Source organism: Myripristis murdjan, chromosome 1 (assembly GCF_902150065.1).
Source record: "Myripristis murdjan chromosome 1, fMyrMur1.1, whole genome shotgun sequence".
Lineage (NCBI taxonomy): Eukaryota > Metazoa > Chordata > Actinopteri > Holocentriformes > Holocentridae > Myripristis > Myripristis murdjan.
This window is the reverse complement of record NC_043980.1, coordinates 19,273,330-19,345,418: the sequence shown is the minus strand read 5'-3', so window position 1 is coordinate 19,345,418 and position 72,089 is coordinate 19,273,330. Positions and strand designations below refer to the sequence as shown.

Genomic DNA, 72,089 nt, shown 5'->3' with positions numbered 1-72,089 from the left:
CTAAGATACAAGGCTGTGCACATATGGGCTTTAAGAGGTAAATGAACTGCTCATCCCAGACAGAATTGCACCATCAAAATCCTCAGGTGACCAAACTCAGACAGAAGGAGACATTAATATCTAGAGTTAATCATACTTGATAGACTTTGCCAACATTGCTGAAACACAGAACATGGAATGGAATGAAGAGACAAACCCTACTATGAAGATGTAAATGGTAAATGGATTGCATTTCTGTAGTGCTCTACTGACCAATCAATGTGTTTTACAATGTCTGCCCCTCATTCACCCATTCACACACACACACATTCACACACTGATGGCAGAGGCTGTAATGCAAGGTGCCAAGCTGCCAGGGATCAAAACAGGAACCTTTCGATTACCAGACGACTGCTCTAACTCCTGAGTCAAAACAAGAATTGTCAAAGCTTGGAGGAGGTTAATTAAAAACATTTATGGAAATCACTGGGCAGCCTGGGCATTGCACACAAAGGAGACAGAGCAATCCATTCTGTGGTAATGAAATGGAAATTAATAAGCCTATAGGCTTAGTGCAGCAAACATGGCCCGGTAGACACAGCTGGTCTGCGGGTAAATTATGCAAAACAAAACACCTCATTCCATTAAAAGTTTGCAGCAGATTTACTGAAAATTTTTAAATATGTATCTGTTAATCAATCTGCCAGAGTTTACCAGTAATATTTTTCTTGACTGCAGGTGCTGCAAATGACAGGTAGAGCTATAAGTAGATAGATACACATGGATAAATTTAAAAAATATTAAACTTTGCGGGTAACCTGCAGTGCTACAGTATATATAGACTCAGTGTTGGAATTTTCGGAAGCCCTGTAGTTTGCTTTGACCCTGATAACTTTTTGCATGAAGTATGTCGACTGGCACTTTGGGCTCTAGTTTCCCGGCGCAGCGCAGGGTGGCGCAGTGAGGCGAACTCCCCACAGAGCTAGTTTCAAGCAGCGCAACCCGAGGCATGCTCAGTTTGGTAGTTTGGCAGACTGAGGTGAGCTGAGACGGGAGTGGCGTTGCAGCAGGGGGAGGTGTCGATAGATTCAGCTTGGCGCAGTGACAGTTTTGTGCCAAAAGGCTTCGCCGAGGTGCGCTCACAGCTCACCATGTGAAACCAAGTCTACTTTCAACACAAGGTGGAGCGCAGCTGGTGTAGTGGAAGTTTGGCTGACCGGCACACAGTGTGCACACGTCAGCAAAACCTCACAGGCAGGTGTCCAGAATGTCAGGCACATTAACAATGCAATAAATACCCACAGAAACCACTATTCAATGCTACTATCTCAATCAGCACATAAATGTATCTCCATATCGACTGTCCCGTCACATCTGATGTCAGATCAAAGGAGATTGGCACTGTTTGGCATGTGTAATGGAAACCCACAATGCAAAAACTCAAAATCTTACCAAGATTATTTGTCTTATTTTAAGTCAAAAATGTCTTATTACTAGTCAAAATATCTCATTGCACTTAAAATAAGACATGATCACCTCAGAAGTAACTTGTTTTTAGACAACTGTCTCTTGTTTCAACTGAAAATTTGCTTGAAACAAGTGAAAATTTGCTTGTTTCATTGGCAAAATTTGTTTCTTGTTTCTAGCTAATTTTCACTTATTTCAAGTGAATTTTCACTTTTTCCACTGGCAAATTTTACCAATGAAACAAGCAAATTTTCACTTGTTTCAAGTGAATTTTCACTTGAAACAAGAGACAGTTGTCTAAAAACAAGTTACTTCTGAGGTGATCATGTCTTATTTTAAGTGTAATGAGATATTTTGACTAGGAATAAGACATTTTTGACTTGAAATAAGACAAATAATCTTGGTAAGATTTTGACTTTTTGCAGTGCAACCTGATCACCTGTCAGTCAAACAATGTGTCCAGTACGGTGATATCTTTTTTCCAGTCATGGTGTCTAGCGCTGCTCATGTTAACTACCCAGTTCTTCTTCCATATATATAAATATTCCACACAAATCAACAATGTAAAATGCATCAGTTCCTTGCCAGACGCTGGGCGTTTAGAACAGCGAATGTAAAAGCTTTCATGAACCGGATTTTGTTTTAATCTCTCGTGTGCTGTTGCATCAGTAAGTGATGGAGTCGAAAGTTGCAAAACAAACATGTATTTATATGAAGATGGCAAGGATTATCCTTTGAAGTAAAAACATTAATGAAAAATAGGGGCTTCACAGTTAAATTTATATTTGCTTGTAAAAATCAATAACTTTAACAGACGGTGACAGAGCTGGAAAAAAAGAGATGCGAGGCAGGTAGGTAATGGAAAGACAGGGGAATGAGGAAGACGAATGTAAGGATAGATGCATGGATGGATGGATGGGTGGATAGATGGATGGCAGGTAGCTCCAGCAACATTCCAGCAGCCAAGACTGGCCTCATTGTCCTGAGTGTGTGTTGCTGCTGCTCTCTTCCTCCATGTCAATTGTGTAAACTTTCATTATGCCTGTGGTGACATGCTTTTAGAGGTAGACAGACTACATTCTGGCACAGTCTGGTTCTGTGGATTTCAGTTTAACTTGTGAACTAATAAGACCTATTGTCATTGCAGGATTACTTGCTATGCTTGCTTGTTAATTTGCCTTTTTTTGTGCGTTTTGCCTTTATTTGATACGCTGACTTGAGCAAATAGTTTGATTTAGTTCCTTACATGTCCATTGACCTTTCCTGTAATAAACAGCCTAATCAGTTCCTTTTATTATTCCTTGACCTCAGTGTTAGAGTGCCTGGCTGGACAGTTCAGGGCCTGCAGTGGATTGTTTGTGTGAGTTATATACAGAGGTGGGAAGTAACAAAGTACAAATACTTCGTTACCGTACTTAAGTAGATTTTTCAGGTATCTGTACTTTACTTGAGTATTTAATTTTCTGCCGACTTTTTACTTTTACTCCCTACATTTGAACACAAATATCTGTACTTTTTACTCTTTACATTGTCAAAACAGGCTCGTTACTTCTCTCTCCCTCTCTTTCTCTTTTTGGTGGGGGCGGGCTGGCTCATTACCTCCAAGAAAAAGCATGCCAACAGCTGCACCGGCACCGTACGAGTCCAAAAGGCAGAGAAACTTTCCAGCTACAGCAGCGCACTGACATAGATTGTGTAACAAAGCGAAGAGTTGCCACTCCGCTCTATTTTCACTGGCTAACAGCAGCACACTGGCTTAGCTTGTCTATTCAGAGAAGAGGTATCACTTCGGCTAATTTTTCAATCTATGTTATCACATGCCTACAACTGCTCATTCATTGGTAGTTGAATTGGTAGGTCTGTTTGATAAGTAATTTACAATTTTAAAACAAATAATAATTTAACATATTGTTAAATGTAATTTAACGCATTGTTAAATTATTGGAGTCAAGCTTAGTGGTAAACATCTACTCCTTCAAGATAATTTATTATGTTCTAAAACTCATAAACATACACTAACACTACATACCAAGTGTTTGAGCAGCATATCTCCTATGTGCTACAAAAGATCCATGGTAAAAAATTATTAACATTAACGCTGAAGCCCTCCCCCACAGTTTCAAAAAATCCTGGCGGAAACCCTGCACAGAGAGGGAAAGGGAGAGAGGGCACGGGGCATGAGAGCAGTTAAGAAAAAGAAAACCATATAGAGAAATCTGGAGACATGGAGGAAGACAGTTGCCAGGGAAGATAACGTTAGTCGACGACAAAACAGAGTCTCAGAAGCAAGAAAAAATCTGTTAAAAGTCATATACGTTAAGTATAGTACCAAAGCTGTGATGAAGGTACTCATTCAAGACCTCTGGTCAGTTCAGTCTTGATTACTGGGTGAAACTGGGCTTGCAGCAAAACTAGACTGTTGTGTGATTTTTATTCTCTCTGTACCAGCAGAGAGAATAAAAAAGGTTAGAATTGGTTGTTAATAAAAGAGGAAAAGTTCCTGTTTTGTGTGCCCTGAACTTTTTTTCGTCAAAAAGTTATCAAAAAGGTATATGTATCTTTAATGGTAAAAAATTCATTTTTACTTTCTACTTTTGTACTTAAGTACATTTCAGAGCCTGTACTTTGTTACTTTTACTTGAGTAAAGAAGTTGAATTGGTACTTCTACTTTTACCAGAGTCTTTTCTCACACAAGTATCTTTACTTCTACTTAAGTACAGAATGTCAGTACTTTTGCCACCTCTGGTTATATAGTGTTTCTCCTTGGCAGTGGTGCACATGTGGTGGGGTAAGTTGGTGTTCCCTTTTTGTTGAGTTAGCATGAACCCAAAGTCAGCTCCATATCTCCAACATTAATGCTCCATGGTACTTTTTATCACAGATTTTTACTATTTGCGGCTGTTTTGTTGAGTTGAGTTGAGTTTGTACATATGAATGTTGGTTCAGCTCTTCAATTTAAGGTTATGAAAGATACTGTTTGTTGCAACTGGGAGCATAGTTGAGTTGAGTGAGAAGTATTGCTGTGTTCTTGGCATCAGTCCAGTCTGTGTCTTTGAGTAAGGATTCTTCAAGGATCAAGGGTATCTTTATTATCCTGAGGGCCAATTTGTTGTACAGCCTGCAGTGCGACACAATCATTAGACAAACAATAACGAAATACAAAAGGAAAAACATGAAAAAAGTCAGCGTTGTTTAAAAGGCCAATGGCAGCCAGGGCAAATGAGTTCTTATGCTATCCCCAAAAAAGTGATGCATTAGCAAATATTTTACACTGAGTTGATGTATTTCTACTTGTAAATTATATCTAGTCAAATATTTTCTCTGTGCCACTTGGCTCTCTACTCTTCATAGCTCACACATAACTTTTCCCCCAGGGTTTGGGAAAGAGACCAAGCAATCTCAGCAGCTCAGGAGAACTCGAGAGGGGAGCGGGGTTGACACTCTCTGAATTGTACATCCTTTAACAATAACATTTGTCTTTAGGTCCATGAAGTGTGACACTTTTGGATTTAAAGTGACAGTGAAAAGTAGTTTTGCCTCAGTCTTGGAGGATGTCTGCACACTCAAAAAAAAAAAAAAAAACCCACAAGAAATGGAAACTTCTGAAACAGTGTGGGTGACTTCCCTAAAGGGCACTGCTTCACACAAAGTTGACCAAATGGAATTGATTAAAACTCTCTTTTCACATTTCTCCTCTGTACCTCTATACAGAAATCAGTCTATTCTTAGAGGTTGTGCCAGCCATTCATCAAAATAACTGACATCTCTTAGAGTACCTTAAAGGCAGAATGAGCAGGATTTGTTGTTTGCGGTTTGCCAACACAACATTCAAAGTTTGCCCCTCCTCTCCTGCCTAAGCTGAGTGCTGCCCGCTGGCAGTTTTAGTTTCCTAGGATGGTGACGGAATGAAAATAGGACGCTGACAAACCTAGGAAACTTTGGCTCGCTGGCACCTACCTGTTGAACAGAAAACACTCCAACACCACATCGCTCTTCATCCTCATCCTCTCCTTAAGTTCTTGCCAAAGAGTGAAAACCATCACCAGATTCACTCTCATTGTAGAACAAGCTTTGTCCGCTAGGTGTTTTTGCCTCACCACATTTTATTTTGTCCACAAACTACGTCCATGATTTCTGTAGCTTCCTATTGGATGTTGTGTTATCGATCTGACTCTACGTGCTGTTGTTGGCTGGGAGCGAGACACCCAATGACGCCCAGAAGAGTCCTGAAGATCGAGGCAGAGGGCAGGGTCGCTGCAGATACACACACCAACACACACTTCTAGAGTCTCATAAGTGATGATTGAGAGAGATTATTTTTGTTTGAATCTATACATTAATTTTAGGAAAATGCTACTCATTCTGCCTTTAAAGTACCTGTTGTGATTTATGTGACTGTAAAGCCATACTCAAATGTGACAAGGCTCAGAAATCTTATCTTATCTTTATTTGGATCTCCATTAGCTAAGGCCATCGCTGTTGAACCAGAGAAAATGATCCAGTTTTTTAATTTTCTTTATCGTGCATTCAGCTTAAAATGAGAAAGCCATAGTTTATTGAATATTAGTGTATTCTGTGACAATTTCAGAAACAGTCCAAGTATTTGTTTATCAGTCATATTAGCTCATAACTCGCTCAACATAAGAGAGCAGAGCACTGCTAAGTTCCACTTATCTTCCCCAGTAATGACTATTGCAGCAAATTTCCCTTTCAATTTCATCATCAATTTCACAGCTACCAATAAAAAAAAGAACTTTTGTTATCACCCCCTTAAACATAGGCACTGAAGTTGAATTATCTGCAAATAATATCTCAAGACTTGCCCCAATTTATTTTCCTCAGAATTAAAGGCTGTTTATTCAATTCAGAGAGAAATATAAAAACTGGATTAGATGCAAGAAAGGAAGGAAAGGCTTCTTTCAAAAGTGGGAACTTACCAAGCAAGAGGAAAACAAGAACACTGAGCAATAAAGGTGTTTGGTTTTCCTAAATCTTTCACAGGAGAGATAAATTAGTTTTTCTGCACTTTAAGGTAAGAAAGGATGCACTGACCCATTTTGGGAAAGTAACACAAAGTCACTCCATTAGATGCTAATGCATTTTAGTATTGATTTTAAAATTTTGTTCATCACATATAAGGCCTTGCATAGCCTGGCAGCTAGGAACATTATAGTGCATTTAATACGTAATAAACCCAAGGGAACCCTCAGATGTGCTGATCAAGCTCCGTTAGCTGTTCCAGAGTCCAGCTTGAAAACAAAAGGTGGCTGAGCCTTTGCCGTTAGAGCAGAGAGACTTTGGATCAGCCTTCCTGTTAGTGCAAAAACAGCTTAACCTGTCACCTCCTTTAAATCCTGTTTAAAAACACCTTCTAAAGACTTGCTTCAAGTCAAAGTTTTATTACAACCTTTTACATAGTCTTTTATCTATTTTATTACTCTTTTGTTAGCACTTTGTGCTCTGCTGACGAAAAGCTCCTATATAAATAAATTTAATAATATCTATTAAACGATGAATAAAGTATGTTTTTTTCTGTAATGAGCTCAAAATTGGTTTCGTGAACTTAAGTTTATTTTGGGTAGTGGATTTTTATTTATTTTTTTGTTAATGTTTGTGGATTTCTTGACAGGAAACCTGTCCTAGTGGATCTGATCTTTTGCAGCTTATAAACAACATTTTAGAGCACAGAGCAATGTTTTTTACATGACCTTTCAAAACAGCTTGTCTCTCCCATTGTCAGGGTAGCACAAAAGCCCTTTGCAAAAAAAAAAAAAAAAAAAAAATCAAACAAAAAAGTTGGAGAAACAACAGCACTTAGAAAAGCATTTTCATCTAACACGGTTGCCATTCACTTGACTTGTTTTTTTTTCCCCCTCATCTCTTTTCTTTTTGTCTAGGGAATAAATTACTAACGGGATGAAAACCCAAGGAGGCCCTTGATCATACTTGGTGGAAAGAGAGTTTGATAGAATGAGACAGTCTGTGAAATGTCTTGAAGATTAATTGTAAATGAAAACGAGTTTTAGCCATGTAAGGGGTCCATGGCTGGGGCCTTTTAATTGTGTTTACAATTCAATTACAGTGTGTACCAAACTAATGTCAAGAGAGTGGATTAGGAGCAGATGTGATTAATATTTGAAATACTTGAAATTACAGGCACCAGTGACTCCAGGTAAGCTTTGGAAATTATCAGTGCTTTTAGTATGACGATATCAGTGCCTGTCCCTCCCTGATCGCCTTTGGTCTCCTTTTGTTTTCACTTAAAAAAACAACAACAACAACAACAACAACTATGGCATCTTTCAATTGATTATCATATTTATGGTTATTATTATATTTGTGGTACCATATTGTGCTTTCCGGTCTGCGACTGCACTGCTGCCATCTTGAACCATGTTTCCGTTGAAAAAGAGGTTTTTAATTTTAGCGGGATTCATTAAGTTAAAAAAAAGTTCACGTGCAGACAGAAAGAAAGAAAGAAAGAAAGAAAGAAAGAGAGAGAGAGAGAAAAGAAAAATGAAAACATACTGATAAAATATGTAACATGACCTTGCTGTTGTGGCTGACGTGGACTGCTGTCATATCTCATCTGCCTCAGGTCTCAAGCCGTGGAGCATCAGTGTAAGGTGAAGGACGAGGTGAAGTGCTTTTCAGTTTTCAGGTGGCTTGTTTTTTTCCCCTTTGTATGTACAGGAAGAGATTTCATTTCAAAGGAAGTGATCTTGATAAACTCTCACACCACAAATCAATATTACCTTCATCTCTTTGTTTCTCAGAGCTCCGGGTGTCTTTTATCAAGACAATGAATTTTCAATTCAAAGCCTTTTGAAAATAACAGCTTTTTTCTGCACAAAAGTAAAGTGATAACTGTCTTATTGATATGAACAACAGCCATGGATGTCATTATTTCTAAGGTGGAGCTGACATCTGAGCTTTATACCCTCTAGCTACTTTGTTTCTATCCCCACTTCATGATGTCCTGCAGCCACAGGTTCAGTTTCCCTCATCAGTTCATGGACTCCTGTCAGCCTCACACTTGACAGGGATCACACATACCCCTTTGATACCCCTTTTCCACCAGGGCTGGTTCGGAGCCGGTGCCTGACTTAGCACCAGTTTTTGTTTTTCCACCGCCCAAGCTGAGGCCAAACTGGTGCCAAACTGGTTCCAAACTGGAGCTAGGCAAACACCGACTCCAAGCAGGGGCTAAACAGGAGCCAGAGAAAGAACCGATGACACGGCCCACCGCGTCATTGGTGGGCGGGCTTACAGACTCAAACAGGAGCAGCGATCGCTATAAACGTAAAGCTAAACATACTCACCGTTCATTCCGACCACGAATACAACGGGTAGCCGGCAATAATTGCGTTTTTCGCCTCTGGACCGCAATGTAGGCTTGTACACACATGAGCAGTATTTGCATCGCTACAGTGGGTCGTCCATGTTTGTTGTTGTGATCCCAAGCGAGCGTCTCGCACACCCACGTGATCACGTTTTACGATGACGTAATGACGTGGCTCTAACTTGGCTCCGCTTGGCTGTTGGCCGGTGGAAAAGCAAACCGGTTCTTTGTTGGCACCAGTTAAGCACTGGCTCTAGCACCAGCCCCGAACTAGCACCAGGTGTTTTTTGGTGGAAAAGGGGCAACAGATACATCCATCTCATCCCACAGAGGTAGGTAGACCTTGCATTCTGTCTTAATCAAAGTCACAGCCCACTCAAGGTTTCTGGCGGTCCAAAGGGAGGAGCTGTTGGAGAATAATTGGCCTGAAAAGACTCCACATCCTCAGCTGCATCTTCCTGAGGAGCCTCTGGAGTACTTGAACTCTTCTGTGAATCCAAGTGTGGGTTATGAAGAATTTAGTGTGGATAAAGTGTTTCTTGACACCCTGGAAATATTCCAGTTTGTCTCCCTTTTGAATTACAATATCAATCACCAATCGCAAGGGCTGCTCATTCAGCACTGTTGGATAAATTAAAAACAGAATGCATTGTACAGCAATATTTTAAACATTATACATGATTTAAACATTAAACATGATTTACAATTAGTTGTCCAGTGTTTTGTCTGTGCCATTCTGTTAGGTTAAGCAAGACATATTCCATTTTTCTCCCTCTTTCTTTTGCTTAAGGGGACATAGATGTATTTGGGCAGTAGCGTAACTTGCAGGACACAAGCATAAGAAATAACGCTGCAAGAAGGGAAGCACTGTGCTTGGCGTGGCACATACCAAGGAAAATGGTATTATTATATGGTATATTTGGACAGTACTTGGACATACCCTTGTCAAGCAGGTACGCTGATTGCCGCCCTACTTATTGTTTGATTGAAATTGTCTCTCTTTACCATCCAACCTCTAAACTCTAAACTGAATAAAGCTACAAAAAGAAATGAGTTGATTACTCAAGAGTGATTGAACCTATGTCAGCTCCACAAAATCAATGCATCACACTTGCTTGCTTCGTCTTACAGCAGAAAGAAATAATAAATTCTTCTGTTTGACCAGCAGGTTAAAGTTTCTCATCTGCCATCAGCAGATGGGGTTGGGATTTATTGACACAGGTTGTATGAGTTCCTCACCTCACTGTTATCAGTGATTGCTTAGCTTGTGGCAAGTGTCCTTATGTGGTCTGAGATCTGGCTGCTTATCAATGTCTCATCACAGAGAAGTTAATAGGATCACACAAAGTCAGCAAAGAAAAGCATTTTAGGCCAAAAACACAAAAATATGTGATCCATCTAAGCAGACTGCAATCTATTTCTTGGATCTGTGTTACTAAGAACTGTGATCAGAGGTGTACTGGCCATCTGGACCTGCTGGAGTATTGCATAACGGCCGGTGGTCGCCTGCATTGTCATCTTTTTTTTTTTTTTTTTTTTTTCATTTTTAACATTGTCATTTCAGATAGTTGCACAGGTGACAGGGGGTGCTAAAGCAAAAAATTGGTCCTTGTGTGCCACGTTAACACCCAAGAAGAAGTACAACCGGAAGCAGAGAGCATGAGCATCGTGACCTTTGAGTGGAAGCAGTTAACATCAGTTACCATGGTTACAACTTCATGAGACAGTGCACAAGTTAAACAATAAGGATAAAAATCCAAGAAGACGGAAAGAGAAAGGGTGGGGCTGAAAAGGTAAGAGAGAAATTAAATCCCTGGAGAGTGATGCTAGATTTTTTCTAATTATTCAGTCACAATCACAAACATACGTGAAGTCCAGCAGCACAATTTGCGTGAAGAAGAAGTTAATGTTGAAGGTGTGGCCAGAGTGCAGCCGTCTCAGCCTCTCATGATGCTGAGGGACAGAGAGCTGAGCTGCTGGAATCTCCACAGGCAAGAACAGGGCAAGTGGTAGGTACTGTAAGTGTATTCAGGTTGTTCCCTTTCAGCTTAGTTCGGGTGTGTGTTATTCATGTATGCAACAAAAAAAAAAAAGAAACAATAATTTTATGGAAGAAGCACAAGCTGGATTTACTTTCACACTAAGGCACATTAAGGCATCATGACACCGCTGCCAGGGGCTCTTGAGTTTCCACACACCAATCGTTGAGGGCTGGGCTGGGTCAGAGTCCAGGGCTGTTTGTCAGTCCAAGTCCATCCTTGCCTGTGATTCATTTTGGGTACCCCTGCAGAATGCAACTGTGTTCCTACCCACTAGAGCCATGGGCAGTCACCAACAGAGCTACCGACCCTACAGATCCTATTTATCTTTATTTCAGAGACCTAAAACGCAGTTTGCTTATGGACGGGAGGCCACAACACATAGAAAAAGTTATTTTTTCATGAATAGCTGTGTATGTGTGGACAGGGCCTCAGTAGCTACAATAGTCTGAGCTAAATTACAGAAGCAGTGCGTGAGACAAAGCCTGATTGGCACTGAGGTAGCAACGCCCTCTTGAGGTGATTTTGTTGTTTGATTCAGTTTGATTGTTTGATGAGATTTCATCTACAGGAGCAACTCGGAGGATTGTTTCCTGAGTGCATTTAGTTTGGCTCACATCCTCTGTGCATAATGGTGATTTGTCAAACGTTTCCTAGAGAGTCTTTTAGTAAATCCATACAACGTGTGCTGAGGTAGAGCAGTGCTGATGTGTGTCTACAAATTTACATATATATTACTGGCATATCCCAAATTTCTGACCATTGTGGGGAGAATGAATTTAATTTAACCCATACTGACTTTTTATTGCTACACAAATTGACTGCAGATTTTTGTATGAAAAATAGTTTCACTCAGGTGATTAAAGTCAGACATTCTGGAAAATAAATAAATAAATAAATAAATAAAAAGATTGCAGTCTTATCTGTACTCCAGAAATCTTACTAATAGAGAGCTACTTAGCTTTGACTGCAGTGATGTGTGGCTATGAATTATGTATTTCACTCTCAATTTTTCTGATCAACCCCCTCCAGTCCTCAAATGCCACTGTCCTGTGTGCCAGGACTCCACCATTGTAATGCAAACACTTATTTTTAGTGGCATCTTTTTACTACCATTTGTGTTGGCTGTATGTGCAGTGTGTTCTTCAGATAACAAAAGAACCATGCTTTTGGTTGCTGCTTACACCCAGTGGTCACAGAGTATTGCTTTTGTAGTTTCGTATATCACACACTAAAAACAGAATGTTACAAGCATTACCAAGGAGTTGGCAATTCGTGGTGCATCAGAAAGGATGACAAAGTATGCAAAAATGACAAAGTGCAAAAAGGCTCTGTGCTTTTTATTCTGTTCTTCTCTCAATGACTATATTTTTTAGCATTAAAATTCAGGGGAATTGCAAATTTTCACTGAAGAGTGAAGATTCATATTTTATCCTCCTGATCACACAAATACACAACAATGGATCTGATCAGCTGGTCTCTCAATGCAATTGATCAAATTTTCTCTACTAAAAAACTGAGCAAAGGAGAGCCCGCATGCCCCACCGGAACGTTTGCCGCAGGGTACACCATGGACTCCTGGGAGAAGTGGAGGGTGATGTGCCGGTCGATTCTTTCCATCGAGGATGTTGAAGACGTCTACATGATTGGATTTATAATAACAGGATTTCTGCTGTTTGGTGGTGGTAGATTCCTGATTTATCGCAAAGTTCAGAGGATGTTGGCAGCGCTTTTGGCTCTGGAGAAGCTGCCAGCCATAGAAGGTTTGTGCCGAGCTAACAACACTCAGACTCATGCGTTATGCGAATTGATTCGTGAACCAATTCGCAAGCAGGAAGAAATTCCTGGACTTTTACGGCAGATGAGTAACAACTTGGAGAAGTTGAAGCTCGACTCTCAGGAGAGTCAGCCTGACCATAACAATCACCTTATCCACAATTGGGCGCCCCAGCGACTTTGGAAGGCCGCTATCTTCAATTTCTCCTGGATGTTTATGCAGACAGCCACTCTCCCCCCTCCCTCCCCATCACCCTCCACCCGGGAACTTCAACTCTGTTCAGGACTCACAAGGCCGTCTCCCGGGCAACGGCCGGGGTTGTCATCTTATCATATGGCAGAGACAATGTGTAGACTGTGTGGGGAAGATGGTCCTGGACTTATGCACACACATACACAAGGACACATATATACGCATTCCTTGAAATTCAACGCCTCGTTGGCCCCCCACCCCCTCTCCCTCCCGTTTTCAGTGCAGTTTGTGGGTGCGGAGTGCCGTAGTGGCTACATACGGCCCTCGTCTGTGCTGGGACATCTCCCCCTTCCCAAATCCCTCCCCCCTTCCACATGTGCAATGTCTCGAGTCATGTTGTTTATTATGTGCTTATTGTGCTGGGGTGTTTTTTTTTTCCCCAATGCCATGTTGTGCTCCCCTAGGAGCCCAGTTTGACATTTGACCTTTTTTTCCCCCTCTCCTTCCCTAATGTCCTCCTTTCTCATCTAATGTAAGGGGCGCCGCGCACGCTGGCTGACCCAAAGTTCTCCTGATCCTGTAACCCTGTATTTGTCATGTCTTTTTTGTGTCTCTTGGACGGGATGTAACTTAAACTGGAATTTCCCCTTGTGGGATTAATAAAGTGTAACTTACTTACTTACTTACTAAATACACACACACACACACACACACACACACACACACACACACGCACACTTTGATTCAGCACACTTCTTTGTGCTCTTTTATATGTATTCAACACAAATTTAATGCCTGACATAATGTTATTGAATGACATGAATACAATGTTGTGCGTTTCAGAAATGGTGGATCACTTTCTAATAAAGGTAATTCATTCAGATAAATTAGGAATTCCTGTTCCTGTCTGTGAGCAAGTGATATGTGTTACAACTTTAGGAACTAAATGATTTGTAAAAGACGACATGGCTGTAAGAAGCTGATAGGTTATGATTTTTTTCCTGCACAGCACTGAGAATTCATATCATTATCTTTTTTTTGTTGTTGTTGTCTCTCAGTTTGTCTCTGTAAAGCATCCTCATGATGAAGTCTACCTTAATCAAAGACCTCTATCCATTAACTACACAGATGGCTGTGGTCAGACAAGGGTACAAATTAATCAAAATCTTGGCACAATTTTATGAATTTGAGGGCTAAAAATATCAACTTGGGAGCATAAAAAAGTGAACTGCGTGCATGAATTAGCATTTCATGACCTTGATATGACATTTGGGGGCATGGTTTAGTGCATTGTGAACACGAACCATAGTTTGTGTGGCCTCTCCAGGGTCGTGTTTTTGAATAGATGTTCAAATCCATGTAAAAGTGGATGTCTCTCAGCATGTAGGAGTCTATGAACATGTGGACGTAACAAATCTGAACGCATCCTCCTGGGACCCAGCCAAGGTGTCCTCTGTAGTGGATATTTATTGATTTGAAGCCATCATGATGTGCCTTCAAGAGGGCAATCTGAGCCCTACAAAGATGTCACATGTTTGAGAACAGACCTTGTGAACTCGAAATAGATGGTGCAAAAGATTACTGACAATTAAATTTTGGCATTTTATGGAAGAAAGATTTGTCTTAAAATATCACATTATTATTATTATTATTATTATTATTATTATTATTATTATTATTTAGTAAAATACCCTTATTTTTCATTTTAGTACCTGAGGAATTTTAGTAAATTTGAACATTTCAAAGCATGAACTTTAAGCCCATTATATGTTGTCCACTGTACTGGACACTGGGTCAAAATAAAAATCAGTGTTTGAGCATTTTCACATGGAGCTCAGAGCTCTGTCCCATTGGATTTAATGGAGGACATCAGTGAGAATAGTTTGTGATGATCTCTGCAGTAGAAACGTGCAAGAAAAGGAAAGTTCCAGCAGGGCTGAATTGCTGCAGAGGGTAGTCGTGGAGCTCATCCAGAAACAATGCTCAGTGTGTGGCTACAGGCAGAGCTCGAGAAAGCTGGAGCCTCAGAATGAAATTGGGTGATGTGAGGCCAGCTATCAGTGTGCATGACCCTGCTAACAGCTGCAGCAGACCCCGGTGATGGAGGGGCAAAGACAGAAAATAGACAAAGATTGTCCTGTGCTTCACTACAGTGGACATCCTGGAAAATAAATAAATACATACATGTGATCTTTGTTTTTTTTTTTTTTTTTTTTCTCTTTTGGAACTTCTTTTTGCTGCCTCAAATACTAAAAAGAGAAATTAAAAGAATTTTCCCCATTTCCCTGGAGGCTGTAGCATACACAGCACAGTCTTTAGCATTGGTAGGAACACATGTATTTTTTTGTCTGTCATATAGGTGAGCGTGCTTGTGGTCATTGTTTGGCTGATGTGGCAAGTAAATGAAAAAGCAGGAGATACGCCTGGATCCTGATCCATGTGGGAACCCATCAAAGAACATGAGGTTGCTTCAGCCACTGTTGCTCTGTGCTGTTTCCATCTATCACCGTGCACCTCAGATAGCCTGAATTCATATGTCACAATGGCCTCCGCCAATCTCGTCTTTTATCAAGGAGATCCAACTGTGTTTGGACAGAGATCCTGGTGAGGAGGCAGCCCTTCCATGACACGGCACACAAAGCTGTGCTTAGTTACAGTATATCAGCTCTAGGGATGCTTGTGAATCATTCTGTGCGTGTGTGTACATGTTTGTGTATATGTGTGCTCTGTAGGAAGCAGAAAGACTAATCATGAACAGTGTGTCTATAAATGATTAAAATGCTTTGTCAATTCAATTCAATTCAATTCAATTTTATTTATTTGTATAGCCCAGAATCACAAATACAAATTTGTCTCAAAGGGCTTTACAGAAAAATACAACATCCTCTGTCCTTAGACCCTCACATCGGATGAGGAACAACTCCGTAAAAAACCCCTTTAACAGGGAGAAAAATAGGAAGAAACCTCAGGGGAGCAACAGAGGAGGGATCCCTCCCCAGGACGGACAGACGTGCAATAGATGTTGTAAACACAGATAACAAACAATAAATGTATGGGAATAGATAGGTGGCGGATGAGGGATGATGACGCCAAGGCAAGCTGGATGCACCAGAGCAGCCAGGGACCCGGGCCACACAGCCACCTACACCACGACGACCTGGATCTAAAATAGACAGCACGCACTCGGACAAACACACATCAACCATTCACACACACTCACACAGAGACAAAGGTGGCACATTAATTATCTGGAGAAGACTAATTGATAATTAGCTCCGTGAGAGCAATAATCTCATAATCTCGTCGGCAGGTGAGTGCTTGGGTTACTTCACTGAGACAGAGAACCAGCCCACCGTACCACTAACTGTCAGCCATAAGTTAGGCCGAAGAGATGAGTTTTTAATCTAGATTTGAAAGAATCAACAGATTCAGATTGCCTGACGTCAGCAGGGAGGTTATTCCATAGCAGCGGGGCACGATAGGAAAAGGCCCGGCCACCTGCTGACTTCTTCTTAATCCTAGGTAAGCAAAGCAGCCCCGCATTTTGAGAGCGGAGAGCCCGCGATGGAATGTAGGGTTTAAGGAGATGTGAAAGATAAGATGGAGCAAACCCATTTAAGATTTTGTAGGTTAACAGAAGCACCTTAAAGTCAGATCTAATATGCACAGGAAGCCAATGAAGGGAGGCCAGAATTGGAGTAATATGATCAAATTTTCTAGTTCTAGTTAAGACCCTAGCTGCAGCATTTTGAACCATCTGGAGACTTTTGGTGCTGGCCTGTGGGAGACCTGAAAACAGAACATTGCAGTAATCAAGTCTGGCTGAAACAAATGCATGAATTAAGGTCTCTGCGTCAGCCATGGACAGGGAAGACCGAATTTGTGCTATATTACGTAAATGAAAATAGGCAGTCTTGGTGATATCCTTAATGTGCCTGTCAAAGGATAAGCAGGGATCAAAAGTAACACCGAGATTTTTGGCTGCCACACTTTGTGAAATCACACAGTTGTCAAGTAGAACTGTTAACTGTTCAAAACAGTGTCTATGTCTGGGAGGGCCGACTACTAACATCTCAGTTTTATCTGAGTTTAATAGCAGGAAATTTAGTGACATCCAATTCTTTACCGCAGCCAGACAGACCTCTAATCTATTGATCTCCGTGGGATCATCAGCCTTTATGGGCAAATATAGCTGAGTATCATCAGCATAACAATGGAAATTAATACCATGGCTACGTATAATTTGTCCAAGTGGCGAGATGTACAGGGAAAAGAGAAGAGGACCCAGGACTGAGCCCTGAGGTACCCCGCATTTAACATTGGAGAATTTGGATCTAGTTTTATTGTACATGACAGACTGTGTTCTTTCAGATAAGTATGAGTTAAGCCATGCACGAGCCTGGCCCGTGACACCAAAATTCTCAGTTAGTCTCTCTAATAAAATGGAATGATCAACAGTATCAAAGGCTGCACTGAGGTCCAGTAATAAAAGCACAGAGGTAGAGTCCGCATCAATAGCCAACAGAAGATCGTTGGCAACTCTAGTAAGTGCTGTCTCAGTGGAGTGACAGGCCCTGAAAGCTGATTGGAAAGGCTCATACAGCTGATTCACTGCCAAATGGGTGGAGAGTTGTTGAAAGACAACTCTCTCGAGCACTTTAGACATGAACGGGAGATTGGAAACTGGGCGATAGCTATTTAAAGAACTAGAATCAAGATGTGGTTTCTTTAAAAGCGGTCTGACCACAGCTGTCTTAAAGCTGCTGGGCACAATGCCAGTACTAAGAGATAAATTAACAATATCTAGCATTGTAGAGCCCAGTAAAGGCCAGGATTCTTTATAAAGCTTGGCAGGTAGCGGATCAAGAAAGCAGGTTGTCGGTTTAGAGGCTATCACAAGCTTGGATAAGGTATCAAGTGAGACAGCCTCAAAAACCGAGATAGTAGGGACTATTGGTGAGCTAGCGACTGCCAATGAGTCCGCAGGAGCTGCAGCGGATTCAGAATTAATTTTTTGCCTGATTTCCTCAACCTTGTTGCCAAAAAAGTCCAGAAAATCATCTGCTGTAAGTGATAAGCTAGTAGCAGATGGCTGTTTTTTCGTGAGCTTTGCTACTGTCTCAAAGAGAAATCTAGGATTATGTTTATTAGTGGCGATTAAGCGGGAGAAATAGGCTGCTTTAGCCACAGCTAGGGCGCGCTTATATTTCAATAAACTATCATGCCAGGATAGGTAAAAAACAACTAACTTCGATTTTCGCCATTGTCGTTCCAATCTCCTGCAGGCCTGCTTCAAAGCTCGTATCTCTTCATTAAACCAGGGTGTGGATCTCTTCAGTCGCCTCGGTCTGGTAGAGAGCGGGGCAACTGTATCAAGGAGACTGGAGAGGGCCACATTGAGGGAACTAGTAAGGTTTTCAACAGAGCCTGTCTCTACAGTGAGAGGAGCCAAAACTCCAGGCAACTGCTGGCTAAACGCAGCAACAGCAGAGGGACCAATATGGCGACTAGTGATTACATCTGTGCCACCACTAACAGGACAGGCCAGTGATGCCTCAAATTTAATAAGAAAATGATCTGACACAGCAGAGGTGGCTGATAAGACAGTCAGATCAGAAACAACAATCCCTTTAGACAAGACCAGATCAAGGATATTACCATTGCAATGAGTTGCCTCTTGAACAGACTGAGTAAATCCAAATGTATCAATAAGATTTGAAAATGCTTTATTCAGTGGATCATCAGCCTTATTTATACGGATATTAAAATCTCCAAAAACCAAGATCTGTTCAGAATGGGTAACTAAGCCTGACAAAAATTCACCAAACTCATCTAAAAACTGAGAGTAAGGACCAGGCGGTCGATAGATCACCACCATATAAAATGGAGAAAGGCTATGCATGGCTGAGGAAGATGAACTCAAGACAAGAGCCTCAAAGGATTTAAATTTAATTTCCAGATTAGATGTAAAATTAAAGATATCTTTGTAAATTAAGGCAACACCACCGCCTTGTTTATGAGCCCGGGCTACATGGGCATAGGAGTAATTAGGTGGAGTAGCCTCATTTAGGGGCAGGAAAACATTTGGTTTCAACCATGTCTCACACAGACCAATCATGTCCAATCCATGATCAAGAATTAGATCATTTATAAGTAAAGCTCTGGTAGCCAGAGATCTAATATTTATAAAACCAAATTTTAGGTTCGTGCTGCCACGACCAGTGGTGAGCAGATCTGAAGACCCACCACTGGCTGAGGTATTAATAGGGACCAAACATCTAGTGTGATCAGCTGGCCGTCCCAAACCTTTACGCTTAGGACGATGAGTAAGCACAGGCTTAATAGCTTGAGGAGTATGGTTTTGTAGTCTATAAGGTGCTTTGTTACAGGAATGTACTACAACAGTAGAAGGGGTAGTTTGTAGATTCATATACTGGCCAACCAGGAGACTGTGAGTGGGCCAGTGGGGTAGGGAGACTGTCTCCATGTCGTAAGTCAAGCCAGTAGTCTGATTATGTACACTATGAGAGATATCCTGACCAATCACCTTAGCTACACTAGATGACTCCACACCCACACTAATTCTATACCTAGCAGGCTCTCTAATCACCTGCCACCTGCCGAGTATTAAATCCCTAGTGTCAAACAGAAGCTAAAGCTCTATCTATATTGCTAGACAGATAGAGAAGAAGAATTTTTGTCGTCAAAGCCACATATACATGCAGGGCCGGACTGGGAGATTATTTCAGGCCAGGAGGTAGTCATCCACCCAGGCCACCTGGGTCGTTGGAGTGGAGCGGGGGTGGGGGGGGGGGGGGGGGGGTTGGAAGCCTACACATACAGGCACTAGCCACTCCAACACTCACTCTGATGTCACATAGCCACTCCATATTTATGTCAACTGCCTGGTTTTCATGTCTGCAACTTGTTACAGGTTGGTGATTAATAATAAAGAATAACTACCATTTTTGTAATGTAATCCCAAGTAACATGCAAATGACTCATGTACCACCTATCACATGCCCTACTGTAGACATTGTTGTGTACCTTCTGCCAATGGTCGTGCACTGGCCTCTCTTGCTGCAGCACCAACAGGACTGCTATCAATACCACCACCACCTTTGAATAGCAAACATAGAATTATTGTGTTTTGCATTCACTATAAGAATAATGGAATGATTATATCCCATTTGTTGCACAAAAAAATTAATCTCAAAGGCAGTAAAAAAAAATATGGCTTGTAAGTCAGTGATTTTAAAACCTCAATCCTTATTTAATTTCAAAACTTCTGAATTTCAAGTCCAGGTCCTACATTTCTACACTGTACGTGTAAAATCTAATCCTCAGTGTTAATTCAACTCTAACTGAGAGTGTACATGGCCTAAAGAATCTCCTACTGAGAAGAACCAGTGTGTTTTAGAAAACTCACTTGCTGAAGCATCACTTTTTTTTGACGGTGCGACAGCGAGGGGGGGGCTGAATAACAAGGGCAACTTGAGGCACTTGGCAGCGTCTTCCTCGAGTGCCTTTCTTTTTTTCTCTCTCTCCCTTTCTGCCCCACCTTTCCTCTTTTTTCCCCGGATTTGGATTGGGGTCCATGGAAAAATTTATTTATCAACTGCAATGTAATCACTAAACCTTTCCTTCCGCCTCCTCCGCTCTCCTCCACAGTCCAACACACTCGCGCGAGTCGCCACACCCCCGACTATGTTTACAGCGTGCTCGGACTGTTGGGGCGGGTGTTAATCAAAACAAACCAATCACGTCTTGAGCTTGTCACAGGCTGCTGGCCTCTGATTGGCCTGGCCTGGCCTGTCCCTCTGTAAGGGACAGGCCAACCGGAGAGCGGACCGGCATGACAGCTGATTGGCCTGGCCGGCGACCTGTCCAAAAAAAAAAAAAAAAAAAAAAAAAAAAAAAAAGACAGGCAGGCCAGCAGGCCAGTGACAGGCCGGCGCTTCGGGAATTCTCCCGGTTCTCCCGATGTACAGTCCGGGCCTGTATACATGTATATATATATGTCAATATCAGCAGGAAGTAGCAGAGGAAATTAAAGCACACCAGCCTCGTCCACTGAAAGAGCAAGGTCATTAAGCATTAATTTTACATAAAGGAAAAAAACACACACTGCCTGTTGAGAAAAAAAATTGACTCTATATTAGTCTGCCTTTAGCACTGCCTTTAGTTGCCTAATAATCACAGAGCATTTTTAAGAAATGGATATGAAAATTCCAAAAGGTCTGGAGACAGCAGGAAATGAACAGAAGGCTGTGTGGTGATGCTGCACACAATATTACATTGTCTTATACTGATGATTAACACTGTTTCTATAGCTCAAGATGAGTATAAAAAAAAAAAAAAAAAAATGGAATTCACCATACAAATCAGTTCTGTGTTTACACACAGTCTACCTGAATTACTGTTACTCTGCTTTTCAGATAGAAAAAAAAAAAATGAACCACGATTGTTCAAGAGCATTCAAAGTCCCCTCAGAATATGTCAAAGATTTGGAAAGGCAACTACATATTATGAATCAGGTCATCTGTCTGCTCACTTACTTTTGATTGATGCTTTCAAATGAGAGACAGCAAGTGAAGAATGATATTTTGAAGGGGTAAAAGTCATAAAGAGACTGATAGGCTCTACAACAACAGGGGTTTTTCATCTGAGAAGCAAAGCGTCCTTGGGACAACGAATGAGACCAGCTGTAAGGACATAGGTTTGGTTTTAACATCGGTAGGGACATTTAGGTGTTTTGTGTTTGTGTGTGCTTGCTCTCTCTCATTTTCTCTCTGTACATATTTATTTATATAGCTTGCCTAAAACATGGATATTTTCTGATTTATATTTACTTAATTTTTAATCTTATATTTGAAAAGCCATTAAAACCCTGTTTGAAGTCTCTGTACAGGCTGGTTTGGCTCAACCCTATGTCGATGTCACTGCAGGTACACTGAAACTCTCTTACCTCAAGGTAAATCTCAGACTTTCTACCTCCTGGAAACAAATATACAACAATATGAATATATTTTGTACCTATAAATGCAGAAAAATAGAGGATCAGACTGATCAGGGTAGAGACCAACAAGTTATACTGACCAATTTCCTAAATGTGTAGCATTATCACCTCTACCTCAAAAAGCAAAAAATCTCACCTCCCTGAGACTCCACAGCTCCAGCTGTTTTTTCTCCTGTCTGTTTTCCTGGCAAACTGTGTGTTTCCTGCAGGTAATACAACAAGTTGGTGCAAGTTCACATAGAGGTGAATCGAGGTCAGTTGGACTGTTTGTTTGATTCTTAAAGATGTTTCACTTCTCATCCAAGAAGCTTCTTCAGTTCTGACTGACTGCTGGAGAGTCCCAGGTGTTTAACCTGTGTGGTGACATTATCCAGGTCATAGATACTGCTTGATCAATGGTGTTCCTCCCGGTTAGGACGAGCATCGTAAGTGTTGCTGGAGTCGTCTGGCTCCAGGAATCAGCGATGGTTGTTAGGGTAACTTCACTCCTGAAGTCAGGTGAAGCTAGGTGCCCCTAATGTCTGTCATTCAGACTATACCAGAGCTTATCCTGTCCCAGGAGTAGGCAACAATGTGCCATAGTGAGTCTGTAGGTTTTCATTCCAATTAAAACCTCCACCAGGTGATTTCACTGATTCCTCTCTGCCTGAAAGTGAGCTAATCAGTGAAATCACATGGTGGAGTTTTTGGTTGGGATGAAAACCTGCTGACTCTTGGCTCTCTATGCACATGGTTGCCTACCCCTGTCCTTTCCTAATGTTAACAAAAACAATGACAGCAGTGACTTCTCCATAGCCCATGGAGTTTTCTACAACCATGACAGAGCCATGGCAAGGTTCAAGCACTAATCTATTTTCCTCAGACACTTCCACTATTATTTTTACTTCAAATAGCTCATGAATGTACCATCAGAGAGGTCACCTGAGGGCCTGCAGCTCCACCTGCCTGTGGATTTTCTGTGCTGACCAGGAGTTTCCTAATTAAATGATGCATCTTATTCACAAACAAATCAGTCTGCTGTGGATAATTTTCAATATAAATAATGGTGATGTATTAATGACCCAGATAGTAATAACTCAACTTGTGATCCAGTTGTGGAAAGGCAGGGGGGCGTGATGCTACTTTCTTAAACAAGTAAACTAACCATCTTAGGAAGAGCTATACCAGTCATCCACATCAAAGATGGTAACTGTTGGCTCAGCTAAGTTCTTACTTACATTTTGGTTCTTCTTAAAAAAGGACCTGATGTCCTCCATTCTTGTTCTCTTGTTGGGTGGCAGTTTTTCACCTACAGCAATAATGTTGGTTGATGATAAAACCAAGATGTTTGTGTAATGAACACAAGCTGGCAAACACCTTACATCTGAAATTTAAATATAAAACTTTCTGACATTAGTTCTATCCACTGCAGACATGAATTTTTTAATGCTGTGCTGTTTGAATCATTAAGCGCTGATGTTTTAAACCACAAATACCTACCATTTCATTCCAATACCTTGCTGCTCACTTTGTCTTGCAGAGCAGAAGCTACAGCCAGTGCTGCCATCAACCAGCAGACGTGCAGTGCAGGCTCAAGGTTGCCAGCTAATGATGTTGGGTATCACCCACAGTCGTGGAATTTCCTTCTCCCTCTCTATTTAAAAAACTTTTCGCATAAAGCACACAAACCTGGAAACTCTTCATGTCTGCCTAGATCTATGCCAGCCACTTACAACCTTTTGTTAGAGCAGACTAACAACCATAAATGATGTACAATGGTGGAAATTAGCAAAGCCAGCTATTATTATTATCATCAGCAGTAGTAGTGGTAGTATTGTTATTACTATTTTATTAAAAGCAAAAGGAAAACTTTGCATTCCTTTAACAGTAACCTGGCTGGGACCAAATCATTTGGTTGTTGTGGGCAGGCTTTATATGTTCTACCTCAGCGACTGCCACTATCAGTGTCATGTTTGCCTGCTGGTACAAGCAGGTCATGCGCTGATGAGATGAGCCCTCAAAGAAAAGAAAATATAAAACCCACTTCTCTTCAGAGCATACCAGAGCTTATCCCATCCGAATGCCGGTGAAAACCAATGACTGTTTTGTTTGCTGCACAGTGCGACTTCTCCATTGCTCATGGTGGTTTAATGATTGCAAAAGACACACTGCCTGTATTCACATGCACAAAATATTCCAGTTTTTGTCCTTATTCTGAGAAAGCCAATATCACCACTGTTTACATGGCTAATGAAAATGAATATTTCCATTTAAATGCAGCTGTGCATACTTCAACGGTTGGAGCTTCTTGAGCCATTTTGCAGCCCCTCAGCCTGGCTCCAGCTACCAACAGCAAGTAAGTAAATGACAGTCTTTAGGTGAGGGACAAGATTTTGGTATTGGAAGCATTCTGGTTTCCACTCTGGTTTTGTTGTAGTCTGAATGGTTTTATGCAGAACACATTGTCTCTTGTTGTGTTGTCTGAACCTAAAACACCTACAAAAGGTATTTCTGTAATGTGTTGAGAAACATTCCTAATAAAAGAATCTGAAATGGAATGGGATTGCAGCTTGTTTCCGGATAAACCCAGAAAGAAGCAGCAGGGGTTGGAGGGTTCAGGTCAACCTCCATAAAGTCGTTTTTTCAATGGTGGGATGTCTGCGTTAGTACACTGACATTGAAAGAACAGGGAAGAAGAATCCTGTGGGTGTTTTTAGGGTCATCTTACCTGGAATAGATGCATAAATGAGCTTTTCACCATTCATTACTGCCATAAGATTTAAAACCCCTGTCCATTCATTTCTTTTCACAAGAACAGAGGCAGTATTTTAACTACCAGACATAAATATGGATTGTAGCAGCAACCGTGCCAGAGAAACTGACAGGTTTATGCCATTTTCCACATCCACCACTGTGGTGGGTAGGAGGACATTCTAAAAATGACTAACCAGACATGAGCACTGACACAGTCCAGCAGACCGCACTCTTAAACCCTGTGCAGTAGACACGGATTGCTGCGTACCAGTTGCCTTATTTAGAGGTGCAGATCTGTGTTTCACAGTAGATAAAATAACACTTGAAACCATTGCTATTCTGCAGCACCTCGTGTCAGAAAAGTCAGATTTTTCAACCTTGGGTAGATTCAGAATGACAGAATATTCTGAGCTCAGATATTGCGCTTGAACTGTAAGTCATTTTAGTAATAACCAACAGAAAGACAGAAGGATCTCACAAAAATATGTGGCAAGATTACTCCGCCTCATTAATTCCACTTTTAAGCTGGCTATAATAACATCTGAAGCTATGCCTAAACAGACTTTATTTAAAAGTGCACTCTCTATGTATTTGTTCCATCACAAGCAAACATGTCACTTAGTCTGCACTAATGATAACCAGATGGTGATGTGATGACGCCAAAATACTCTGGTCAGCTTGCTGTGGTGAAGCAAAGATAATCAATAAATATTTGAATATATATAAATGCTGGCATAGCAAAAAATCCTGCTCATTGGAATGACTTGTAACTAGGACATTTCACTGCAGATGTTTCACTCTGATCAGGCTCCTCTTCAGGTTTCTCCTTCTACATCATATTCAAATGCAACATTTACCACAGTTAAATAGATACCTGATGAGAGCACTTTAAAATCATGTGTTGCAGACACAAGGTGCATATTGAATGGTGTTCTTCTGTAGAACAAGACTAGTTTCTATACAGTCATATTAAAAAAAATTAGGGTACAAAAAAAGGATACAAGGAAGTTTATTGGTCATTATACAAAAGGTTGTATAATGAAATTAAAATCTGGTTAATAACCTGAGGCCACGTATAAGTTATTCCATTTATTTACATACATTATTTTCACATCTCTAAAAAGATTCCAGGTTAATCTGACCACATTTGATCACACACACACACACACACACACACACACACCAGAAAAAAGGCACTTTCTCTCTGGTAGGCAAGTACTCAACCCCTCTTTGAAGCCTATGTACACACATGCCTGATTTTATATATATTAAAATTTACTTTATATTTATTTCTATTTTTTATATGTTAATTTAGCCTGGCATAATTTTTTATTATCCTAAATCATGCTTTGTGTGTGTGTGTGTGTGTGTGTATATGTGTGTGTGTACTCCAAGCAGGATCAGTGAAAAAGGTGTATTCATGTATTCTACAGCACAGGCCAAACGTTTGGACACACCTTCTCATTCAATGCGTTTTCTTTATTTTCATGAGTATTTACATTGTAGATTCTAACTGAAGGAATCAAAACTATGAATGAACACATGTGGAGTTATGTACTTAACAAAAAAAGGTGAAATAACTGAAAACATGTTTTATATTCTAGTTTCTTCAAAATAGCCACCCTTTGCTCTGATTACTGCTTTGCACACTCTTGGCATTCTCTCGATGAGCTTCAAGAGGTAGTCACCTGAAATGGTTTTCCAACAGTCTTGAAGGAGTTCCCAGAGGTGTTTAACACTTGTTGGCCCTTTTGCCTTCACTCTGCGGTCCAGCTCACCCCAAACCATCTGGATTGGGTTCAGGTCCGGTGACTGTGGAGGCCAGGTCATCTGCTGCAGCACTCCATCACTCTCCTTCTTGGTCAAACAGCCCTTACACAGCCTGGAGGTGTGTTTGGGGTCATTGTCCTGTTGAAAAATAAATGATGGTCCAACTAAACGCAAACCGGATGGGATGGCATGTCACTGCAGGATGCTGTGGTTGCCATGCTGGTTCAGTGTGCCTTCAATTTTGAATAAATCCCCAACAGTGTCACCAGCAAAACACCCCCACACCATCACACCTCCTCCTCCATGCTTCACAGTGGGAACCAGGCATGTGGAATCCATCTGTTCACCTTTTCTGCGTCTCACAAAGACACGGCGGTTGGAACCAAAGATCTCAAATTTGGACTCATCAGACCAAAGCACAGATTTCCACTGGTCTAATGTCCATTCCTTGTGTTTCTTGGCACAAACAAATCTCTTCTGCTTGTTGCCTCTCTTTAGCAGTGGTTTCCTAGCAGCTATTTGACCATGAAGGCCTGATTCACGCAGTCTCCTCTTAACAGTTGTTCTATATATATATATATATATATATATATATATATATATATATTTTTTTTTTTTTTTTTTTTTAATTTTTTTTTTTACGGAAAATGTAAAAACTTCACGCTACAGTGACATTATATCATGAAAGTAGGGCATTTAAGTAGAAGCATACACTGGTGATTTCCTCATCTCAAACCATTTATTGAAACAAAAGCCAACAACAATGGTGGGTATACCACAACAAAAAATGTCAATGTCTCAATAACTTGTCATGTGCCCTTGAGCATCAATTACAGCTTGACAACGACGTCTCATGCTGTTCACAAGTTGACTTATTGTCTGCTGAGGCATGGCATCCCACTCTTCTTGAAGGGCGGCCCTCAGGACATTGAGGTTCTGGGGTACAGAGCTCCGAGCCTCTACACGGCGACTCAGCTGATCCCATAGGTTTTCTATGGGATTCAGGACTGGAGAAAGTGCAGGCCACTCCATTTGAGGTACCCCAGTCTCCAGCAGCCGTTCCCTAATGATACGACCTCGATGAGCTGGAGCATTGTCGTCCATGAAGATGAAATTAGGCCTGTGTTGTTCATGCAGGGGCACAATGACTGGATTAATGATGTTATTCAGGTAGTATGGGCTTGTCACTGTACCATTAGGGCAGTTCTGTACTGACTAGACACACCTGCCCACACAGTAACACCACCACCACCAAAGGCTCGTCTGGTGACAACGGTGGCTGATGCATAGGGCTCTCCTTGACGTCTCCAACATCGTTGGCGGACATCATTTCTGCTCAACATGAACCGGCTTTCATCAGAAAACAGCACTGAGGCCCACTGGTCTCTCGTCCAGCGTAAATGCTCCCTGGCCCATGCAAGACGATGACACCTGTGCCTGGTGGTGTGGTCAGGTACCCTTGCAGGTCGTTTAGCACGCAGACCATGCTGATGTAAATGGTTTCGAATGGTCTGACGTGACACTTGGGTGCCTCTCACTTCCCTTAAATGTGCCTGGAGTTGAGTGGCATTCATCATCCGGTTCCGCAGGGCACTGTTCACAATGAAGCGGTCATCAGTGTTGTTGGTACAGCCAAAGGACGTCCACTTCTATGCCTTTCTGTGACTCTTCCAGTCTCTCTGTATCTCTGTTGCAACCTGCTGATGACACTCTGTGACACTCTAAGCTCAGTGGCCACTTCCGTCTGAGAACATCCTGTTTGAAGCCTCGCAATGGCGAGGTGCTGTTGATCAATTGTTAGGTGTCGTCTTGGACTCATGATGTCAAAATGTGAACAGCATGATGAGGAGGACTGTTTAAATACCAATTCTAATTGAACCAAGAAATTTATTGGTCGATTCATGGATCAAACACCTGTTGTGAATTTTGCCGTTAAGCTCCTTGTTAGAGAACAGCAACTTGTGCAAAAAGTACTGAAACATTGAACAGTTGGATATGTGCATTCAAAAGTTTACAGAAGGTCACATTAAGTTCACCTGGAAAGGTTAGAATGCATTTTAGGTTCATCCTGAAATTTCACCCGAAAGCCGAATATCCCTAACTTTTTGTGAGTAGTGTATATATATATATATATATATATGTATTTGTGTGTGTGTGTGTGTGTGTGTGTATCATCCATCTGTGATGTCAGTGAATACCAGATCTTTTGTTATGCAGAGTTGTAATTTACTTTTTGTTGTACCAACATAACCCATTGTACCCACCTCCACCTGCCTCATTCACTTCTTTTTCACTTATTGTTTTTGTGCATTTCCCACAATGACTTTCCCTCCAGTTTCCAGTCAGGGGAAAAGTGAGCATTATGCTCCTCATTCAAAATACAACATGGACTGTCGCTGCACTGCATTACACTGTAGTCTTTTGAGGCCACTGTTGGTAGAGAAATTGATATTCTTTTTTTCCCATTGCATGTGAAGCACAGCCAGTGGACCACCGTGGGCAAACTGTGGTCACTCCCTTTCTCACTCAGCCACGTTTAGGGAGGAATGTTTTTTAGGACGCACCACAGGTCGGCATGGTTGACTGCTGAATGTTCCGCAATGGTGAATCTCAAAAGAAGCTTTTACTTTTTCATTCTAAGAGACTGATACCAAAATTGAGAGTGGATGTGAACTGTTTGATATTTAAATGCTGACAGCTTTTCCTCCCATTAAACTGCTTTGCTGTGTGATGTGTAATGTAGTCAAATAACCACTGGGAAAAGAAAAATAACCCCCTGAAGAGGTTTCACATTTCACATTCTGTTAGATGAAAATAAAAAAGGCTGGTTCATGACAAATCTAAGATCCTGTTGACCACAGCTCTGTATTTCTGGTACTCCAGTGGCACTTGGGGATGAGGATGCTCATGTAATCTTTTACTTGTCCACACAGTGTGCCACAACAGACCTTAAAGGCAGAGTTGACTTCTTCTCTGTTGCCTTGCCACATTCACCCCTGTCAGCTGAATCACTGTGTCACAGCTGTGAGGATATCGACCTCTTTTTGAATCAGACTATCATGCATCCCACTGTCATTCTTGGAACTTTACAGTTGCTTCATGCCATGCTGTAAGATTATTGCTCCAAGGAAGAAGCTGGACAAGGAAAAACATCTGAATAAGCAATGGTTTATTAACAGAACTTGTATAGCATGACAGAGACAACAACACATACTGACACTGTGGTGAAAATCATTTAAAATTGGTAATCTGCGGGATTCTTGTTTTTCTTAATTTAGATGACAGCTTTGGTGATACCCGATCATCAATTTGGTGTTTTGTACTGCATTTCCCAGAAGTCACTTCACAAGTGTCATCAGTAATTTCACATCACTGGACTGACAGCAGCTCCCAAACCTCCGAACAAACAAGCAGGGGCTGTTGTACCGACTAACGAATCAATTACAAACAAACAGATCGACTGAATTTCAGCTGGTGCATTCAATCAACCATCTCAGTATAAATAAATGAAATATCTCTTGTAAAATTATGTGACAACTGTGTAGTTATTACAACAATTATCACAGCTGACAGCCGCAAGCAAATACATGTTATTAATATTGTGTCAGCAGACAGGAAATGCTTACAGTAACATCAGCAATAGACTAAATAAAGAAAGCTCTTACTAAACTGAAGACTCCGACCTGAGCAGACAAGTTTCCTTTGAGTTATCTGTGAAATGTACTGTATGCTTACCTGCTGTTTGATTACCAAAAAAAAAAAAAAAAAAAAAAAAAAAGTTGTCTTTGTAACTCAGGCACTGGCCCAACATCAGACATATTAATAAAGACATTCAATATAAACTGCATCTTGTAAATCATAAACAAATGTATAAGTCCACAAGAAAAAAAAAATTAATTAATTAAAATAAAATAAAAAACAAGTGCCGCTATATCTTTCCTCCTTCCCCTCTCAACTTGCAGTGTTTTTCAACATTGTGTAACAAATATTTTCCTCTGTGAGATTAGTCTGTTTCTCTTTCCTTGGATTCTGTGCAGATGAAGCAGACGTTTCTTTGGCCTGTTCATACGTGCTATCCAGTTCTTCTATTAACCTGTTCCTTCCAAACAAACTGCAGATGTTTCTTCTGTCAGCATCAAACACATCAGTTATCATGTGCTAGAGGATCTCAGGAAAAGCTACTCATGAACTGAGTTCAGTTTGAACTGTTGAATGGTATCAATTGGCAACATCGACATTTATTTATATATATATGAAAAAGCTGCAGACTATTACTTTTGCAGACTATTACTTTAACCTGAACTGTGTCTAATAACTACCACAAAAACACTATTGCTCAGATGCTGATTTTTACCTCAGAAAAATTTAAATGCATGACCAACAGCAGTCACAGATACATTTCATAAAGAAATAAGCAATGACAATAGAGATCTGCATGAGGCTACATACTATAGAACATCAAGAACTTATAAACCACTGTGGTTTATATTAAATTCATCCCTTTTCTGGGTGATGGTTGGTCATGTCATTTGTAAACACTCACAATAACAGAAAAAACAACAGAAACAAGCTGCAGTAAGTAGAACAGCTCCATAAATACTGAATAAAGCAGAAAATTGATTACTAAGCTTTGTAGGTCTTACTGTACAGAAATATGATATATGGTAACATCATTTAGAGTGTTTTCACACCAAGTTCATGTGAGGATTTTTTTCCAGACCTGAGACATTTTATACCAAAAGTTCATTGGTGTAAAAGCTGTTTTTTTGAGTTGTGCACAGTCCAGAAAAATGAACTGGGGTTTGCATGAAGTGGGGTGGGTGGGTGGGGGGGTGTTGAGTGTGGTCTGCCGCTGGTGTGAAGAGGAGCACATACATGCAATTGGAGCTAAAGACAAAACAGGCTGTGTTGTTGCACAACTTATCATTGGAAAGGTGTTGAAGCAGGACAGTGTTTTTGATACTTATGAGAACAAATGTGGCACTGAATAAAAATAAGCATCCATTTTCTCCCATTTTTAAAGTGCAGTGACAAAAAAAAGCAACCAAAAACGCTGTTGTCACTGATGTTTGCAGAGTGATACAAGAACACACCATCTCAGAGGAATTTCATGTGTGTGAAAGCAAGCCTGCAAAAAAAAAAAAAAAAAAAAAAAAAAGAAAGAAATAATCTCAGGTTCAGATCCAATATCAACCCAAGTGTGAAAACGCCCCAAAATGACCATACAGTGTGTTTTTGCATGTTTTGGCCCATTTACTACACTGCACCATTTTCAGAAGCAACCCACACCTAGTTCATATGCTCTTACAAGCATATCATTTTAAGGTAAAGTCAAGGAAGAATGCACAATTATAAGTCATAAATGTTTGAATTTGTTTGGTAAAGAGAAATCTATCGTTAGGAACTGTTTGTACTAGATGTACGTTCTGTAGTGTCTCTGCAAAGCATTTCTGAGGTGTTCATGTGCTATTTGATAAACTGGGGGGGAAAAACAAGGTCTTGCTTGATAAATAGATGTGAATTGTAGTAAATGGGTTAAAACATTCATTAATACCAGTAGGCTCATTTAATATCTACATTAAGTTGACAATGAGCTTCTCATAATGCCCAGCTCATACTGTATTAACAAAAACTTGACATTTGCCAGCACATTATTGTCTGAAATGTTGTGTAGCTATTAATTTACAAGATAAATCTGGTCTATTGTCATCATGGGCCCTATTTTCCAAGTCACTGAATCCTGATCAAAATCTTGGTAATTACTTCACTACAGAGCAATGTATCTCTCAGTTTGTAGGGAGCACTGCTCTCCTGCTCCATGCAAAAGGGCCAAGGGAAACTCATTCAAAACGAAAAGCAATTAAAACATGTCCTGCACACACACTATCACTCACACTGCAATTAAATGTCTTTAAATGGCGCTGATCAAACAATTATCACAGGGGAAGTCCTTTTCTAAATTCTAGTTGATATACTCTTTGTAACTGCTCACACACTTCCATTCTTCTGCCGTAGTGGAACAGGTTTCAGGTTTTACTGTTGAGTTTCCTTTTGCCCTGTTGTTTTGCTGTGTTGCAGATCTCTACATTCAAGTAATTGACTAAGAAAAAAAAAATAGATTAGAAAAAAAAACCCTAGGAAAATAAGGCCCTGACTGAAAATAACCCGACTTTATACAAAGAATCTAGACAGTCACCACTTGACACAAAGAGGCACTATTCATTGTACTGTACATTCATACAAAACACAGATAAACAGAGAAACACTAAAAATATCTTATTTACCACATAGCAATACTTGACAATTTGGCAACATCAGTAAAATGAACAGCTTGTAATAACATGACACCCAAATACACAAAATGTAGCGCTTCTTCACATTCTTGAATAAATACTTTCATTAAGTCTTAGAACATTCTGCAATATCATAGGAATTATAACTATAATTGATGTGTTTCTTTGGTTGAAATTTCCTGGTAGTGCTAGCAACACTGAAGGTGTTGCTACATCTACCTGTTTGAATTTGATTTTGATTTTGATTTTCTTTATTACACGACAAAATGATTTGTGGGAACCTTTTGAATTCCTTAATTACAGAATCAGCAAGGGAAATAACCAGAGTGTGCATCACCGCCTGTTTAAAGATCCACTGAGGTTCCACGATGTTTCCGACATAAGTTGTCATTTGTTTGTAAGGTAATAGCTCTGTTGAACTCAAATGTCAGGAGAGCCTCTGGTGCCTGTCTTTTTGCTCTCTGTATTTAGTGTTTTCTATGACATTTATTCTTAAACGTGTCTATTTACTGATTATTGTGAATTAAGTTTTTAATGATGTCGCCATTGATGCAAATGAATTGTCCAGCACAAGGACGTTGAAAGTTGTCATTCAAGCTGTGACTAAATGATATTTTTGTGTCACCTTCAAAGCAAGTCTCTAGATCAGAGAAAAAATTTCTTATAATTTACTCTCAGCAGTGACAAAATACAACACTTCAAGTGACTGTGAATGTATTGGGATTACCTCAAGTTTGTTATGTTTTTTCCACCTTGGGCAAGTTTACGGTCACCCCTTATATGAGTAGCCCAGCCCTGGGGCTGAAGTCTGTGTGTTGTCACAGCGCTGAGTTAGGAGCACCACACTGCTGCTGTGGTTTACACAAACCTGTTTATATTCCCTCTTATCATGTGTAAGCCCAGCATGGCAGAGTGTAGAGCTTGGTTTGGTGCAAAACTCAACTTTTGATGTGCAGAGTAGGTAGTTGGGATGCAACACAGGATACAGGAATGCTAATAGAATAAGCTTACTGTGAGCCTTTTCTACCCTCTGATTACACAGAGACTGGGTGTGATGGGTGGGGGTGTTACACATTCTCAGAGGACATTTGAGCTACACCATCCGTAGTTGCTGCTGCTGATTATATTCTCTCCGTGTATATGTGTGTGTGTGTGTGTGTGTGTGTGTGTGTGTGTTTGGGTGGGGGGGTGGGGGGGGGTTTCTGAACTTTCACCCACTGGTTAGTTCAGTTCAAATCTGATCATTCACCAACACGCTGTTATTGATGCTCTGCAAATGTATATTAGATTTGGCCTCTGGCTCTTTGCCAGTTAACAGGAAACATGTTCCTTACAGCAGTTATATAACGAAAAGCCAAACTCAGAGCCATATTTGGAGCCAAACAGAGTTCAATCAACAGCTATTCCATTGGCAATCTCTAAGTGGCCGCAGCCACTCATTCATGACCTTGGGGGAAATGGATGCAGAGTGCATCCTCTATTGTATAAAGTTCAGCTCAGTTAATGCTCACATCTGGAAACAAAAACTATAGTTTAAATATAAAACCATATAACATACATAATTACAATCATGATAAAGTTTTTTTTTCAAACTATCTCCACTATGTCATAATAAAGACCATCCCAGAAATATGTTATTCAGAGTATCTGAATAACATATTTCCTAATAGAGTTCATTAATTTCAGTGTCTGTGCTCATTTGACCCATGAGTCCAAGTCCTTATCACCAAAGCAAAGCTCTGACCTCATTTTAAAATGCTAATCTGATTCAGAGATCTGAGTGGTGGGTTGAAGAGAGATATACACAGAAATGGTTATTTAGGGGAACCTTCCTTGGATAGGGGAAACATTTGAATTCATCTTAAGAAAACAACAAAAAACACCCTAAAGTATGTAATTTAAATCTAAACTCTAAGGGGAACAGATAAAGAACTGAATTACTCAGATTGTATGTTGTTAAGGCTGCTGCCGAGAATCCTCAAATTGCTCTAGTACATCAGGCACATTGTTATCCATATGGTCAACTGTACTGTGCACATTCAAGGAACCACACTCAGTCTTCAATACACAATTTCTATTGCTAATCTAAGATGTACAGGTGCCTGTGCACTTTTTGTGTGTCCGGTGTATGATGCATGTATATGTACTTCCTTTTTTACATGCATGTCTGGGTCTGTATGTATGCATGACTGAGGACCTGTCATTCAAGATAATTCTTCAGGTTGAGCATTTGGGGCACATCCATTTTCAGTTTTCACATTGCCACCATTGCATCCACTGATGTCTGGGTGGCGAGAGGTAACATAGTTTTTCTTCTTGGCAGACAGGGAATACTTGCTGCCAGGCCCACAACCTCCACTCCCATCGCCCTCAGCAGGGTCGTAAACCACCACCATGCTGGTCTCCATTCTCGACAGGGTGTACATGCTGCTCTGGCGTGTTGGATGTAGCCTTGTAGCACGCAGCTCCAACTCGTCATAGCTTGACAACTTGATAAATGGGCACCAACGGAAGGCTCGCTTGAAGCCGGCTCGAAATCTGGTGCAACAGCAAAAAAGTAGATGGCAGTAGTTTGCAAACACAGGGCAGAAGGTTATGTTTAAGTTCAAAGGAGAAAAAATGATGAGGGTAAATGTGTGTGGCGATGCTTTAAATTAAAGCATTCTGTGCATATTGGCATAATGTTTTCATTATCTTCATCTGGCGGTAGCCTGGAGGGAATCATGCATTTGTGTGAGTGTGTGTGTGTGTGTGTGTGTGTGTGTGTGTGTGTAAGTGTGTGTGACTGTCTCCAGCTAACCTCACATACCCCTGGGTCTATCAGACTAATATTTTTTGTGCACATACTGTATGATAAAGAACCTCTTGTGGTTTGTTCTTGCTGCCCTCTGCTCCCTCTCTTCATTTACTCTGTAGCTCGCTTGACCACCGCTACACACTCTCTCTCTCTCTCTCACTCTCCTTCTCTCTCTCACTCTCCTTCTCTCTCTCTCTCTCTCTCTCTCTCTCTCTCTCTCTCTCTCTCTCTTTCTCTCTCTCTCGACTCGACCAAAATAACTGCATAGCAAACCTTTTCTTTTTGGAAATTCAAGCTACTATTTCACTCGGTTGCAATCATGCAATGGTCTGCCTAGGAGACTGTGCATCCATAGACTGACAGGGAAAATGTTTTAATAGGTAGATTTTTTAACTTGAGAGCTGCATATTAAAAACTTTTTTTTTTCATATGTCCCATTCAGTTGACTTTGGCACTGCACAAAAGTCTTATAATGGTAGAGAAAACACTGTTTTTTTCTGTCCATGTTTGTGGATATCTGTCTGCAGTTAATCTCTTATACTCCTGGACCTACCAGCTGTATGATCAAGGTCCTGTCATGGTTGTGGTGATTCAAGACCCTTGAAAAAGCTGTTTTGTACAGCAACTGAGTGCTGACTCCTCAGCTGGTTTTTCGCCTAAGTCAGAGCACTAGGGAAGGGGAGATGTGCCTGGTGGCGATCTGCACCCTACTGAGTGAACTCTTCTAGTTGCATATTTCATTATTGCAGTGTCCACTGATCCATTCAAGATACATGCCTTCAAAGCAGCATGTGCCATAACAATTATAGGCTCCCCCTTTTTTTCATTTACTGTCATGGCATGGAGATAAGACACTATCTTAGGTGCACTGTCACTGGTAATGTATTCAAGTATCTAACATAATTTATGTGTCAATCTGAGCAGTTGGCTTTTAAGTTATTGAACGTTGTCCTGTCACCCACCTGCTGTTGAGGCAGCAGTAGATGATGGGGTTGTACATGGTAGAGCTCATGGCCAGCCACAGCACTGAGAGGTAAACCTGCTGGATGTACTTCCACCTGGTCAGACGTTTGTTGAGGCCTGTCACGATGAAGTAGACGTGATAGGGAAGCCAACAGAGAGCAAAGGTAGCCACTACGATGATCATCATCTTTACCACCTGCCAGAGACAGAGGGAAGGATGTTAGAGAAAACACAGACTAGGCAAAGTGGAAATACTCTGACTTCACTTGACAATCTGAAGTCTGACAGCAGACATGATTCTGTCTCTCACTTATTGCATATATTGAAGCCACGCACTCTATCAATCTTTAGTTTACACACACACACACACACACTATCACTCTATATTTTTGATACATCCCCATCCAATTCTCTTTAAATTGGTAACGATTATTTGTGGTGCAAAATAAGGCAGTTTTACCTTAATCCCTATAAATGATTGCATTCTATAAAAATCAGAAGTACAGCACTTGATCATTTGGCAACACTTGAAATCACACGTTATAATGTATATTTGTAATGTTAAGTAAAGGCTAGCAATATTTTTCAGTACTAGTGATTTGCATCCACATGCAACCCATGTTGGACAAGGAATAGTTACAGTAAGTGAAAAGCTGCGTCAGAAAACTGTTGGAGAGAAAAGAGGCAGCTGGTGAACATAATAAACAGAAACCACACTGACACCAAAGTAATTATGCATTTCTAGAGTTAGGCAAATATCTTGTCACTCTATTTCTTCCAAGACATTTATGCGTTTTGAATAAAGTTATCCTAGAAAAAAACATCCCTGCAAAAATCTCTCAGTCCGTCTGTGTATTTGTTGTTTGTTTCGGTGAGGAGAAGCCGGTGGGCTGCTCAGTGCTGTTACTGGGCTGAAACTAATAACAGAGCCCTTAATCCTCTGTGGGTCCACAGAAGCAGGACTGTGGTGCACAACTGGAGATGAAACAGGCAACACTCATGCCCTCCTGAAATCTAAACAGAAATCTTGGCAGCCTTCTGGCCTGAAGGGCAAGTTTCGAGGAAGTTTATAGTGTAATGAAGTGATGTTGTAAACTGTGTGTGTGTTGCAGTCACAGCGCTGAAGCAGTCTGATGTTGTCTCTGTGGACAAAAGTTAACTCAAGGCTCTGATTGGAGGATCTTCCTCATTGCCTTCTCTCAAGAATATGGGTGGGGCTTGAAAAAAGTTTTGAAAAAGACTAATAAAACTAATAATAGAGCCATGCAAATGACACAGCACTGAGTGAACGCTGCAGCACCTGCTACAGGGTGCTACTGTGTTAACTTTCTTTGATTAATGGCCACCTTAAATAATCCTGCAGTTCTGCACAAGGATAAATACATGACAGTAAATTAAAAACACTGTAGAGAGAGAGAAATATATTTAAATCATTGGCTGTTTCCCCTGCCCAAACTTGGACATACACAGAATACAATCCATGTAACTCATACTGTGTATATTTTATTTGGGGCTGGTTTACGGAGCATGTTAAGTATGTGTCTTGGTTAACACAATCATACCAGAAGACAAATTAGTTGACGAGAGGCTTTTAAATTTTAGAAATTAAATGACTGAAAGTACTTGAAAATATCTGTGCAAAGGCACGGGCCTTGTTATTCTCAAAATAATGAGAATGTGAAAGCGCATTTTAAAGTACTGATACTGATGAAGCTTGGAGACTGATGTTTCACAGCACTGCTGATGGCAAGGTTGTTGCACTGATACAACGTAATCCTGTCATTGTGGTGACATTTTGCAGGAATTCTGATTAACGTGGTAACTTCCTATCTGCCTGCCAGATGAATACAGGCCATCACATGTTCTCACTGCAATTATTCTGTAGTATGAAAGGCCTTGGTGTGTACAGAGGGTGCAAAAGCCCTGCTGTCCTCGTGTCAAGTGGCTACAGAATTTAATGAGATTGGTAGGAAGCATATCTATTGTGCACCACAGATATAAAGCTTATTAATAAAAAACAGCTTGGTGACTATGAGAAAAGCAAGTGCAAAGGCTTGTGTTTACATTTTTGTTTTTGTACCATAAAATGCACATTTGCTCTATTTTCCTGTCACTTGAAATTCCATTTATTCCTTCAAATTACTGTCTGTTATTTTGTATGCTTATAAATTTTATAAGCGTAAAGTTACCTTTTGTGCATTTTCAGATTTTTTTTTTGTTCAATTGTTGTTTGATTTCATCTTTCATTTCAGTTTAAAACATCGTAAAGTACATCGGGGTGGTGTCTGTACTTTGTCACATGGACACATGACTCATGGCTATTTATACATGTTGATGGGATATGTGAGGCAGTGGTCTGTGCATCCTCCATCCTCCATGCTTTGGTCTTTGGCATTTCTGAGAAACACAGTGGATGAGTATTTAGTTTTGTCATTGACTTCCATTGTTTTTGAATACTCTGATTTGCCTGGAAAGTACACACTGCTCCGGGTAACTGCTCCGGGACTGTATCCACAAAAACATAGTCTACCTGCTATCACTGGTCCATGTGGCAATTTAATTGTTTAGTAATGAAACACACACAAACTCATTATTTTTTTCTGTGCCTAAGGCTTGTTGCATTGATACAGATTAGCCAATTAAATAAATAAATGAACAATAAATAAATGAAACTCAAAACTGTACGTCCATGCAGAAATCACTATTATCACGAAATTATATACTCCATGTTCTGCTTCTAAGTGAAGAAAGCCGGGAGATGAGCCTGCAAATGTGACTGGCTGAAAGAAAAAGCTTTTTCTTCAGCCTTGCTGTATTTCTAGCTTCCTATTGGCCGGGTTGGCTGGTGGTGCTTAGCACTATGATCAGCCTGAGAGACTATCTAACTGGTGAAGCTGAGAGATGCACTAAGAGTCTGAAATTGTTTATCTGGACTCCAGACGGTGAGGTTGTTTCCAGGAGGCAAGGAGGAGAAGAGGGGTTTCGCTTCTGAGGTGGCAATAAGTTTGTACATCACGTATACCTACACCCAACAATGGCCTGCCTGTAAACAGAAATACAAGCCAAAGTTTGTCATAGCAATTGAAACACAGCTACAAATAACAACGGATACAAAGAAGACATAATTCACAATATGAAGCTCTTTGTGTTTTCTCTTTATTTCAGGTTTCTGTTGAATTCTCAGGACAATACTCGGTAGACGGTCATGTGTGCAGCAATGAGTGAGTTCACTTTCTAGGTTGCTAGCAGACACTATTCAATGGCATTGGCTTAAACCCCAAAATTGCATTTATTTCTGATTACAGGCTGTCGAAAGATTAAAAAATGAGCATGCACAAGCAGCTATGACATTGGATATACAAAGCGAGTTGAAATAAATTACCAAGCGTTGGGACTTCTGGGTTTGCTATCGGTATGTCATAACAATTATAAAAATGGGGTTATGATAACTAATATAGCGGCTTATATGAACATAACTGATTACCACGGCAACAGTGTCTTCAAAAGTGTGTGCCTTTCCAGTAAACCACCGAGACATAGAATAATTGGGTGTTGAATGAAATCAGATGTAAATATTCCATTTCCTCTCACACTGGAAGTGTAGATGACAGGTTGAAGACAAGTGTTTGTGTGTGTGTGTGTGTGTGTGTGTGTGTGTGTGTGTGTGTGTGCATACATATGTGCATCTGCATAAGGACACACACACACACACACACACACACACACACACACACACACGCACTCTGAGAGAGCCTCTAGTGTAAGGTTTTTCTTCAGAATCCTGCGCTGAGACAGACCAGAGAAAATAAAAGCGGAGTGCAAACAAAACACTACCACAGAAGTTAAACAGAGGGGGGGCTCAACAGGAAGGCTGTCTAATCTGCTTTTGCTGCTTTCATGTTTTATAATTGCTGTAAAACACAGGCCAGCGACGAGACAAAAGTCATGTGCTTATGCATTTGTTAAGCAACAAAACCCATTTGAGCACTGGAGAGTGAGATTATTGGGGAAATAAAAGAGCAAAGAGACACAAGTGTTATGCATTTGTGCAATTTTGAAGTAATATAATGCATTGAGAAGCTGTAGACTGACATTTTCAACAACCACTGTGCTGCATAGACACAGGCTGAGAGAAGCTGTGTGAAGTAACCATGGTGTACCTGACCGAACATGTGCTTTTGCTATTTTACTGGCACTACATTTGTAAAATGGTTTCTAAAACATCACTTTTAGAGCCGAGAGCTTACTAACTAACATACCACTTGATCCTACCACTTACCACTTAACAGCAAAAAGATCAATTTTAACAAGATGATTAGTGTAGTGAGGGCAGCTGTGTCATCCTGCTGTTTGTAACATGGGAAAAATGTCTCTGAAAAATGATAAAAATACCTGCAAACAATTTATTCCTTTAATGAGGAGAGACAAATACAAGGAGGTTAAAATGCAGGCACTCATCCACATTTAAAAAGAAGAAGCAGATTGTGTTCCTCAATTCCTCTGAGTTAACTGTACTGTAACTGTGAAGATAAATATCTAATCGCAGAAGACTTTCCTCTTCTGATGATAGCAAAACCAGGCTGAACAATTTAACAGGCTTATCAAGAAAGCATGACACTTGACACTCTCACAGTCTTACTGTGAGAAAAATGTCCCCGTTTCTATACATGATCTAAAATATGATGGAACCTGACATGAGATTTGATCTCTGACACTGCTATGGCTTTGTTTTGTACCGAACACTGTATCGTTCATGCGTCATAGAAACACTGGAATATATTTTCTTTACGTGGCTGAGCCCTGTGCTTGTTATCTTCAAAAGCCCTTTCATCAGGACTTAGAGTGGCATCTCTAGTGTTTGTGTTCAGCTGTTATCACGTCCAGTCTCACTTCTCAAATGGAGACACTCACTGCACCCCAAATTGACGCGGTGAAATAGGCCTTTGTAATCTAAAGACAATTTCATATCAATTCTACAGCATGAAAAAAAGGCACAAAATTGAAAAGAAGCGTGGCATTTTTCACAGTAAAAGCAAATGTCTGAAATGGGTAACTGAGATTTAGTTACTCCTTTGTTGGTACAGCTTACGGAAGGGGAAAGCTACTATGACTCCGAAATATTGGCCTACATCACTCCAGCAGACTATTAAATCTGAAGAGTGCATAGTACTAATCAGACGAGCTACTATACCCCCGAGGAGCAGTCAAGAACAAGCCACTTATTCAATCAATAAGAAGCCACGGAGAGTGACAGAAGGAAGAATGGCATCGCAAAAACGGTTACTGCACTGACAATTAGCGTGTCAGTCTTCAAATGAACAGAAAACCCCTCCACTTATTGGAAATAACATGTAGCTGGGTGTATTATAGATTTATTTTAGATCAGAATAGCAGCAAAAGCACAGATGATACTAATGTCAGTAAATAATGTTTCTTTCCACTTAAGTCTAAAAGAGCCAGGGTGCAAGATGGTATTGTGCATGCCAAATCACTGAAGCAACAGAGCAACAAAGCAGCACAGTTGCTTTTCTTTGTTAGTGTCGCAACAGAAAAACCACTGCATAGCTTTGTGTTTCATTGTGAAAAACACAAAAAGAAAAAAGAAAATATATGTGAGGTAACCGAGCATCATTAGCACAAATCAGCTGACAATAGCTGGGTTTCCATCCACCTATTTTTATTCGCATTTTCAGAAATTGCGAAAAAAAAAAAAAAAAAAAAAAAAAAAACTTGGATAGAAACGCTAGAAATTCGAAAAACAGCCGAAAATTCGCGAAAAAGTTTTTACGCTTGGAGGGGGTGGATTTCTCAGCGTATCAATAAAAGAAAATGCGACTTTTTGCTGTGGAAACAGGTTTTGCGAATAAACGATGACTGGACCGGATACCACGTCACACTTCTATGCTTGTTATAATTATTATTAGTCTCTTATTCCTTATTTAGGATGGTTCGGTACGAAGTTAGCGCTGCCAAAATAGTAACCAGACTTCTCCCAAGAGCCGACAAGTTCAGCAGGAATCTGTCCCTGATCAGCTGTTGAGTGTTAGCTGAGTGTTTGTTGTTGTTCAGTGGACACAGACGCTATCTTATGGCGTCATCTCACGGCGCACTCTCCTCTCAATACTCGCAAAACAAAACGAATGGAAACAGGCATAAATTTGCATTTTCTTTTGCACATTTTGACAAAATTCGCTCAAAAATGTCGATATATTTGGATGGAAACCCAGCTAGTGAGTCAAAGGAGGAGAAACAGAAATCTTATCTCATTTGCTTGGGATCAAAGGAGCAAAGCAAGCAGACATTATATATCAAAGCACGAAAATTCGGTGCAGTTTTTCTGAATTAAGAAGATAAATATTTCTGAATTCTGAGAAAATGCTTAAGGAAAAAAACATCTTTTTTCTGAATTATTGAGATAATTGCCTCAGAATTCGAAGCCATAATAAAAGGGCTTCTTCCTCGTCACTGTTACCAAGTGCTTGCTCACATGGCAGATTCTGTACAAATAAATACACCATACAAATAAATAAGTAAATACATACATAAATAAATAGCCAACACTGCAGTCTAATAATGAAGTCACAGGATGCCACTGATTAAGATATGAACTCATATCTAACACAGTTTGGAGATGAGACATGTTGAGATTTGAACCATCAACCCTGCAGTCTTGAGACAAGTGACTGACTGACTAGTCCCCCTGAAATCATCATCATCATCATCATCATCATCATCATCATCATCATCATCATCAATCCTTTATTTAATTTGCAGGAAAATATTGTGGAAAAGGCCCTTATTTGCAGTGTAGCTGAAAAAAAATTAAAGGGACAAATTGGGACAATTGTTCTCTGGTTGCCCAGGAGTTTGGGACACAAGATGTTGAACATCTAACAAGCTACTGTGCCACTTCTTACAGTAGCACCTCAGGGAAAGCAGTCTAATAAGATCAGAGAAGACTACTGATCAAACGAGGATGTCATATCTGAAGGATTTTGAAAATGAGACATGATGAGTTTTGAACAATGACCCTTGTTCAGAGACAGCTGATTAACCCACTGAGCTAAAGCTGCCTCTCTCTGATTTTCCTGCAGATTGAGTCAGTAAAATGGCATGGACCAAGCTGGAGCACCTCTGTCAGAACTGCATGTCCTGTATAAAGTAACACTGCACAGGATTCAAAACCATGATCCTGGAAAGTCCAATCTATCCTATGCCAAAGAAACAATGTTTTGCCTTAACTGCCTTCACTTATCAATCAATCAATCAATCAATCAATCAATCAATTTATACATAACGTAGTTTTACAGGCATCTTCTAGAACGCATGAAGATGAAGACTGATGCTGAAAATATCAAACTGACATGTGATCACCAATTTAGATATACCAACATTGTACTCTTAATGATGAAAGAAGGGGAGGGCATTTATGTGACATATACCATTTGAAAAATGTGATCTAAGGAATCTGTGTCAATTTTGGTAGACTTGCACAGACATTAACTGATTTTCCATATTTTTTTTTTTTTTTTTTTTTTAACTGTTTTCAAGCAGTTTTAATGCATTTTACAGTACATTTTCTCTTTAAGAAATGGCTATGTTATTTCAGAAAAAAATGTGTGCTTCTTTATTAATTGGAGCTTTTAAAGGGCTTTCATGGTTGCATGGTTGGGATTGTTGCTAAAGTTGCAGACAAACAAAACTTCAAAAGCAATATTAAATGCTTTCTGTTAGCTACTGGATTCTCATGATCTCCCTGAGGCTACCACGGCATTACACGTTTAAATTTAAATTAAAATGAACAGATGGAAATACTGGAAGAAAACACATTGGTTTGATATTCATTTGTTTTGGGGGGAAAAAAACATGCAATGAAAACCCAATGCTAATGGCATTTTTAATGCATGACATAAATGCTGAGTTAGATTGTAGCAGGCCAGAAAAGTCTCAGGGCTTGCACCGCCAGCAGAGGTTTCTACATTAATCCAATAAATGAGTTCCCATTAGTTAGCTTGAAACCAGAATGAGTAGTACCAAGACCAATACTCACAGAAACCTCAATAAGTTATAAGCCTGAAACCAGTGAGTAATATTAACAAGAAAGAAAATGAGTCAGTAAAAAATGGAGGAGGAAGAGAAAATGACAATTTTTGTCAAAGTTTTGTCCAGTGACTAAAAACAGCAAAGACGCTGATGAGTATGGGAAGATGGTTACAGCAGCATGAGTGTAGCCACAACACAGTATTTTATGACATTTCAGTTATTATATTATATATTACCTTCATGAATGAACTGTAAAAACTATACATCGTCTGTGTTTTTCTTTGACACAAGAGTTGCCTTTGAATGCCTGAGCTTGTCTCTCTCAAGCTTGACATCTATTGACTGCTGCCCGGTCAGGATTAAAACCGTCCCATTATCGCTATGAGATGGAGCAAGCGTGACACATGTGTACACGGAGGATTAACACTGTCGTGTTTGATTTCTGACAACATCTGGCCTGTTGGAGGTAAACCATCCCAGTCCACCCACCCACCTAAACACACACACACACACACACACAAACACACACACACACACACACACACACACACACACACACACACACACACACACACACACACACACACACACACACACACACACACAGAGAGACAAGTACAGCGCTTGATCCTCCGTGGGAATGCAGGATCAGTGGTGCTTAGAGCACAAGACACTCTCAGATTTCCAGCATGAGCTGTTTTGTAGAAAATAGATCACTATTGTGTCAGAGACTGTTATTTTAAATGGAAAACTCAGAATGGCCTAGCTTACAACAATGGTTGGATGAATATTTCATTGAATAGGGATGATGAGAAATAGTCAAAATGTTAACATTTTAATTGTTTCCTATCACTTCATGGACTGGTAATGGCTCCAAAGTAATTCCCAACCCTTTGGTACACAAAAAAACATTTCAAGACAAAAGGGTTGAAAAAATGCAGTGATTTGTGTTTAAAGCCACAATACCTTTCAACTTTAGGATTCCATATAAATGTCAAAAAAGGCAATAATCTACAGTCTAACTGCAAGTGTGGTGGTTTCTATCCTTCTTACCTGCTGTTAACCATGAGATTACAATATATTTTTGATATTCAGGAGTGCTGGGTGATGAAAGGTCATTTATAATCAAGGCGGTTCTGTTTCTGAAACAAAATGATAATTCAGAGGCAAAATCTTCCCAGAACTGGGCAACAGGCAGGAAATCTTAAAACATATGATATTATGTACCAGTGGCTCTCAAAGGGTACAAGATGCTCTAGGCATCACTGATCATTTTCATGAGAGATGGTTGGGCTTGCGAGATGAGAACTGAATATTAGCTCTGTTAAAGCTGGGATCCAAATTGGGCCTTCTCCTCCTCCACAACCTATCCAGTTGAAAGGTATCAGTCAGGAGAAGGGTACAGAATTTCCAAGGCATTAGATATCCCACGGAGCACAGTGAAGACCATCTTCAACAAGTGGAGAAAACATGGCACAACAGGGACATTACCAAGAACTGAACGACCCTCCAAAATTGATGAAAAAACAACAAAAATGCCCAGGAGGCTGCCAAGAGGCCTACAGCAACATTATAGGAGCTGTATTTTCTGGCAAGTACTTGTAGTGTACTACATGTGGCACATACTCTTCATATGTCTGGGCTATGGGGTATAGAGGCGAGATAGAAGAAAAACATCCAAGCCTTGCTAAATTTTGTAAAAACCTACATCAAGTCACACAAAAGTACATGGGAAAATGTGTTAAAGTCTGATGGGACCAAGGTTGAACTTTTTGGCCATAATTCCAAAGGATATATATTTATTGCATGATATGACCCAACACCTATCTCCAAATCAACAAAAGAATGGCTTCACCAGGAAAAGATTGAAGTTTTGGGAGGGCCGAGCCAGAGCCCTGACCTGAATCCAACTGAAAATGTGTGGCGTGACCTGAACACAGCTGTGCAAAGGAGATGTCCTCGCAATCTAATAGATTTGGAGCACTTCTGTAAGGAAGAGTGGGCAAAGATTGCCGAGTAAAGATGTGACATGCTGACAGACTCCTACCCAAAAAGACTGGATGCTGTCATAAATTCAAAAGGTGCTTCAACAAAGTATTATTTTAAGGGTGTGCAACAAGGTTATTGTAAGGTTTTTAGCATTTATTTTTCCCCTGTAAAAGATCAGTTTGTTTCTCAGTTAATAGATGAGATATAATTGGTCCAAATCAGAGTTTAGACTGCTACATTTCCATTGACATTATGACTCTACTGTACAGTTTCTTTACTAACCCTCATTCATGTTTGTAAGCTATTTGGTGAGGGTAATTAACTATGACAAACTGTAGCTCTGGTCATTTTGAAGGGCAGGGGGATTTGTAGTGATGAAGCATTTTTGAATATTAAAGCCATTGAGATAATCCGTTATGCTCAGTTTGTTTGAGCATTCAAATTTCTGTGCAGCTCACAAAGCTGAACATTTTTTTTTTTTTTTTTTTTTTTGGGCAGTTGACGGGAACACAGAAACAATGTGAGATTTGGTCCAGCTAGTTTTGAGACATTTGACAGGAGTGCCATGGGCAGTTTTCTCTTTTCTCTAACCTATTCTGAACAAGGCTCAATAACACAGAATCAGAGTGACATTCATCCAGAAGAAAAAGACTTAGAGGTGAGGAGAGGAGGAAGATATAGACAGAGACACTGAACATGGTGTATTCTGACTGCTGTAATTGAGGGCCGTACACAAATTAAATTTACATTTAGCAATATTACATGGATTTTTTAACAGTAAAATGACCTCTTGCAATGTGAGAGTCATCACTGTGGACCTTTTTCCTACCTTACAATTTACAGCCACCCTGTTATTTTCTGGTTTGAGCTATCTAATTTTCTGTATTGGCCCAAAATGAGCTCCTCTGCCCTGCACTTCACCCTTCACTGCTTCAACTTCTTTCAAAACTTCTCTGAAGTAAAACATTCTGCAAATAAACCTACCCAAATTTCAGATCAAGTGCGTGACTGCTTGTCACTGCAGTCAGCACTGTGACAACAAAAGAAGTTCATTCAAAGCAGTTTATCTTGTAGCTGAAAGTCTGCAGCTTTGAGTCAAGTCAAGTTTATGTGAGTTGGCCAAAGTGCTTTGCAAAGAAAACAAGAAAGAGACAGAAATCATGTATACACCGAAACAAAGATCAAGTTAAGAAAAATTAGTAATATATAAACTAGTAAAAGAACCAAAATAGGAGCATATTTTCTAGCAGCAATTTAGCGCATTAAAAGCCAAAGAAAATATGTGGGTTTTGAGCTGTGTTTTGAAAGACTCAGTGGAGGGGGCAACTCTGATATGAAAAAGCATGATGAGTGGTTGGAGGACCTGAGTGATCTAGGTGGAATGTACGGAATTAAATGTCTAGATAGGTAAGAGATCCATGAAGTTGTTTAAAAAGAAGTATGAAGACTTTCAGGAGGCCAGTGAAGGGAGGCAAGTCTGAGGGAAATATGCTTTCACTTATGGGAACCAGTTAAAAGCCAGGCCGGAGTGTTCTACAAGTACTGCAGGTGTGAAAATGAAGACTGGCTCAGAGGAAAGATCTAACTTTTGTTAAAGCTCACAGTTGGAAAAAGTTGCCTCTCATCTTTTTGTCCAACTCAAACGCAGAATCAAAAATCACACTTTTTGCAGAGGGTTTCACAAAAGAAGGCAGTGGGCTGAGCCTCTACAGCAGAATGCTGGTGGATGCTCTGCCTGTGTGCTGTAGAAAGATGCTTGGAGGTTTCCAGTTTTCTGTGATGTTCTTGCTCTTCAGGAAGAACATCTGTCCAGGGTGAGCAGCTGGGAGTTAAAGGCTCTCTCGCTCTCTCTCATCTCCATCTCCTTTCTCTTCTTCAGGCGGGAGGCAGACAGAGTGGCAATGGTGGCAGTCATCTCTGCCTTCTCTTTAATGGCAGATTTCACATTCTCATTCAGAGATCTGATTTCTGACAGTCTCTCTGCCAGTTTGGCTGCACTGGTCTCTTCAGCCTGTTTTACTCTGTCCTGCATCTCTCTCTCTCTTTCTCTCTCTCCTCCAGGCTTCCACTCCTCCATCATCTGAACCTCCAGCTGCAGCTTCTGCTCCTGTCCTTTCTGCTGCTACGTCAGATGCTCATTGGCATCCATGAATGAGTTGAAGACATTGGTGTTATCCTGGCAGGTTGCCATCACCCTGACCTCCGCCTGCCTCAGTGTCATCTGCATCTCCTCCTGCTTAGAGGCAAACTGGGCCTGTAGAGCAGTGATGGTCAACTCTGTTGTTCTTCTCATTGATCCATTTGTTTAGCACCTCCTTCTCCTTTTCAGCTTGCTCCCACTCCTTCTGGACAATCTCATAGTTCTTCTCACTGAAGATGGCGGTTCCCCACCCCACCACTTTCTGTGGCTTCTCCTCTGGGCTTTCCTGCTCTGTCCTCCATCTCTCCTTGTCTTTTCTGGAGGCTTCTCTATGGCCTTCAGCCTCACTCAGAGTTTGACGGAGGAACTGCAGCTTTTGGTCTTTCTGCCTCATCTGTGAGGCCCACCAGGCTGCATCTGACCTCCTCCCCTGCTCTGCCTTTCTGAGCCTGTTCCTCAGAGTTAAAATTTCCTGTTCTTTGGATCGGAGCACAGTCTGCATTCTGGCTGTGGAGAAACTTTCATCTTAAGTTTAATAAAATTGTCAAAACCACTTGTAAAGTGGGTAGGTATGGGCACATAATTTATAAGCTTGATTTTCCTTAATATTTATAAAAAATACCATTAAATGCAATCTAGGAAAGAAGTAATGTTGTGGCTAGCTTCCTCTTTCCCCTTCATAAAAAAAATCCTTTCAAATGAAAAACCCTTTCATTTCCTCCACAGGTGATGATTTTTTTACATCTCAAAAATGCTAACTAGTATTTTCATTTTATATAATCTTATATAAGTACATGCAAGACTAAATCAAATATACACTGGAATGTGCACACAAGTTGTCATGAGAAGTTAATGACTGTTTAATTAAAGTCCAGTCCAATTCAGCTGAACAACAGTTGTTCTGTCACATTCAGACATCATTCATGAGAGCAGTAAACAGTTTGGAATAAGCCTCTAACTCAGTGGTAGTGTTGTGGTATATAAGCACTGGTTTTGGATATGTTACTGGAAGTGTGCATAAGCTCATAATGTTCAAGTGCACTGTTTGTTTTGAGAGTTTGTGCCTGTCCAAATGAATGGAAAAAGAGTTGATTGAGGAGGTCAAGTGACAGCAACAAAGGCTGTGGCATTAAGGTTGTGCTGATAGCTTTCCTTCCCTAAAATGTTTATTCTGCAATATGTCTATGTTGTCAAAGTCTATATTACTGCTCTTTTTGAGTTCTCCTTTGGGTGCAACATTGCATTTTTATTGGTAAACAGTAAAGGTGTTTTTGCCAGGGGTGTTGCTTGGCTCTGAAGACATCAGGGGCTGAGCCCAGTGCATCACTGGCCAACAACCTTGTGATGCAATATGTATAGCAATGCAGAAGCCATGATATGATACTGTATTGAGAGACAGAGCTCAGTTCTCTGAGGACACACCATGAGCCAAAACAGCAATTTGTGATGTTCAATGTTCAGTTTCCTTTGTGGTAATGACTTTTAATAAAGATTGCTCCAACTGCAATGTGTAGTGTACGTTATTATTTCCTTGTCCAGTGCAATCATCACAAAACTTTTTTTTAGATTCCCCCACTGCTCAAAATTTCAACCTACAATTAATTTATTGGTGGATTGGGCAAAAAAAAAAAAATGTCCCCAGACTTTTGACTAAACTGGCTCACTACAGTTTGCCAGTCTGCCAGTCTGCCATTACATACAGTCTGCAATTATGTGTGTGAAAAATTGATTGTTAGTAAAATATGTAGGTATCATTTATTGGGCGTGTACATTGTTCATTCTACTTTTTTTTTTTGTTTTTTTTTTTTTTTTTTTAATTAAGTCATTCGATTTTATTCACAATATTCTATATCATGCAGAAATTTCAAACCTTTGTGATTAAACAAGATGTGTGGAAAATGATAAGAGATCAAACAAGTTATTACCAAATTTATTAGTGAAGGTCTGTATCTGTAACAGACAGTCATTTGTCTCCCGCTTTTTCTTGACTCTTCTACTATGTGAGGCACATCACAGCAAATAGAAACATCACCTCTATCAGAGGAAGAATAGTTAACCTATTATTTGTTCAAAGGCCTTGGATGGACACACACACACACACACACACACACACACACCGAGTCCATGATCCATTTTATAAATATGAAGATAGCATACATCCCAAAAGAAATAATGTATTTATGTAATTTGCCTCTGATTTGGTTAAACTTTTGCACAGTTTGTTTAATTCTGACCATTTTAACCATTATTTACACTGGGTAGACTTGCTGAGCACAGATACGCATGTTCAGAGACAGGACATGAGGAACTGAGAGGAAGGGACTGTGCCAGCGGGAGCGCTTGTATTGCTCTTTTGTGTTTTATTATGTCCTTACACTTTATTATGTCCTCCTCTCACTGAAGCGCCAAATTTCCAGTCTTCTACATTTGAATGCTGACTTTTTCCAAATGGCAGAATAACCCGGGGCTGGAGCCCTGAATGGCCATGCCTAATGATGCCTCTTGCTACAGGGGAAGTAAAATATATATCATTTCTGTGTGTTTGTTTTCTGCACACATCTCTTAGTCTGCAAACACACTGCATGGTAATCAGGCCAATCAACCCCACGTTTGGACAGAGGGGAATCCTGAGCCTGAAGCTTGGTCGACCCCGATGGTCAGCATGGATTATCTGGCAGTGCGAGGTAGTGCATTTACAAATTCAGCCCTCACCACCTCCATCAACTCGCAGACTGATCTGAGCCACCCGGATCATGTTTGACATTCATGACCTGACGTCTGGAGTGTGCATGGATCACATACTTATCCCAAGAGAGGAGACAGCAACAACTAGCTGATTTTACAGTTAGGTGAGGTAGAAAAGTTGTTTTAGAAAGTAACATTGATAAAAACTGATAATTATGTGGTGGAAATAATTTTAGGCCTCCTGTCCAACAGTGACTGCATGTTATAAGTCCAACCTTGTTTTTTTTTTCTGATGAAAACCGTACAATACTTACCTTTAACTCTCTGATTGTGTGTAGCTCTGCAACCTGCATTGTACACTGCTCACAAAGCTTTCACCAAAGTCTGTTTTGTGTTCTGTTACTTTTTTGCAATGCATATTAATGCATATTATCATGAAGTGCATATTACATATTATTATAGATACTGATTCACGCTATATCATGCAAGTGTCCATGAGATTAGAGGGTCTGATGTTGCTGGTGTTTCAGGAGTCAGCAGGATAATCATGGTTATACTATTGTGCTGTGATATCCAGTGCTTCTTAGGCTTGTGGTGTTCCTAATGCTGTTCACCAAAATATCTCTCCCTTTTCACAGCATCAACATCAGCTCAATTGTTTATAAAGAAAAGACAGACCCCAGGCGATTATCCACTCACAAATAAATAAGAAAACCAGCCACTATGCATGGTGTCATCAACCCACAAATGGTCCTGGCACACAGGGTGTTCCTGTGGTTCATCTAAAAACAGCACATAATGTCTGTGGGGGTTCTCTGGAGCCTCAGTGATCCAAAGTCTTGTCTTGTGAAAGCAAAAGTACATTTCAGTGTTTACCACTGGGGGGAGGTTATGTTTTCAATCTGTTAGTTAATGTATATCTGAGTGTGTATCAGCAGGATATCAAGAACAAATGTATAAGCAGATTTCCAAGAAATTTGGTGGACAGTTAGGCCGAGAGACAAGGAATAAAGAATTACAGTTTTGGGATAATCTGGGACTTCCACCATTATTTCCATTATTGTCTGCTAGACAAAGTCATAAAACCAATAGAGGTAGAGTCTTGATTCCAACAAAGGCATGTTTCCAAAGTAAAGAAATGAATACATAAAAAAATCTAAGTGATAGCGATGAAGTCTTTCAGTATCATCGTAACTTGGAGAACTGTTTTAAAGAATAATTTTAAAGAATGGGCATGTTGCAGCCAATAGCCAATTTTCCTCACTGAAAATAGGTTACAGCCATGCACACCTTGAGTCACAGCCTTTTCACTGGCAAAAAATCACAGATAGGTCTTGACTCTCTGACTTTTCACTGTGGGAGAGACTTGTTCATGTTCACAATTTGAATTTTTCAGTATATCCTGTCATAAATGCTTACCTTCCTTTTGGCTCGGAGCTGTCCGTGATAGTTATCAGATGAATCTCCAGGGATCTCACCTCCCCACAGAGTCATTCCCACAATTGTATAGGTGATGCCCATCACCACTAAGGGCAGCAGGTAGACCAGAACTGTCACTATGATATGATACCTGGAAGGAAATTGGGAAAGAGGCTGAATCACATATAAATTTAATGGAAGAAACATTAATAAAATAAAACATCCATTGATGTGCATTCCACATACTATTATGTTACACTCCTCTGCCAACATGGACTGAGTCAGGTATATTACTGATAAGGAAAGCAGAAACATGTGGCTCGGCCACAGGTTGACCTATTCCATTTTCAGGGAATGCTGAACAACTGAGCCTGGCTCAGACAACAGATTACAGGAGCAGAAAATATGTCTCACATGAAGGGGTCATCCGTCATCCGAGGCCAGGCCACATAGCAGACAGTCCTGTGACGCAGAATGCGGATGGTGGAGAAGAAGCAGAGAGGGAAGGCCAGCACCACAGCCAGACTCCAGATACACACAATCACCACTTTGGTGGCCGTCGCTGACAGGCGCGGCTTCAGCGGGTGGATGATGGCCATGTACCTACAGGGAAGAGGTCACTTTATCAAAAAGGCCAAAACATCCGACACAGTTTATTCTTAAATCACCCAAGGCCAAATCTGTTATTTTATACATTTCATACATACTAGATATGAAGTGTTTGATCTGAATATTTCCACTGGTGAAAAAAAAACCCTGTTATCTTCACTTACTAACAGAATCAAACAGTCAGAACTGACAGGGGATTACTAACACAGCTCACACACAATTGGTAATGCTGCATGATTCTCAATAACAGATAACACTGGAGAATAAAAGCTTAGTGCTTTTAATTCAATCTATTCATGAGATGGTACAAGAACAGGCCCTTTATCCCAGATGCAGCCCTCTCAGATCAGAGTTTGAGACTCCCTGAAAGTCATCAAAAAACATACCCTGTCTATCCACTGGTAATTGCCTGGCATTTAATCTGAGTGGCTGGCTGTCTATTGTTGAGAGCAGTGATTCATTATCACAGCTCCAGCAACCTCTCAGACTTCTGGTAGATCTAATAAACATGTAAAAACAATAGCAAAATGCTGTATCAAAAGCATTTCTCTCACCTGATTACAATTCAACATGCCTGTGCTGTCCCCTATAGTAACCAGTGTGCACATCAAAGCACATTCACAAGGCACTGGCATCAACGACACACAGCCACAGAGACACAGCAGTCACAGAGTAACTCACCCAGAAATCACCATTTAATCAGAATCAACTCCTCATGTCAGCTGAAATATCAGTCTGTAACACCAGTGTGTTTCAGCTCTTTGTCAGTCTGAGTGTGCTTCCTTGGAGATACAAAAGTTAAAAGGCCATAAAGTTGTGCTTAACAGGATAATCCAAGTGACCTGTGTCACTAAAAGTCAAATTTTTACTGGATTATCTCCTATATTTTCCACATTTGTTCCGCTCCACAGCAGCTGTCACTAAATAGCAAGCAGATGTTGCCTTCATATGCTGTCGGACATATTGCATTTACAGATAAGACATTGCTGAAATATCCAATAAAGTGGTAAATACAAATAGGAAAGTCCAATTTGACATGATAGCCAAAACCCCAAGATGTTCAATTTAGAGTAGTTTAGTTTAGATGTAGCAATACAAAAATGAAAATAAAAACCAGACATAAAACAACAGCAATATAAGTCAATGAAAAATGAGGTAAGAAGTCATTCTTATCTCATTTTTCAGTGGCTTATATTGCAGCCTGAGGATGAAAGGATAAAAAATGAAAAGATGGATGTTGATATATACATTATATACAAATGATAGGAACTGCCCAAACCAACAGAGGGCAAATCCTCCAGTGATCAGCAACTGCCAACAGTGATTTCAATAAACAAATAGAGGAAGAGAGACAATGACAGTAAGAGAGGGGGACAAACAACACATTTGCTCAGTTTTTAGGGGTCTTGTTTAACATCTTTTAGTCAATAAATTTATGAGATTATATACAGTGGCATAAAACTGCTGCAATTCCAGCACAAGCTTACCTCTGTACACTTGGTTTCCAAATCCACTTTGTTATTTAAACTGTGAGAATACACAACAATATATGACAAAGTCCACAACTCCTCCACCAGATCATTGTAGCATGACCAAATCTGGAGATAATGAGGTAAATAAAGGACAGTGCTCTTTGTTGGCTTTAGACCCTTTGGATTTTACTGTTTACATTCATTTTAAAGCCATTTTTTAAACAAATCATCTCCATCCACTCCAGTTGTTTGGAAGAAGGCTGATAGAGCCTGGCCAGCTAACGTGATGGGCGTTTTAATGAAGTACAAACTGGTGTGTGGTTGAGATAATGATAGAATTTGGTTACACACTCCTCCATGGGAGCTTCAGCTGACTATTACTGAAACTACTTAATGACTAAAGTGTGGAAAAAAAGTACAAATTACAACAAAATAACAGCTATAGCAGTGGTTGAACTTGAACTGAGACAAAATAAGAAAAAAAAAAAAACATTTAGAATCATTTTAAATATATGTGGAAAATATATAACACAAATGAGAGCAATAGAAAATCAATATGGTCAATGACAGCATATGCACAACATATGCAAATACGTACTCATAGTCACATTAAGGAATCATAAACTTCCTACAAGTGTACAGAAAGTGACCAGGTGTGCGGGCATGTGCACAAACATAACAAACATAATGAGCAAATCTGGATATATGTACTGCTGACAGTCCATCTAAAAAATCACAGATAGATCTACCATATGTAAAAAAAAAAAAAAAAAAAAAAAAAAATGACAATGTAGTCTCTACATAGCTACATATGTGTCTGTTTATGTGCAGTGTAAGATGTACCATGCATACATACTGAAATATAGAAACTTTGCAAGCAAATGCTGTACAGATTAGCCCAGAGCAAGACAGGATGCAACAGGTGATCATCAGAGGCTGACAGAGATGAAGAGGTCAACTGACATGTCATTTTTCATTACAACTGTGTCAAAAACATCATGCAGAGAGAGGCTTATCATTTGATTTCTCCTGAGTCAAATGAACGCTTTTGCTGAGGATTAAAAGCTGTTTTCACATGTAAGAGCGAGCGAACCCCCACCACACACACGCACACCCTCACGCACACCCCGATCACCCCGACTGCACAAATTGTACTAACAGTAGCACCTCCCTCGTTAGAACAGCACGCCAATTTTGTGCTGTTCCTGGATATAAATCCACCATATTACCGAGGATTATTTTACCAATCTATATCAAACATTTCATCAGAAGATACAAGGGCAAGCAAAGTGCATCAGTCTTATGTGGAGCTTCAGCTAGCAATGGCATGTAGGGTCCTATGAAATCTGTTTTAATTTTTTCCAGATTCCGTTTTATTCTTTTTCCCAAATTCCATGTTTTCCATTTCATATTCCTCTGAATTGTGTGTTCTGTATGATTTAAGGACATTTTGTCATCAGAAAGTGTTTAATAACATGATGGGTGAATACATTTGCAACTATTCAATAAGAAAAAATCACCATATAATGAATATCAATGAATTTGTGACACAACATTGCACTTAAAAAAAAAAAAAAAAAAAAAAAAAAATCAAAGACAGTGCTTCAGTCAAACAGCAGATGTAGTTGCTGATAGTTTGTTGAAGTGATAAGCTTTTAGTGCAAGAGGAGCTGAGCCCAACCCTCGGTGAAACACAAGGAGAGCAGCTGCAGCAGCATGCACGTAAATAACACCAAAACACAGTAGAAACACAAACACTCCAATGCGTATATTTTTAGCAAGTGAGCTACAAAATATTAACTATAAAATAACTGCCAACATATATGCAGCACTAGTAAGACCAGTAGTTAAAACAGATCCTACAATTATCCTACAAGAATGTCCAAGCTGCACTGCTGAAATGTATAGAAAATGCAGCCCCTAAAATTAAATTTTATTACAGTGAATGACTTTTAAGAACACTCCAATTTCAAGATAGTACTCAAGAGTAATACAAAATAACCGATTTAACTGATTTACATCCCTACGTGCCCTACGATAGCCTACGTGACTCTATAAACCACACATCCATGCCTCAACACAACACCCAAGAAAATAATGGCAGCAGACATGGAAAAATGCCACCAGCCATGCTATCATAAGAAACTTTTAAGCCTTAGCCTGTCACCTCTCACACAGCAACCTGCATTTATTTTGCGTCAGTGCCCATGGGAATACACTGGGTAAGTGCACACAGAGAGAGAAAGACAGAGAGAGGGAGAGCAGGAAGGACACATTCACAGATGATCACGAACTGTGGCCTTGTGCCATTTCAAGACATCAGAGCGGAGACAGCCCTGCACTTGGGTTACAAAAAGCATGACCGGAGGTTACATCTACATCATGCAGGTCATACCGATGTTCTTTTTCTCAGCACACAGTTGACGAAATCGGAGGGACATTCCAGACCAAAAACACAAACACATGGAACTTGCTGCCGACATGGTAGAAAAGCCAAAATGAGCAGGGCCTGAGGAAATGCAAATCCCTTTGTGTGCCAAGGCAAGGTACGAGAGAAGGAAACCAATCTCACACTTATGATACAACGTGCAGCATGGTCTGGCACTCTGCTGTGCACATGTTGTATCTGCATGCATTTTTTTTAATATCAGGATTTATGGCCTTTGGCTGCTTCTTCAATCAGTCTAATCCCTTTATTTAAGTATTATGACGTATGATGGGCTATTGATTGATATCAAAGACTGCAGAAACTGTGATAGTGACTAGTATTATTTGAAATGGGGGGGGGGGGGGGGGGGGGGGGGGGGGGGGGGGGGGGGGGGGGGGGGGGGGGGGGGGTGGGGGGGGGCAGAATGGAAAGACAGCATGTGAGAGATCTCAGATAAATAATATGAAAATGTGTGTGTGTGTGTGTGTGTGTGTGTGTGAGAGAGAGAGAGAGAGAGAGAGAGACAAAGAGAGGGAGAGAGAGAGATTGTGTTAAAGGAGATTGGTGGGGTGACATTTTATTGGGTGCTGACTCGAAGCATTCACTGCTTCTGACTCCTGAAAGAACAGCTCCTGTCTTGTCCATGATTCATCCCTACAAGAGAAACTTAAAAATAAATGTGTGTGTGTGGAGGGGGGGCAGGCTTGTGAAGACCAAGACACCCTGCTGGGTTACCACCATTCCTCTATGCAAATCACGAGCCAGTAATAAACCCGCAGTTCACTTAGAACCAAAATGAATGCATACTGAACAAATCAACAGAGATCATATCAACACTCCCCGCTGACTCATGACTGGTGAAACAATGTGAATTAGATGCACAATAACCTATAAGCTTAAGGAGTTATAACCACCATTCCTCTATGCAAATCACGAGCCAGTAATAAACCCGCAGTTCACTTAGAACCAAAATGAATGCATACTGAACAAATCAACAGAGATCATATCAACACTCCACGCTGACTCATGCCGTGGTGAAACAATGTGAATTAGATGCACAATATAACCTATAAGCTTAAGGAGTTATAACCCCCCCCCCCCCCCCCCCCCCCCCCCCCCCACACACACACACACACACACACACACAACACACACCCCATCAGCGTAATGAATGTGTATGTTCCTTTGGATCCCCCCCCATCCCCACCCCCAAGGAATCCATAAATAAGTTATAAGCTGTAATAGTGTGTGCATAAGATAAACTGCAAATGACTTCATCTGAATGAATCATGTCAGACCATTTTCAATGAGCTCCTGTCTGTCTTCAAGAAATAACGGAATAAACGTGTTTACTGTAGGCTATTTTTTCCTGTCTCTGGTGGCAGGCAGAGTGACCAACAAGACCGATCACACCTTACCTTAGGAAATAGATGACCCAAATGAATAAATAAATAAATAAATAAAAATGCTTGAGGCATTTGAGATTAAAGTCGTTGGGTGACAAGGATGTTTTTCATATCTATCCAATAGCGTTACATTTTCATGCTTTAGTGCCTGTGCTCAGGATATTTCATGGCTCTTTTGATGAATGTCAAGGTGTGTTAAGACGAGGTGTGTCCACTTTCAGTGGATGCCGTCTTCCCTTTAATCTCCAATTCAATATACCTCCGACTAGCTGATCTACCACTTCCAGCAGCGCAGAGAGAGAGAGAGAGAGAGAGAGAGCGAAATCATCAATCACTCTTTTGCCTATTGCGTTTTTCTCTTTGAATGTTTCATGAACCCACCTGTCCACAGCGATCGCCGTCATCGAGTAGATGCTTGCGAACACGGATGTCACCGGGAAAAAGTTGTGGAATTTGCAGTAAGCCTCTCCAAAGTACCACTCTCCGTGGGCAGCGTAGATAAAGTTTATCAAAGTGTTGAAGGCTGCCATTGACGCGTCAGAAAATGCCAGATTTAAAAGGAAATAATTTGTCACGGTCCTCATTCGCTTGTGGGCGAGAATGATCCATATTACGATGAGGTTTCCAAACACCGCCACTGCCAGCACGGAGCTGTACGCCACAGACCACAGGGCGACGCGCCACGGCGGCTGGACAAACGGGTTGGTGCCGTTCACCGTTAAATTCGCCGATCCGTTTTGCGGAGCCGCCATCCTCTGATATTTTCACCCAAACGATAATACTGTGCTTTAGTTGTTTGACGAGAGAGATCTGCCGAGGAATTAAAGCTAGACCTTAGAGAAGTGGCTGTGAGTGTAAGGCACCCAGCGCGCAAAACAGCTACCTTTACCCTGCCTGCCCAGGACACACAAGCTCTGTGGCACAGCTGTGCGCCAGGTAAATCAGATATTTGGGATTGAATGCAAGCAAACTAGTCGTTTTCTTCCATGCCTGTTGAATGCGGGAGTGAACGCAGAGTCGCTCCTCCAGCAGCAGCAACAGGCAGGACGCCGTGCGCACCCAGTGACGCACAAGTGGCACAAATAGTGAGCGAGATTGATTGATGCCTCTGACTGCCGCCCCTGTGGTTTTAAATCACACCGCGTGAAATATGGACCCTTTTCTTTTCTTTTTTCGTTTCTTTTGCTGATCAAATATGATATTGGAATATTCCCTGCTCATATCTGAATGAAATAGGAATACACACCAGCCTTTGCTTTGCTTGCCTGTGAGGCTCACATCATTTTTAGTGCTCACTCGCATCTTATTTCTCGCTCAAATTCTCCCTAAAATACGAGAAAAAAAAAAAAAAAAAAAAAGCAAACGAAAGAATACAAACTGAACATTGCCTAAACAGTGTGGTGGCAGAATGGCTGTAAGCGTTCTCTTTTCTGTCAGACCAAAACTCACGAGTGACAGGCTCAAGTCCCCTCCGGACCTCAAACTATTCACAACTTATAAGCCTCACTCAGCTGCTTGCATGGCCCCTAATGCCATGGTAACCTCTACAGGGGCAGATTTACATATTACCATGCAAGTCCACTAAATTAAACCCAGCAGCTCAACAGACAGTTTCTTCTCAGCGTCCAGTGGCAGATGCCAGTGTCAGATATCAAGTACATTCTGCTGAATTACACAGAAATGTGAATAAAATGACGGACAAGACCTCTATATCTTTTCTATTTGATATAATGGTCTAGCAGTAAAACTGTGTTTTGGGTTTGAATATTTCACTCTGTGCAAGTTTGATATAACTGGAATGAAGCGCTGCAGCCAGTATGTATGCAATATTTATGTGATACTGTCATACAATATGGGAGAACATAATTTTTCTAACTTTGAAGCTGCTTAAGGGTGAAATTTAAGTGAAAATCAGAATAGCAGAGGGTCAGACATTTTCTTTGACAGTATGCAGTACAAGCGCTTGTTCAGTGGCTGTAAGATAGATCAAGCTTCAGTCACATGGACTCAAAATGTCTAAGTGATTTTTTTTTTTTTTTTTTTTATCCAGTCCATACAGATATGATTTTGAAATTCTGTTGCATCAGTATAATGTGACCTGCAGTGGCATGTTACATTTTGAACTGAGTGCCCTGAAAATGACCTAACCCTTTCTGACCTGCGGTTATATGCAGGTCTGACTGCTGAGCACACCAGGTTAACACTTTATGAAACTGCTGTAGACATCTCATTTTTCTTCACAGCAGCTGCATGCAAAGGTGAATTACTGCTGCACTGTGCTGCTCCAGCACACAGGAGAAATTGTTTAGCGATAACATTTGTGTTGAAATAATCTGTGCCCAGTCTGTTCTACTAAGTTTATTTAAAAAAAAAAAAAAAAAAAAAAAGCTGCAGTGGCAATATAGGAAGAACCCAGAATAAATGTACACTAAGATAACAATGAATGCTTCTGACTCTCATAAATGGAAACCTCTAAATTTGCTAGTACTTGAAAACGGCTTTCTACTATTTAGAAAAGCTTCCTGCCATGGGGAGAAAGAGTGGACTTTACTTAGGTTGCATAGCTAAATTGGCCAGTAATTGATCATATCCATGATGTCATGTATAGCCACTCAGGTTTCATTTTTTATGTTGCTATATCAGAACACAATCAATATACAGAGAGCAGTTCACAAGCATTTTATGACAGCACAATGAGACCGCTGTGTCTTTGAAGAGGGATGAATAAGTAGTGTTTCATCTATCTATCTATCTATCTATCTATCTATCTATCTATCTAACAACTACATATTTTTCACATTGCCATTTCCTTTTATTTAAATTCACGTCACAAACCATTATCATAATGTTATCTGTTAGAGGGTATCCGTGAATTTCATCCACACCAGAGCACTGTGCATTCAGCTTTAAAGTGCTATAGACAAGTTGAAGCGGCTGATTCTGTGGAGATTTCACTCTCCTGTGCTGCCTGGATGGAAGTCTAGAGGTAACATAACAAAGATAAGGCTCAGTGAGCAGTACAGTAGGTTCCTAGTTCAGATTTCCAGGCCAGCAGGAAACATCCAGGCTGAGAAAGTTAATGGGAAATGCACTTTTCCCTTCCTCAGCATCCACCACTGATGTGTGGAAGACAGTGGTTATACTGGGAGCTGCACTGTCTGAATGTCAAAGAGGGCAGTGCTGAAAAAGGCCATGCATGTTCAGCCAGTTTGTCACTGCATGAATATATTATCATTAGTCTTAAGCCCTGTGCACAATATCATGTTTTCCCTGAGCAACATATTGCCTACAACCATGATTTTTTAGAGATGTGTCTAATGAATCTTCTTAACACTTAGAAACAGAAGTGTGTGTTGCTTAGGGCCGGCACATGGAAATGAAAAGGGAGGAAGTGATTTGGTGCTGAAACAAAAAATAAACTTCATTTCCACTGGGTAATTTTAACATGAAATTATATACTTTTTGCCTAATTAAGACGTCATTGAATCATTAGAGGATGGTGCTGGAATGATTTATGTTCTGGTGGTTCAGATGAGGAATTAAAAATTTTAGGCCTGGTTTGCTTCATGCAAATGGATTCACATCCTCATGTGCAATGACACATTGCTAGTGATTGAAATTCAAAGCGGAAGTTGTAGTTCAGATATAAGATATGTAGATATATAAGATAGAAGACAGTATAAAGATGGACTGTAAATATTCAATATATAAGTTAAATCATCTTTATACAAGGCGTATATCAATATTTTGACTTTCAACTACAGCTTTTAGTGGTCTTTTGAACAACAAGTCTCAGAAACTATTATAATAGGATTTCTCCTTTGATACCAACACATGGCATTTAAATAGGTTGTCAGGCAGAGTTAGTGCTTTAGGTGAAGAGGAAATAAAAAAAAGCAACATATATATGGTACAGGTTATACTAAGGTACTAATTATGGGCAGTATCTCTGTTTTTTGTAGCTTCTACTTGACGGGCTTCAATTACTGTCAAAGAGCCAAATGTTGCCTTTGCAATTATGTCGTAATTGAAAGGCTGTGTACACCTACATGTTCTGTATGCTTTGCACAGTTAATCGCTGTAAGTGCAGATAGCTATACATAGGTGGACCAACTTCAGCAAACTCACCTGTTTACTGAAATATGAAGCAATCACACTCCATGAAGACAATGTGGTAAATACAAAGTCAGTCCTTTGACTCCTTGCATTCATTCAAAAATATCTGCAACATTGTGCTTTAACACTGTCACAAAAACCTACAAATATCTTGCAGCATTTGTGTCCTTTCTATTGCCGTCGATGTTAAGCAATAAATCCACCAGAGGGCAGCTCAGAGTAAATATGAGTAAATATGATGGTTCTTGACCAGCCACCATATATACTGTCAGGGACCAAGCAGTACAGCAATGAGGAAACAGGAGTTTTAAATGAAAACTGGGTTTTATTCACCCAAAAAGCCAACTTAAATCACAAGCAAATGTTACAAAATAGGCCTATAAAAGAGGTCAAAGAAATACAACTGAACTCAGTATAATAGCAACTAAACCAGATGTGAACTGAACAAACTGACCTCCCACAATGACACACAAGGGAACTTATATAGTGGTTTTGCCAAACCAAATAACACACAAGGGGTCAACACAATTAACACAAACTATACTAAACACAAAGAAACCTAACTAAACCCTGAAACCCCCCCATGACATCTGCAGTAGTGGTTGAGTCCAATCAGCTGGCTCCAGTATTTAAGGGCTCTTCACCCATAGCCACACCTTTTTCCTCAGCAGCCAGAGACCCTCCAAGCAGTATGGTAACTCAAACAAAGAACAGATTAATAGAACAAATGATTGCTAACTAACTATACACTGTAAAAATGTGTGCACTCCATTTAAACAATGTAAAGCTAAAGCAAATAAACAAATTCTAAATCAGACAGTGTGATGTGAATTATTTAAGTATGTTTGACTGCAAATGAAATAAACCTGTGCAGATAACAAAGTAATGAAACTAAACTGAACTAATATGGTGAAAAAGTGTGGTGCTGTGGGGCAATGTTACCCTGTGTGGCTGTGGCCATCACATATACTAAGACATAATCAGTAAAAACTGACATCTCAGTTGTCACCTGTTATACTATAGGACCAGTTTGACCCAGCTTATCAAGAATTTAATCTGGCATGTGAGAAAGTAACAAGCAGGAATGCATTTAATTTACTATTGATTGCCTGTGGTCAGTCAAGCAGAGGCTGATCAATCATCTAGCATCCATTAGACACCAAGCCTATAAGGAAACAGTATTTTAGGATCACAAGGCTAGAGGATGGAGGGTCCCTCATTTTTTGGAGTTACTGCGAGGATAAAATAAATATTTCATACGGTAATCACATTTAGAAGTTGCGAGCATTACCATACTGTCACTGCTCAAAAGGAGAACATTGATTTTCTGTCACCTAACCTGTGGAGACATGGCTGCAGTGTAAACAGTGACAAGCAGCAGTGATGCACTATCTATGCCAATAGTTAGTGTATTAACTGAAATTGAACCATGCTCTGATGGAAACAAAAGATACAACTTACTGTGAAAAATAGTCTGTTAAATTTGATACAGACTGTTGGAAAGCAAGGGGAGAACTGCAACAGTTTCCGAATGTCAGGCCTGGGACTGTTTACAAATTGACATTGACACACAGAGGCAAAATTAAATCTGATAAGCTGTCAGAGTTGTTGAGTAAAAATGTTGCTTTTCTTTAGGATAAGACACAACCCTGTCAATGATTTAATAAAGGTAGAAAATGCATAATACAAAAAAGGTCTTTCACGTTGAATCCCATCACTCATGATGTCAACACTAACCCTCCAAGAGTAATGTTTATCAAAATCTGAACTGAGAATGATAATTTGTGCCATGATTTGTTTTGCCATGAGCACCTGCTCAACATAAATGTGTTTACAGGAACTCCCAGCTGTTCATCAGACGCAGTAAAGAATTAATAGCAAACACTATTGTGTCTTCAGTCATTTTAATTCCGAGAACAAAACATCATTATGATGAGAAACCGTTGAGGGCAAGACTTCAAGTGAGTGAGAAAAAAAAACACCTTGGGGGTCCCAGTATTCAGCTGTATTTTGCATTCATGTTGGTCTAATTGAAGTCTGAGTCTTAGCCTAATTAAGGCAGCATATGCCTTAAAGTAGATAGTAGAAGGCAACACAGTGACAGACGCTGAACTTCCAAGGGCAGAAAATTAATCTGCATGGAATTCTCATGTTGAGTCAAGACCGCTGTCGCTCCACCTCACCTCACCTTTTGTGGCTCTACCCATCGCTCGAGACCGGCTGGCTAATGAGCTGCTCTGGACTCAATATATAGCTGTGCATGCCTTGCATCCAAGTGACCCTGATGCTGTAGATTAATTAAATTTTTACACCACAAAGACTGTGGATCAGTTGATCCATTTGCACATCTCCTTGTTTTCTGAAAATATCAGGACTGCTAATATTTATTTCAAGCTAATGCTGTGGTTAGCTCCGAGCATGACTTCTGAAATGTGTCAGCATGTGTGTCAGGGCTATGGACTGTTTCTAGTTAATCCATTCAGAATAAAAATAGAGGCAGCAAATTATTTGCTAATGAAAGCACATTCCCTCTCAATTATTTCCTAATTAATTCTTATCTAACACATTAACAGGTCAGCATGAATTGTGCTCCGAAGGGGAATACTGTATGAGCTCAGACAGATATGCACATAATTTGGCAGGAAGGTTGGTCATGGGCCAGGTAAGAAGTGATTAATATTTTGGGCCAATCAGCCTCCAGGGGGTGTGGTAATGGGCAAGAGGGGGTCCCTTTCAGCCAATCCATGCTGATTGGCTGAGAGAGGCAGACGGTGGCACGGGCGTCTGCAGATGGTGTGTGAGCTATCAGCATGCACAGAGCTGTTTATGATCAATGAGTTTTTTTTTTTTTTTGTAGTATTTTCTCCAAAACACCAGGGGGCGCACAAGCAAAATATGAACACAATTGGATTGGACTGGCATGCCCTTGAGGTGTTCAAACCATCAATAATATACAAATGTGAAACCCTCAACAGGAACACGCCTTTCTAAAAGCAATGATAATGCTGTTATCCAAAGCTCTCAGGGGACATTATCTAGATGCACCCCTGCGGTCAGCTCTGAAATCACAGAGGTCAGGACCTCTCAGTTTTGTCCCTGTCAGGCTGATATTTTGCATGACCATGGCTGCAGTGAGCAATGAGGACATCGAGGTCCAGACCTAGGTAATTATGTCATATTAAGAATCGAGTAATATAACTGTATGAGTTATCAGGGTTTAAAAACATCTTTGTTAAGTGTCTGTTGCTGTTGTATGCAGCTCACCCAGTACCTCCAAATCCTCCACTGTGGTCAAGTGAGCCAGCGTTTAAATTTAGTTGCACTGTTACTGCAATAATTATGGTACTTTCATGGTCCCATTTGAGTGTATTCCAAATATTGTGCTTTTTAAATATATCAAACCATGTTTTCCTTTTAATTTGTCTCCCTTCTGTAGAATCACTACATTTAAATTTGCTTGAATTTAGGAACCGTATGCTATTTTAACTTTCTGTTGTACAAATGTGATGATAAAACAATGTTCTTTGTAATAATTTTTCATCTCACTTGAGCTAGTTTGAACTAGTGATGTTTTTTTGTGAAATAAGCCACACACACACACACACACACACACACACACACACACACAAACCACCATTGTCAATACAGAAACTTTTATTTAAACACACACACACACACACACACACAGATTTTTGTTTTGCTTGCACACATGTAAATAAAGAATAAAAGCAAAACAAGCTTGTCCATTTTTCGCTAAACATGACTCAGACTGCCACACCCTAATTAAATTAAAGGGCGTTAGGGAGTATGCATGCCACTAAAACATTTTCAGACTGATTCAGTGCAGCCTCACATAAAATGAGCATTAACTGGCTGTTTGGGATGCAACTGGACAGACCTTCCTCAGCATCTGTGAACAGCAATATGAATAATCGTGTTTTTAAGAAAGAAAAAAGGAATCTCTTTTAAAGCATTCAGTTACCTCACTGCATGTACAATCCCTGGCTGGCTTTCTCTCTTTCAAATTTGAAAATTGAATACAAGTTCAAGGTTGATGGCCAAGAAAGTTTACTGAAACTGGGCATCATGTGAGGCTCAGCTGTGGCTCAATGTCTTGAGCTGCATAATAAGTTGGCAGGACAAGGCAGGGAAGTATCTCAAAAGAATAGAAAAAAACTTTGAGATACCCTAATGTGCTCAAGCCTTTAGGAAAACTGTCACATTGTCATCATCTGTGAAGATTATAGCTGGCAAATTTTGGTCTGGTGAGTGAAGTATTGTAGTTGCTGTTGACACAATAATGTGGATTGAGACATTACTTAAATACATGTCATCGCATCTCTGTCAGTTTTATTTGCAAGGGCGAATCATTTTCAGCAGTTCACACACTTATTTATTTTTATTACTCATGCACCACTGTAGTATTTATGGCCATTGTGACAAGAGTGAGAAGCCTTTGGCTGAACTCCATTAAATGAGTGGCAGCAGTAATACAGATTTAACAGTTGTTTGGATTGTTGGGTTTGAGGGACTGGATGATCTATTTTCTTCATCTCTTACTGTCATCTGTTTAAAGCAAATGTCATCGGAGAGCTGGAACTTGTTCGCTTTAATTCACTAATCATCACTAATTATCATTATTTGCAAATCGTCCATCCATTTCAAGTGAAGTTTGTTTGTATAGCCAAGTCTAGCCAAGTTTGTATATCAAGTCTCTAAAGGCTTTACAGTACATATTACATCACATACATGTTATATACTATACCATGTATGTCATATACCATACTACATCAGGCACGCTCAGCCACACATCACTCATGGCCAATTGTAGAATCTATAATTCCACCGTGTCCGTGGACTGTGGGAGGAAAGCGGAGCACCTGGAGGAAACCCAACGTCAAAATCCCACACAAACACGAGGAGAACGTGCAAACTCCATGCAGAAAGAACCACAGCCAAAATCCAGACCCATGACCTTCTTGCTGTCAGGCAATGTGACGAGTGTCTTTGAAAGCAGAGCCAGCTTCTTGACAGAACATGCACATCAGTGTGGGAGATATGTGATATTTTAACCAAACCAACTGCTGTAATTCAATCAGTATTCAGGAGCACATCCCCAGCCAGAGAAACAGAGACTGCAGCTGCTAACACAATGAACTGGAGGTGAATTCAGGTGAGCAGCAAACAAGCACCAGTAATCAGCTTCACTGCTACATACCTGTGGCTGTTGTACAATGTAACTTTTTTCTTTAAAGGGGTAGTTTACTCAAAAAACAAATAAACAAACAAATAAAAAATTGTCACACTAGTGCAATTTATGCCAAAAGACAATTTCAGTGTGACAAGTTTTTGAGTTTTCTGCAGTCTTCACTTTCTTCACTCCAGTCCAATTGGATTGGACTGGCATGCCCTTGAGGTGTTCAAACCATCAATAATATACAAATGTGAAACCCTCAACAGCAACATGCCTTTCTAAAAGCAATGATAATGCTGTTATCCAAAGCTCTCAGGGGACATTATCTAGATGCACCCCTGCGGTCAGCTCTGAAATCACAGAGGTCAGGACCTCTCAGTTTTGTCCCTGTCAGGCTGATATTTTGCATGACCATGGCTGCAGTGAGCAATGCATCAAGGTCCAGACCTAGGTAATTATGTCATATTAAAAATCGAGTAATATAACTGTATGAGTTATCAGGGTTTAAAAACATCTTTGTTAAGTGTCTGCTGCTGTTGTATGCAGCTCACCCAGTACCTCCAAATCCTGCACTGTGGTCAAGTGAGCCAGCGTTTAAATTTAGTTGCACTGTTACTGCAGTAATTATGGTAGGTACAGAATGTGAGACTTTTCTTCAGTCTTTCTCTCTCTCCCTCTCAGATTTACAGATTAGATATCGATACATGATGACATTATTTTTTACAATTGCTGCCTCATAAAAACGTTAAACTCAGAGGTGTGCATGCATTTCCAACAGAGTTTTCTGTTGGGTGTCTCTCTCTATCACCGTGAAATAGGAGATATGAATAGGAGATATAAGGAGATACAAGTTTTCACTATACTTAAATCTAAGTGTTTTTTGCATAATAGATTTGCTTCACCATAATGTTCTCTGTCATAATTTAGAGAAATGTAACGGTGCCATTTTTTTTAACATCACAGGTCACCTTCACTAGTCAACATGTTGAATGAAACATGCTACAAGCTACACTTCATCAACTAACAATGTAAACTTCCTAGAGAGCAAATGCATCTTACAGTATACTCTATACACTATATCTAACTGTAAATAATGGGCTTACATCTATTAGATTGTAGGTGGTAATTGTAAACATAATTGGACTACAATTTTTGCTCATGTTTGGTGTTCATCACATAGCAATTTGACAGTGTCAAAACTGTCACTATCCCTTAAATGCCCTCCATGACCCCTGACCTCAGTAACTTGGCATGTCACGATGGATATACTGTAAAAGGGGAGAGAAAATATATATGATTCTTACTTTGGATAACCCGTCCCTTCAACTGCTTGTGGTTACTGTTCAATATATTTAAGACCCCAAGCCCTGAGTCCCAAGAGGCAGAATATCCTCTGGGAAATCAACCTCTCTCTATAGGCAGCACTTTCCCCAGTCTTAATGGCATGGGGTCCATCATTCAACAGTCTGTTGCTTGTCAAGATATTAGCATTGGCATTACAGACGGTACAGACCAACAGTTTAAACAAACGAGAAAGAGTAATGGGAAAAGGCACATAGTGATTAATGATTATATTAAAAAACACTTTTATGTGTGATTGCTTGCTCAAAGCATAGTGATTCATCTAAATGGCTGTCCATTTTACAACCACAGTAATTGTATCTAAAAGAACGGGTTCACAAATAATCATTATGTCTTAATTGCTAAAAAATTACCATCATTACACGCACAGCGTGGCCTTAAACCATCTGTGAGTAAACCATTTGTTTTGGCCCAAGATGTGGTCTTAATTTTGCCTTTAATTCATGTAAATCATGTCAGAAAAAAAGCACTCCTCCAAGCTGTCACCTTCAAAGACAAAACATGCATAATCTCAGCAGCTCTATTAAAAATACAAAACTGAACAAGTTGATGCATTCAGCAAGGTGATGTGTGCAGCCCCTACAAGAATGTCAAACAAATCGATGTAGCTCTGTTTTTCAGCCTCAAATTGGTTATTTTTCCACAATCAGCTGATTGTTTGATTAGAGCACAGAACCTTGTGAATGTGAGTTTCTCTTAGTGCCAACTATTGAGTCATCTCCATTGGTACCGACACAAAACCACATGGCCTCAGTTTTGTTCCCTCAGAATGGTTGATCACAGGTGAGCAGTTGGAATTGAAGCTGCTAAATGTTAGTAGGGTTGATCAATACTGTTGTATTATCCCCTAAAAGAGTCGCAAGATTTGATGTGAAATGTGGTTTGGAGGTTTATAAGCTGAGGTAGGAACTCAAACAGGCTCAGCCGTGTAAAGCTACAGAGCATTATATTTTTTTTTTACTGCTTGTAAACACACACACACACACACACACACACACACACACACACACACACACACGCACACACACACACACACACACATGCATCTCTATAGAGTTACTGCCATCTGCTTGAAATATTTTTGATTTCCCTCTATTTACCAAAAGAAAGCCAGTATCTTCAAAGGGAAATGCCATTAAATCTATGAATCAGAGACTTTATCCCTGTGGCTTTGAACGCTCCAAACAACTCTGAGAACCAGAAAGCAGACAGCCAACACTCGAATCTGTGCACCCCAGAGATGCAATTATTGGTAATACTGTAATTGAAAAAAATGACAGATATGAATTGTTGTTTGAGCTTAGACTTAAATATCTTTTTTTTTTCCAATACTGATTTTGTTTCATTTTAGAATGGAACCAGAAACCATTAATCACAGTAATCTTTTCAAAATTAAATCCAATTAATTTTCAAGCAGTGCTTTGGTGTGACGACAGAGGGTGAAATGAGAGAGAGACGAGCAAGAGCAGCTCTTCTTGGAGGGCAGTTCACTTTTCCTTGTAAACTCTTCTCGGGCAAAGGGTACATATATTTAGTTCGCCAGTGATTCTGACTCAAAAAAGGTGACCATGCATGACTTATAATCCTTTTCAGCTTGAAAGCAACACATACAGATGAAGCTTTGGTTATTTTTGTGGACTGTGTGTAAGAATTTCATCAGGCCATAATTCAGTTTGCTTATATTTGAATTATAATAAGTATATTTTCATTGCTCTGAGTTTCCTGACCTCATACAGACTTTGGTACGCTTTAATACTCTGTGTGTTTTGTTCTTCTCTAATGGTTTATAACTTATTTTTATGCTCAATCTGTCGCCACTAATTAAGTCACTAATTCTGAACTGCAATAAAGTTGTAGTTAGTTTGAAAGAAAATTGCTTGGTGTTTTGCAGAAGTTGTTTTTATGTCTTCCTCTGCAGTTTCCTCATTTTCCTTTTACTTGTCACCTTTTTCTTCATTTTTGTCTCTCCACCTTTTTCCTACTCTGTGATGTTTTCTTCATCTCTTTTTCTCCTCCTCCTCCTCCCCTTCCTCACCTTTTTCCTCTGCTGCCTTTGTCCTCAGATGTTCTTCTTCAGGTTTCTTTTCATCCCTTTTCTCCTCTTTTACCACCTTCTTTTTCTTTTTCTCTTCTACCACCTCTTCCCGTCAGGCGCTCCAGATCAGCGATGCGCCATCTGAGGGCCTTGACGGCATTCATGTAATTCCCTAGAAGTGTCTTCAGTTTCATTTGCATCAACTCAACAGTGTTGTACAATCAGTTGACCAGTTCCTTGTGTGTGTGTGTGTGTGTGTGTGTGTGTGTGTAGTGTCACTTTCAGCTTGAAAGTGACACTAAAGGGATGGTAAGTTATTTTTGTGGTGTGTATGAGTTTCAGTTGGCTGTTACTTGTTCATGTTTGAATTAAAATAACCTGATGTACTCAGTAGTCTCCTGAACTTACATATAATAATTACCTAAAGAACCTTAAACAATTAATACAAATAATAGCTGTGTCACCGGAACACAGAACGTGGCTCTTTTGCTTTTCTCCATTATAAAGGAACATCTGCACAGTTGAAGGCTTCGAAATCTTTTGTGTCCATTTTAGAAATGGAAAAAAATAACAAGAAAATTTAACATGCAAAGGTATCATGGTAGCACACCAAGTTGCACAGTATGATAAAGTATAGATACATTCAACATAGATAGATAGATAGATAGAGATACTATGTGTTTTTTTTAATTACATGATTTGTAGCACATTCACTGGTAAGGAATGCAGTGTGTTCATGAGCAATTTCTTGCAAGTTACTGTCCTCATGTGGACAGTAGTATGTATTGCAATAGTAGGGAAGCAGTGATATTAATGTAG

At 40.2% G+C, this 72,089-nt stretch overlaps 1 protein-coding gene across 1 annotated transcript; it reads right to left on the bottom strand.

Annotated features, from left to right (window-relative positions):
• Positions 1-34,816: 34,816 nt before the first annotated feature.
• tacr3a (tachykinin receptor 3a) lies at positions 34,817-59,315 on the bottom strand. The gene is made up of 5 exons (XM_030063716.1): positions 58,945-59,315; positions 53,063-53,251; positions 52,649-52,799; positions 36,372-36,568; positions 34,817-35,150 (listed from the first exon to the last, which is right to left on the bottom strand). The coding sequence occupies exons 1-5, from the start codon at positions 59,313-59,315 to the stop codon at positions 34,817-34,819; spliced, it is 1,242 nt and encodes a 413-aa protein (XP_029919576.1).
• Positions 59,316-72,089: the final 12,774 nt, after the last annotated feature.

Excerpts from the sequence above, each read along its gene's own strand:
- tacr3a (XM_030063716.1), bottom strand. The coding sequence starts at position 59,315 with ATGGCGGCTCCGCAAAACGGATCGGCGAATTTAACGGTGAACGGCACC. Across the intron at positions 36,569-52,648 it reads AGCTCCGAGCCAAAAGGAAG|GTGGTAAAGATGATGATCAT; the intron begins GTAAGCATTTAT and ends TGTCTCTGGCAG. Across the intron at positions 35,151-36,371 it reads TACTGCTGCCTCAACAGCAG|ATTTCGAGCCGGCTTCAAGC; the intron begins GTGGGTGACAGG and ends CTGTTGCACCAG.